The sequence below is a fragment of the Stegodyphus dumicola genome, chromosome 12, assembly GCF_044657685.1.
Source record: "Stegodyphus dumicola isolate Sdum_Otavi_A_Nest chromosome 12, ASM4465768v1".
NCBI lineage: Eukaryota > Metazoa > Arthropoda > Arachnida > Araneae > Eresidae > Stegodyphus > Stegodyphus dumicola.
This window is the reverse complement of record NC_140779.1, coordinates 1,257,184-1,329,272: the sequence shown is the minus strand read 5'-3', so window position 1 is coordinate 1,329,272 and position 72,089 is coordinate 1,257,184. Positions and strand designations below refer to the sequence as shown.

General features: G+C 33.2%; 1 protein-coding gene across 1 annotated transcript; it reads right to left on the bottom strand.

Annotated features, from left to right (window-relative positions):
- Positions 1–36,465: 36,465 nt before the first annotated feature.
- On the bottom strand, positions 36,466–68,551 carry LOC118183869 (C-type isolectin Sp-CL4-like). The gene is made up of 5 exons (XM_085827443.1): positions 68,078–68,551; positions 58,530–58,723; positions 41,347–41,404; positions 41,122–41,238; positions 36,466–38,106 (listed from the first exon to the last, which is right to left on the bottom strand). The coding sequence occupies exons 1-5, from the start codon at positions 68,256–68,258 to the stop codon at positions 37,871–37,873; spliced, it is 786 nt and encodes a 261-aa protein (XP_085683569.1). The 5' UTR covers positions 68,259–68,551; the 3' UTR covers positions 36,466–37,870.
- Positions 68,552–72,089: the final 3,538 nt, after the last annotated feature.

The following is a 72,089-nucleotide window of genomic DNA, read 5'->3' as shown; positions in this document are numbered from 1 at the left end:
CATTTCGTACTGTAATTAGTTACATATAATCCCAAATTTTGGCCAAAAAGTAAGGACAGCATTCCTTAGTATAACGGTTACCAAAATTTAATCGCTGATCAACCGAGATGTAACGTGTAGCGAGATATAAGAACACGAGGCGAGATATGTCGGTTGATTAGCGAATTCAGGCTTGAGAGTCGCTGTTATAAGGAAATACCCGAGTAAGCTACTATAATTTCAGATTAAATTAGTGAAACTTTGTAAAGATGGTTAAATCAGGAACAAATTGCACGAAGTTTCATTAAATCTATGCATGTCGAGCAAGAATGCGAGCGGATGGTTAAACTCCTGTGGGCATTTTAGACACGCTTCTATAAATGTATATCTGGTGTACGTATATGTATATATATATATATAGGTGAGAGCAGTCGCGGACGGCTTACATAGACTAATTGGGTATCGTCCGGATCCCGCAACTATCTGAAGCTACACTGCGAAAACAATACAAGGGCAAAGTACATGGCCATACAAGGGCAAAATATAGATTTTTCTGCATGCGAAATTAAACATTTTCCTGGCTACATCGCATGTTAACACATTGCTACATATACTCGCTACAATATACATTTCATAATATGCATTGCGTTGATCATTGCACTGTACTTAAGGCGCATTTACAACTCAATGCTACACTTAATACACTATATATTCTTTGCAACATATTACGTTAAACATTATTCTTGACAATTCAACATAGATTCTGAACAATGTAATTGTTTAAATAAGACATAACTGGCTTATATAGTACATAACTTCGTTATATAAGACAGACTTAAATAAATAACTTGGTACAACAGATAAATAAATTAAGAGCTCTTAAATAAAGAGCAAAATTACACATTACAAACAAATTACACATTTGCACACAGAAATACTCGTTGTTTACTTTGTGCTGTACTTATAATATACAAAATACAGATTTAAGGACACAGTACAGCCCATATTACTTTTGATTAAATAACATGTTAAAAGTTAACTGTGGCATAAATTTTATGTATATATACACAAGCACGTTATCTTTATTGATAACTTCTATTTTAATTTGAAAATGAAATTAAAAGCCTAATTCTGCTTTTAGAATGACAAAACAGCGTTTGGAAAAAAGAGTTCAGAAAAGAGTTTTATACTCAACTATTCAATTTGAATCAATCAAGATTCATTTCAAATAACCCAAGTTCTACAGCAATATCAATCTACATTCCGTTGAATGTAATCATTGCTTTCAGCGCTTATTATAATCAAACGGAATGCCTTCTTAAAAACTTAGGTTATTTTTAATTATGGAGAAAAGTATTAAATTTATGAGGGTATCAATACCTGTTACTAGCGTGATATTTCTATTGCACATTCTTCCGAACCATTTGGTCTTTTGCGATGTGATAATCGTAATACATGAGTTTTTGTATGGGCTTTGATCATTTATTATATTGTCTAGTAATCTTACACCAATTTCTTAGATCAATTTTACCCATTAAACAGTTTTTGTTTTATTCCGTGTTCTGCCTTTGTTACTTGTGTTTCTGAGAAGTGCATGTACCGTATTCTCTTGCGTATCAACCGCATTTTCTCTTAGAAAAGCTGTTGAAAATCAAGCCTGTGGGTTATGCATGTGAAATAGGCGCATACAAACATGTGCCTACACAGCAACTGGTTCCATTGTTGTTGGGTAGAAGTTACATCTTCCTGCCAAAATAGCGTTTCGAAACCATAAAATTCAATTTAACACCAGTATCACAAAATAACTTAAAAAAAGCATATCTTTATAATTTCCGATACACGATCTGGCGCGCTGGAGATAAAAATGTTTTGTCTTCCCATACAGTGTTGCCATTGCTCGCTTTGAAATCGTTGAGTTTCTTAATCAAAAACTAATAAATTTTTTACAAAATATGAAATGATAATAAAACAAAATCCAAATTCCAAATTTGGGGTTCCATATGCCCATAATCGGGTGGAGACATAAGTTGTTCAAAATTTGATGTCTCTAGTTACCGTTGCTTTATCACAATGCGAGAAACATACATACGTTTTTGCGTATTCTTTCTTATTTAATTTCTTTAAATATAATACAAGGCAATAATATTTGGTGGCAACAATTTGAAAAGTGAAACAGTCATAACTAGTGAACTAACGCAAAATGCCAAAACGAAATTAATAGCCTTTTGGGGTAACGCCCTTTAGGCTAATAAGCGTTTCGAGAGTTACAGATTAAGCTAATGGACATACGTTTCGTAAAATTCTAAATTTGCATAAACTTTTCTTTGTCTCTGTACACTCAACACTTTGTTTCACACCTAAAGCTAGAATCTGGCAGAGGTATTTAAATTTGCTTTAAATACATGAGAAACTTGAAAAGACATGCAGTTAAATGTCATAGAGTGTATTTTAGTTATGGACGTATTTGCAATCACACATTTGCATCATTTGAAATAAATATGTGCGTAAATGTTGTTCAAAATCAATGAATATAATTCACAAAGATGTTTTTAAAATTATGTTTAATATCCATTACACATGGCAGTACAGTTTAATCCGAGTGTTATATTTAAGAAAATAACTTTGGTCTCATTAAGTTCAGAAACTGTAATAATAGCATGATCCCTAAACCTAAGTTAAAAATTGTAAGTAATATGAAATTATCTTAGCCAATAATGGATATTTTTTTTAACCAATGGCGGGCACTTGCGTATGTCCGCAGCTGCTACTCCTAAGGCCCGATGTGGTGGTTCCTTTATTATGGAAGCACCTAATAGGTGGGAAACCTTTGCCTCCTATGAAGGGACAGCAATTACATCCATGCCTTCTCCGGAATTCGAACCCTGCCCTTCGGTATCGCAGTCAGGCTTCCCTAACCACTGTGCCGCCTGGGCGGCATAATGGGTATTAGTAATATCTTTACAATTTTTCTTTGATTTATCAATTAAGTTAATGTGAATCGGAAATGTTCCTAATTAACAAAGGTTAATAGAATTAAAAGTTTAGATTCTTATATTACCATTAATACCCGGGTGAATAGAAGTACTTGAATGATACCAAACAAATAAAGGAAATGATAAAACTACTTTTATTTCACGCAGCGTTTCTTATTCAATTTCTTCATTACTTTTGAAACGAATGATATGTTTTCAGTAATGTTAAATATCAATGAAGCAGGCGCTGAGCATGCGGAACAAAGGTAAAATTTTTGAAAATGTTGAAATTTATGCATTCAAAAACATGAAGACATACGAAACTGAGGTTTTTGTCTGTTTTACTTTCGTAAAAAGAGTTATCAGTTCCAGCAGCTCTTTGTTTCGGAGAATGATGATCTTCTGGGTCATCTTAGATGTCCCAACATTCTGCATGCGTGCAGTTTTCAGTAATTTGCAGCTGCTGAGTGACGTGAAATTGAGATCCGTTCCCTGCACAGTAGTTGCGATAGATCTTTAGAAAAGCGAAGAAGAAATCGCAGACGGCAGCGTCCCACATTTCTGAGAGGAAAAACAATAACAAAACTCCCGGTATGTGAAAGCACAATCTCGCCTTTCTTTCTCAAGCCAATTTCAGGGCATTTTGTTTTTGTTAACAAACTTTAAAAAACAAAAAATATTTAATAAAAATATGCGCATGTTTCTGAAATATTTCAATGTCTCAGACGGTTTGAGCCTTTTTTTTTTAAATGAATAACTATAATTAATTTTTAATTTGTTTCTTTCGCAGTAAAAAATATGTAGCAGATATTTGACAATTTGAACTTTATAACAGGGAAAACTCCGCTTTAATTTAGCATTCATTGCACTCCAGAGGAAAAAAATGCGACATCATAAAAGTTTTCGCATGCAAATTTGAGATATTGCTTTGACCGCAAACTGTGAAACTGATAAATTTTTTGCCGATCTTGTGATAAAAAGCGAAATCTCGTAAGTGCAAGCAGTAACTTATGTAAGTAGTAATTAATGTGTCATCAGCAGGCAGTAACTCATGTGTAAAGTAGCAATTATGTATAGTGCAACAGTATATGTAACTCAACGGTGTAGTGCAACTATGTAGTATATTCTTTAACTGAAACAGTGATCTGAGTGAACTGCGATCTGAATGTTGCCATATGTACAATGTATTATGCAATTGTGTATCATATTAATGTGTAAGCAGTAATTAAGACACAAGCAGTAATGTGTAAGCAGTATTTGTATCATAATAATGTGTAATTATGTATCAAATTAATGTGTAATGTAGCATGTATTGTAGAGTCATTAGGTTAATTGGAAGCAGAAAAGAAAGATGAAAAATATGTAACCGCCTTCGCCGGGAATCGAAGCACGGACCTCTGGAATACCGGCTCAACGTGCTATCGTTAAACCATGAAGGTACGTTAAGGAAGTGCGAAAATTACCTTATATACTTCCCTTTTTAAAGGGCGACTACGGTTTTAGAGGACCTAGTCACCAAATCCTGGGTGCGGAGAATCACCATCCACAACCCTTTTAGTTCGGGCGCCACTTGTAGAGTTATTAGGTTAATTGGAAGCAGAAAAGTTGAAAAATATGCAACAGCCTTCGCCGGGAATCGAACCACGGACCTCTGGAATACCGGCCCAGCGTGCTACCGTTACAATACGAAGGCACGCTAGGGAAGTGGGAGAAATACCTTATAGTATATGTAATTGAGCATCATATTAATGTGTAAGCAGTATTTCATGTGCAAGCAGTAATTTCTGTGTAAGCAGTAATTCAGGTGCAAGCAGTAACTTATGTGTATGCGACAATTTAAACGAATAAGCAGAATTTATATGCTATCAGTAGGCAGTAATTTATGAGTAAGTAGTAATTTATGTATTATGTAAAGTAGCAAGTCTTATGCTCAAGTTTAGGGTAATGTTATGTGTCAAATATCGTATATCATGTAAGTTTTATGTTTATGTTATATCAACAATATAATTAATGTAAACCAACCAACATGTAAACCAATGTCACTCTGAAAAGAAATAGACCCTGTACACCTTTTGTGAAGTATCAATAAACTTCCGATGCGCCCTTATGGGGCCCCAGGGAGTTGTTGCGTCTGGATAGGGGAGGGCGTGGGACATATACCTGTTTACCTCTGTCAGGCGTCCCCGTCCTCCGTCACCTGCCACCTGTACGGAACCTAATTATCTTAAATGTTAATTCCGGCTGCGTTAATTTCGGCTCCAGGAAGACAGGAGATTTATCGCTCGGTACTAATTTCTCAATAAAGTAACTTTAACTCAAAAGGTAACACCAACCTAACAATTTAAATAGCTCACGCGGTAACAGAAAAGCGTCTGTTTCTGGTGGGATTAACAAAATACGAACGTTAAGTGTACGTAAGTGAACGTAAGTGGGTGATCGGTTAACGAACATAATCCGTTCCAAGATTATGCTCGCTATCCGAATTGTTTGTTAACCGACCACCGATGCGTTAAAGAACATGTCGACTATTTTTCTCTCTCCTTCAGAACTTTCAGGAAATGATTGATAGCAATGTCGTTGTAGAGATCAGCAACTCTATTGACATCAGCTTGGTTTGAGTGCCATTTTAAGACCGTTGCTCTGACATCCTCCCACTTCTTCAAAAGATCTTTAATGGCAGATGTCGGCATTGCTCCCTCTTTAGTCTTCCTCTTTTTCAGAAGGAAACACATTTCGCTGAGTTTCTTGGTGTTTCGGATGACGAACCTGGAGTTTGTTCTTTCAATTTCTCAAAAATTTCTCTAGCCTTCTCTTGAATGATGACCATACTAGTTTCATCTCTTTTCATCTCCCGTTCATTTAACTCTCCATTTTTTCATGGATGGCACTTCTTTGCTTCTCAGATGTAATTTTCGTTACTCCTTTAGCGGCTTGAGTCTTCTTGATGATATCTTTCTTAGCTAGGATTGTACCTACTGTAGACTTGTTCAAGCCGTACTGAATTAATGCCATTTTTTATTCGATATAATAAGACAAAATTTTAATTGTTTTGAATATACATCTGTTTAAAATATTTTAAAAACTTTCTTGATGTCCTTCCCCACCCTCTAAGATACATTAATACATCTTTTTCGATAATTTAGTCTCAAAACGAAAGCAAAAACATTTTTAAAATGATTACGATAATGACGCTTCATTTATTTCTTTTCTGACGTCTCATATGAATATAATAAATTGCTTTTTAAACTGCAGCATGTTTGATGAATTCAAAATACGTGGTAGTGGTTCATTTGATATAATACATAAAATCTGATAATTTTCTGCCACATAAGTTCAACAAGAAAATTTTAGATTCCATAATAATATATTTTACAAAATGAATCAGAATTAAATAAACGTTTCTCAAAATGAAAAGTGGAAAGAAAGTTTAAACGAATACTTTTGAACAAAAGAAATTGTATATTTATTAGGCTTGTTCAGCATACCGGAACTTCTGAAGAACAGTATTCCACTATGTTTGTTATTTCTTCTTTTATGGTATCCCAAATGATTGGTTTGGTTACAAAGACTTTATTTCAATGATATTGATCTTTGTCTGATCGCTTCTCTTTTATGTACGGACGAGCAGTAAAGCAAAAACATTTTGAAGAAAGCCATGTAGCATAACTTCTTTTTAATGTACTGTTTATTTTCTGTGGATTGTATTATTTATCTTTAAATTGCACTCAGTTTATGCAATCAGGTATTGTTAATTTTTCACTTGAAGAAAGATTTCTCTTTGTTTTGTAAAACGATTCTGTATTCTGTTTACATTCTGTGCCTTTCTGTTACATTGTCAGTGCCAGAATATTGAAATTTGGTAGCGCGCGTCAAGGAATGCAAATTCTATTTTGAAGAAAGAGTTTAAAAGCCGAGGTTCAGTAAGAAAGAGAGAGCTACTGCCATCACTTCTGTTGTTTAACTCTTTGAAAACCGAAGTTTTCGCTAACCTGTACGCATAAAATACCGAACCGCCCGAAAAGGTTTTCGAGAGTAACAGTAATTTCCTCCCCTCCCCATTCATTAACGCACAAAGAAGAGTGAATATTTCAAATGTCATCCTGTCTATTTCCTAACAAATAAAGATGAGAAACCACAAATAAATCCTTTTAGGACAAGCTGTCTGCAATAAACTGTTACAGCAATGCATTTGGGGAAACTGCACACCTTAGGAGAGGGAGAAAACAACATCGGAATTTCGGCCGTTTTGGGCGGTTGTGATCGTTTGAATGAAAGGCCGTCTGGGGCGTTATGGTCTTCAAGAGTTAAGCATATGCTCCCAGAGTTATTGCTGGTTCGTTTGGCTTTATTGCATTTACTATAGTTTAATTCGACGACTCGTACATATCTTAAATCTTTAGTTAGTTTTTTTTTTTTTTTTTTTTAAATTTCAGTTACCGCCCAAGCGGAGCCGCAGTTTTTAGCATTGTAAATTTTAGAGTTAATAAAGGGTACTTTCAACCCGTTTTCTAAGCAGTTACTACCCTTACGGTTTTCACACAGGCGTTAATATAGAGGACTATATACGAATATAAACGAATAAGCTAATTGTATACGGATATAAACGAATAAGCTAATTGTAACTATTTAGCTAAAAATTTATAAAGCAAATTCTTAAGGTTTTTAAGCATTTTTAGGCATACAGTAGTTCATTCAAGATGTAAATATGTTCGTAAGTCCTGTAGGACTATTTCCAGAATTTCTGCGAGGAATGCGCCATTCAAATTACGAGAAAGGTTTACATTTCCATTATGAAAATTTTTGTATTCCAGTGTACGCTGTAAACGACAGGTCATATTTCATAGAAGATTCTACTGCTGAACATGATTGATTCTATGAGAGAACTCTCCAATGAAACGTCTTGCATAAAATAATTAGAATAATGAATTTTTTTTAAATTTCTCTAAAAATTTTTTTCATTGTATAAATTTTTTTAGAGAATAAGAGTTTACATGTTTAACTAGCCATAACATTAATTTTCAATATTTTTGACGTTCTCTTGATGTATTGCATAAGAGATTGTGAAGTATTAAAGATCTTTAATTTTCCTTTCTAACACAAAGTTTATGCCAACCTTAAATTTTCCAAGTTCATCATAACGTGTTTTTAACTGTAATATAACAAAATTTTATACTTAAATAAATAAGTAAATAATAAAAAAAAAATCTGAAAGCTTTCAGATTTTATAATTACGCCTAAAGGGACGTTTTTATAACGTTTTATTTGCTACCTTTATTTATTAAATATCACGTTCTTCACACAAAAAATTCAATTCAACAACAGTATCACAAAATATTTAAAAAACAGCCTATCTTTAGAATTTGCGATAGACAGTCTCGCGCTAGAGGGAAAAAAAAAAAAAAAACTATTTTTTTTTTCGTACAGTGTTGTCATTGCACGCTTTGGAATTTGTTAATCAAAATATTCGTTAAAGTTTTACATAATATGAAATAAATAATAAAACGAATTTGAAATTAAAAATTCGGACTTCCTGAAGCCCATGTTCGGATGGAGGATTACGTTGTACAAAACTTGATGGCTCTAGTTACCTCCGTTTTCTCACAATGCGGAAACTTACATACATTCATGCAGCTTCTTCATTATTTAATTTCTTTAAATATAATACAGGGCGATAATATTTGGTGACAACAATTTACTCTCGTTTGCCTCACATAAGAAGTCGTATGTAAATTTAACCAAAAGTGTATTTCCCGGTACTATTAGGATTAATCAGGAGGGTAAGTCACGGTGATTCAGGCAAATTAGCATTTTTTAAAATTCTCAATCTAATTCTGGGCTAGAGCATAGCGTTTTTCGTTTTCCCTTTTATATCCGATGAAAAGTAGGTCATCCTGCACTACCTGCTTAAAGGAATTCCTCTTGTGTGGTAGTTCTGAAACATATTAATTCCAGCACAATGGTTGAACGAATATATTACGTTTCGTTCGGCAGACACACCCTGAAGCTTTCCTCAAACCGTTTTCTCAAGAAACCACTCCCTAATTCCGTACTTAATCGACTACCTGGTAGCAGTTCTTTCCATTATTCAGAAAGAAAGCTGAAAAACAAATTTATGCGAAGCGAAATACTTTTGTCATGAGAACCGCAGCAACTTTCCCTCAATTTTAGCACTTGCACTATATTTTTGTATTATTTAAATTACTATTACGAATTTTTTTTTTTTTTTTTTTTTTTTTTTTTTTTTTTTTTTTTCTAATGTAGCTTTGTAGCTTAGTAAGAAAGCAAGTTTGTAAACGCTCATCTTGTAGAGACATTAGGTATTTTTTTGGCAGCAGAAGAAGTGAAAAATGAACAACGGGTTCGCCGGGAATTGAACCACTTCCTCTGGAATACGCGCCCAACGTGCTGATACTACGAAGGCGTGTAAGAAGGCGGGAGAAATACCTTACGTACCCCCCTCTTAAAGGGCGAGTAAGGTTTTAAATGACCCAACCGCCCAATCATGGTGGTGAAGAATCATCATTCACCACTTTTCAGTTCGGGCACCATTGTGGAGACATTAGGTATTTTTTTGGAAGCAGGCAGAATGAAAAATTAGCAACCGCCATCGCCGGGAATTGAACCACGGACCTCTGGAATACCGGCGCAGCGTGCAGAACCACTACACTACGAAGGCACGCCAAGAAGGTGGGAGAAATACCTTATAAGTTTATCTGGAAGCAGGAGAAGTGAAAAATGAGCAACGCCTTCGCCGGGAATCGAACCACGGACCTCTAGAAGACTCGCCCAGCGTGCTAACCACTACACTACGAAGGCGCACTAAGAAAGCGGGAGAAATATTTCATAATATAATCTTCAAATAGAGATTTTTTTTTAATTTTAAAGAACTTGTGTGTTCATTTAAAGTAAACTACCATAAACTAAATATTCTCAGTTTTTATAGTTTTCAACTAGTTTCGCAAATTTAAAACAAAATTTAGACAAAATTTCTAGTTATTTTCCCAAATTATTAGCAATTTAAACTCAAAAATTTTACCCAAAATTATTCTCGAAAATATAATTATTCTTTTATCGCGAATCTAAATTTCTAGTTTATTCCAGTCCAACACAAGAACTTCTACCTTAAAAAAAGGGACTTAAGTTGTAGAGACATTAGGCTATTTCGAAGCAGAAGAGATGAAAAATGAGCAATGCCCTCGCCGGGACACGAAATCTGGACCTCTCGAATACGCGTCAAGCGTGCTGACCACTACACTACGAAAGCATACTAAGAAGGCGAGAGAAATACCTTATATACTCCCCCCTTTTAAAGGGAGTCTGGGAATTAGGGGACCCAATCGCCAAATCCAGGGTGAGAAGATCCATCATCTACCACCCATTTAGTTCGGGCGCCACTGTAGAGACATTAGGTTATTTCAAAGCAGGAGATTTGTAAAAGGAGCAATGCCCTCGCCAAGACTCGAACCACGGACTTCTCGGATACGCGCCGAGCGTGTTGACCATTACACTACGAAGGCATGCTAAGAGGCAGGAGAAATATCTTATAAAGTTAGGCTCTTTTTATAACATTTGCACTCTCTCTTCTGGCCCAGTACTGATTATGCTCCATATTCTCTCTATTAATTGGAAACTACTTCTTTATAATAGTTAAGGGGAAAAGCCTTCAGTGAATGTGTGAAGGATCGTTATATTATTAGCAGCTGCCCATTAAATCAACTCCCATTGCGTGAAGGGTTCTTCAGATACTAATGAAGCAGAGATTGGTAATACAAATAAGAGTTTTCTTAGCGCATTAAGAGAGCATTCTTTTAACGTATTTGAATTCCAATAAAAGTCCAGCCCTAAAAGCGCTTCCTAAGTCTTAATCATTTTACTCACCCAATCATTTTTAATTTAGGTGATCTTTGAAGAAACTTTGAATTTAGAATTTAATTACAGTTTCCTTAAATGCAACTTGAGGGGGGGGGAAAAGCTAATTAAAAGTAAATTCTGAAATTTAAATTTGTAGGGTTTGTGCCTGCAACTAAGTGTAATTTGTGAGGAATTCTCGAACAGACCTGCAAGCGACTATCTCTAAGATAAAACTAAACTTCAAAACGCATAAAAAAAAAAAAAAAAAAAAAAAACTCGTAATAATTTCGCAGAAGGCACTTCTTGTGCTCACAAACTAGTCAGCATTTATGGCATAACTCAAAATGATAGGGGTTAGGTTAGACAAAAGTGAAGGAGCCACCTATTATTTACGCTTAGTAAATAAGTAAAGGCCGCTTGCACTATATATCCAGACTATGCACTGACATCGCCTTCTTGGGGCCCACGGTGCCGTGCTGTTGCCGACGTTCTCCTGTTGTTTGTTGTATAAGGTATTTGGCTCGACTTCTTCGCATGCCTTCGTGGTGTGTTGGTCTGCACGCTCAGCGCGTAATTGAAAATTCCGTAGTTCCATTCCCGGCGAAGGCGTTGCTGATTTTTCATTTCTCCTGCTTCCAAAGAAAGAAAGATGATGATTCTCCTCACCCAGGATTTGGCGATTGGGTCCCCTAAAATCCCCAGTCGCTCTTTAAAAGGGGGGAGTATATAAGGTATTTCTCCTGCCTTCTTAGCCAGCCTTCATGGTGTAGTGGTCTGCACGCTTAGCGCGTTTGAGAGGTCCGAGGTTCGATTCCCGGCGAAGGCGTTGCTCATTTTTCATCTTTCCTGCTTCCAAAATACCTAATGTCTGTACAGTTGCAAGCTCTACACCGCTGGCAGTGTCATCAGATGTCACGTTTAAGTTCGGACTTGAACAGATGGGCATTTACACCGTTGCCTAGGTTAACGTCAGCCACTGTATATACGCAGTAGTTATAATAGGAATGCTTTGTACTGTTGCTCACTTAGTCTGCTTGATTGGTGAAGCATGGTATTTAACTGCGTACGAAATTACTGCATTTTCATCACACCTGGCCATTCGTTGCTTAGAGATACATAAACTTTGCCCCTTGCTCTACTCGTGAGTGCTCAAAGTCCTGCTTCATGTTGCTTTCCTGAGGAGTTGCATGCGCAAATATTGCATCTGTGTTTAATTGCTCTGTTTCGTTGTTGCTAAAGCACTTTTTAAGGTTAATTTGAGCTCCATAGCACCCTAAGTTAGCCAAAGGCTACACAGAAACAAATAACGCGCAAATCAGCTCAAGCCTATACCGTCAGTAAGATTAAAGCAACACCAAAGGCAGACGGTCGTCGTAGAACTGCAACAACAGGGCTTCAGCAGGCAGAACACGCTCTGACTAAACAATCTCAACATTCTTTAAATACTATCTCTTTCTACCTGATCTGAATACGCCCCATCAAAAATCAGCTTTCTCACAGAAAAACGGAGTGCGAGAATGATATGTAAAGCTACCTAACATAAAGTAACTGGTTAGATGAAAACAAATAAATCCTTACAAATTATGTCACTTAATTTAAGTGAAAAATTTAAATCAATTCATTTAATAATAAAACTACTTAAATTATACAGCAATATCATTTCTATAATACAATATTATCATGATTATGGGAAATACCGTGATATCTCTTAACACTGTCCTGGTGCATCGTTCATTTAGATATTATATGTTCAATAATTGATTAGTTGATTAATTGTGTGAAATTATCAGTTACAGTGAGTTCATTCTAATATGTGTAGTTACTGGAAAAATAAAGAATTTGTAGTGCATTTCTCAGAATTGCCTGGTATTCCTTTTAATTAATTTTCTGTCAAATTTGAAACTTGAATTTAAAAAATACTAAACCAATTACAGATTGTTAGTCCAAAGGGGCTTTGTCCCTGAAGGACTATTGTTTTCGTTTTGCAATTTTGTGTTGGTTCACTATAAATGCCCATTTCACTTTTCAAACTGTTGCCACCCAATGTTACACTCCTACATTATATTTGAAGAAGAAATTAAATAATGAAGAATCTGCATCAATGTATGTATATTTCTCGCATTGTGATAAAACAACGGTACCCAGAGCCATCGAATTTTAAATGACGTAATCCTACTGCGAAAATGGGCATGTGGAAGCCCAAATTTGAAATTTGGAATTTGTTTTTATGATCGATTTCATATTTCGTAAATCTTTAACGAATTTATGATTAGTAAACTCGAGGATTTCAAAGCGAGCCATGGTAACGTGTACAGAAAAAAAAAAAAAAAAAAAAAAAAAAAAAAAAAAAACATTTCTATCTCCAACGCGCGAGACTCTGTATCGGAAATTCTAAAGATAGGCTCAATTTGAAACTATTTTGCGATATTGCTGTTGAACTGAATTTTATAGTTTAAGGGCTAAGAACGTGATATTTAACAAATAAAGGTAACAGACAAAATGTTAAAAAAAATGCCCCCTTTGGACGGAATTTAAAATCTGAAAACTTTCAGATTTAAATGAAATATATTTTATGTCTGGGTCAAGTTTTATCATTAATATTATCTCCTATATTTTGCAATGAAAGCTATATTTCATAGGAAAAAGGCGAAGCTAACACTTTCGCCAAAGCAAAATGGGAACTTGTCTCTATTCTTCCTTGTCACTTGTTGTAGTATCTTCACGCTTCAGAAAATAACTTTTCACCCTTCGTGTTTTGCGGTCGAGGGAAGACATAAAATGGTTTCGGTTGAGCTCCGTAGTTGAATATTTTAAGACCTCGCCACAGCGTGAACAGTAAATTTCCCGTTCATTCTTACGGGTGATTTTTTACTGTTTTTAAATTTTTGCCTTGACATAATTATGTTCACTTATATGAAAGTTCCGTGATCATTCCGCTTCATGAATTTTAAGCAGTTACCAGAAATACAATACATAAATTTTGACAGCCACTATAAAGAAGAATTCGTTAAATTCCTGTTAATATATCTGGTAGAGAAATATTATTCATCGCGATATTCAAGATACGACTTGATGAATTATGCTAAGCTATAATGGTTTTATTATATAAAACTAGTTAATTGTTTTATTATATTGTAAGATTTCCCTCCTATGAGTTACAGCTAAAAATGAGGAACCTTTAAGAACTGGTAAGCGAATAATCGCTTAGTTCAGTAGACAGAGAACAGAACTCAAGAAGGGTTAAATACCCTTAATCATTCAAAATAAATTTAACAGTCGATTCCGTTTTGGAGTTTACAACAAAGCCTCCACCCGCGTTTGAGCTCAGGAATACTACGAAATAAAACTTGACTAAAAAGATATAGCCGATGCTATCAAGATTCTAACAGAGTTGGCCCCTTAACGCTAACTAAATGGCGAAGCTATCAAGGGTCTAAAATACGGCCGAGCGTGGTAATAGCTTAAGAGAGAGCAGCCTAAAAGGCGAATGCGCGCTGCTGAGAATCTCTGGCTCTCTAACGAAGTCAGTAGAACTTCAACTTTAAATACTTGTTCTTCCTTCATTTGCATTTAACTGCGCTTTTAAGAACACTTTCTGGTAGGAAATTGTAATTTGAAATTAAGCAGTGACAGGAAAGTGGCTTAAACTAATCATTGTTATAAACTTAGGATAAACCTTTCAATATAAACGTTCATGTTATGTATTTTGTTGTGATGAAAACAGAAATTCTCCGCTAGCCTCTTTTTTTTTTTTTTTTTTTCTTCCAACAAAATACTTTACTGCTATTTCGCTTTGAATGCGATTCTGAAACTGCATAGGATTGCATATTTTTTAATCGAACATAGCAAAGATTAATTTTAAAATATTTATTTTCTAGAAAGTTTTTTTTTTTTTTTTTTTTTTTACATTATAATGATTTTTATTACACTAGATTTCGGGCATCAACAGGAACCTAAAGATTGCACTAAATTTATAGACCTCTTTCGGAATTCAAATAACTGTTCATCAGCTCTACCTGGTTAAGCGGTATGCACGAAAGAATCGTTCAAAATATCAAACTAAATAGTAAGTAATATAAATTAAAGGTATAGTAATGGCATATCTAAGGGTCCTGGAATACAACTTGGAATGTGTAAAATACTATTATTATTTAATCGATATCAAGGAAAAAGGAAACCATTTTATGAAAACGAATTCGGCCTAAAACAGAAATGTTAGCTCTGCGGATTCAAATGGTAATTTTCTACTGGTTTTTGCAAATTTTTTCCCTCAAACTTGGTTAAAAATATTTTGGTTTCAAATTATGGTATCAGTTAGTACCTGAATCCAAAGCTATATTGAATTAAAAAATAAATCTGATGGGTTCAGCTGGAAACTCTTTTAATGCAGGATAACTGATAAGGTTCTTGGTATCTAAAAAACTTCAGATTAGAGACATAATTAATGAACTGCTGAAACTAAGTGAAGCATTAGGATGTAACATGTTGAATAAGATTTATTTTCTAGACCATTTCTCAACCGGTGATACGCGTACCACCGAGAGAAAAATATGTGGTACACAAAGAAACAAAGTATTTTTAACTATTAAATTCAAAAATCTCGTGAAGAAAAAAAAAAAAAAAAAAAGTTGATAGAAATTTCCTATGATCGGACTCTGTGTGCGATTTCAAAAATAACACACTGTTTAACTTTTGACTGAACCGAATTAAAGGCGTCTCAAATAAAACTATTAAATTTTTATTGCCTTTTTGCACAACCCATTTGTATGAACAAGGATTTTTTTTCCATGTTATGTTTGAAAAATAAATACGAGCAAAATTAAAGTGGATCCTAATTTACGGTTAAAGCTACGTGAAATAAGGCCAAACATAAAGAAATTGATCTCTCTTACCAGACCTAAATGAGGCCCGGTGGCGCAGTGGCTAGCGCATCGCGCAGAAGCACCAGAGGTCCGGGGTTCGAAACCCGGGCTGGGCAAGGTCGATTCAGTCTTTCATTCCTTGATTTACGTCCCTTGGGTCGATAAAATGAGTACCAAGTTCACTTAGGGACTAAATATTGGGGGTCGTGCGACAAGCTGACCCCTTTTTCAGGGCATATGCTTACGCACCCCGGGGCCCACTGTTACGAAAGCAGATTTCGGGGCACTGCAGGCCTTGGCACATTAGGGCTGTTTGCGGCACTGAGTTTTAGTTTAGTTTTTTAACAGACCTAAATTTCACACTAAATTTTAGAATTTAAGTATTATAACTTTAATTTTGATAATTAAAACGGTATCCAATTTTAAATCTAACATATTTTATGTGTGCAAATTTAAGGGGGCTCATACATCTTAAATCCCTTATGATCTTCGAATATGTGACTGTTGCAAGAATTGGGATATTTTATTTATTTTAAAAGCAATTACTTCCAACTTTTTATAGCTGACTACATAAATACATCTGGAAACTAGTAACCAGAAAGTTTGTGTTGCCACAAATATTTTTGTAATTTAATCCGCTTTGTGAGAAAATTTTCATCATGTTTCCCTCTGCGCGCATGATATATTAAAAATGGCTAATTCTACATACTTGAAATTTAATGGAATTCTTTTTATGAGCACTATTTTCTAACTAAACAAAAAATCTGATGAATATTTAGTTATTAAAAAATTTTATGGACGAAAACATTAGAGATTTTTTTAATAAAATACATTTTATAAACTCAACTCCAATTAAGCAAAAATTTAACATGAAATTCTTAGAATTTTTGGTTCACAGTAGTTTTCAAATGTTATAAAAGCTATATATTAAATATGGGATTAAGTTATGCAACAGAATTTTTAAACTGTGCGCGCAAGGTGGAAACATGACGAAAACTTTTGTCACAAAATGGATTAAATTATAAAAATATTTGTGGCAACACAAACTTTCTGATGATTATTTCAGAAAGCAGCTTTATTATGTAGTCAGCTGTAAAAAGTTGTAAGTAATTGCTTTAAAAATAAATAAGTTATCTCAATTCTGCAACGGTCACATATTTGAATAACTTATGGGTTTTAAGGTGTATGAGTCCCCTTAATACCAATAGCCAATAAGTTGTGCAAATGGCAAAAAATATATATTTTAAAATATTTCTATTGAGAATTTGAAAAATAATCACTGTAAAATGTAATGGTGGTACTAATGTTTTTCAATTTTTGTTTAGATGGTACGCGTTAGTTAAAAGGTTGAGAACCGCTATTCTAGACTTCAAACCTGATATTGCCTGTTCCTCTAAAGCATCGGTTCTCAACGTTTTGACTTACGCTTACCATCTAAACAAAAATTGAAAACCTTTAGCACCACCACCACTATAAAGTACCATTACTACCACCATTCTTGAACGAAGCTAAGATTGCATAAATTTACGAGTGTTAGAGAAAAAACTCAGTCAGGATGTTGGGGTTTTAATTTTTGAATTAATAGTTAAAAATATCTTGCTTCTTTACGTACCACCTATTTTTCTTTTGCGTACCATCAGTGGTACGCGTACCACCGGTTGAGAACCCCTGCTGTAAAGAATTTAGAAGACACAAGCTTGAAGTATACAGAGGGTTTATATGCAATGAAAGTATGTTTTAAAGCAAAACAGAAACCCAATGTCCAAATCAAATACTCTGATAACGCAAAATATCACATAAAATCAGCTAGAATTTATTCTAAGTAAATCAATATAAATTGCTTTGCATTTAAGGCTTCTAAAGTAAAATAACTAGGCATTTTTCGCAAAATAAAGTAAAGGAAGCACGAGAAAAAGGCCTAGTATAAATACTTATTCGGATTTGAAAGCAGGGCAACAAGTACACTGCGGAAAAAAAGGGATAGTTCTAAATTTCCGGTTCTACTGGGCCGATTGACGAAATTCAACGTACAATTTTCATGTCTCGAAAGGATATGTATTAGATTTATATATAGCATCGTTTTAATATAGTTATTTTGACACAAAATCCGACTTTTTCTGAAATAACATGCCAATTAGTTTTCCATACTTCGATTCTACGACTCAAATTATGCCAAACTGTTTTGTAAAAATCGTACGAGTAGTTTTTAAAAAATTAGCTCTCAGAATTTTACCTCCTCGATGTTAATTGAATTTGATATATATTTATTAATATCACTTTTTTATTAAACTTCCTAGATTAAACTAGATTCCTTCTTCCAGAATTCAAAATCTAGGTTTATTCCAAATAAAATTCACCCATTTTATATACTTTATTTAATAGTATAGATTGTGAAATAATTAATATAAATTTTTCAAAAAAAATTAATTATAGCCTACAAAATGTTTACCATCCTCTTAAAGTAAGATGTATTTCTAAGTATACCTGCAAAAAATTAGAGAGTTTTTATTCAAAATTTCCTAGGATATACGTGAATTTACATATTGGCGCCTTTTGAAGTTTTCTTCACATCACCGTGAGCCACCGTTCTGTTCATAGTTAAAGAGAATGGCTTGGTCATTCCTTGGTGTGACTGCCCTCGTAGGGGGAGTGAACAGAAAGTAAGTAGACTGACGTCAACATGTTGCATCTGGTGTATTGTTTTTTAGTAAAGCAGTGTCAAACTGGTGACTCTCGAAGTAATTTTATGTCACACGTGTCCTGTAAATTAATTAGCGTTTTAATGACAAGAATTTGAAGAAAACGTTTAAGATTTTAATGGTTTGAAGTCCAGTTTTACGTTATTTTTATTACCAAAGTTATCTTAAGTTATGAATTTTTGCAATAAGTATAATCGCCTTGTTTTTGAGTATACTTGCATAAGAACAGAATATTTTTTTAATTGAAAATTAGTAAATGTACTAAAAGAACTTCAGACTGTTGATTGTGATGACACTTTAGTGAAGGTGTATTAAAAGCAAACATGTTTACCCTAATAATGAAGATGTAGTAAAAAACAAAGATGTTTACCCTAATATGAAGGTGTAGTAAAAAACAAACATGTTTACACTAATTTATATACAAATATTATTTTTTCTGTTTTGCGTCACAGAAAAATCTAATAAGTAAACGAGAGAGAATAGGTTGTCATTATTTATTCTCAAGTTTTGTCGTCTTGGGAAGCTTTAGTGTATTTCTTTTTAGTTTAAATTAAAAGTAAGTTACTTAATAGTTTAGTATATTACTATTAGTTGAATAAGTGCCAGTCTGAAAATTTTAATATTCAGCTGTCAAAAATTTTAATATGTTGCTGTCTGTTTGAATTCCAAATTGTGACCAACAGAAATTTCTTGCACATACCAACTTCTAGATTTCTGGCAAAATATAAATATAAAATCTGATATTTTTCTTTACGTTGTTTTTATTCATATGTTTTTAAAAATAAAGTAGCCCACCAGCGGCCGAGCGGTAAAGTCGCTGAACACTGGTAGTTCGGTCCGATGTTCGAATCCCGCGAACGGGTGCGCTGCATGGGCGTTTTCGTGGTTTTCCCCATGTGTAACGTGTATACGAGCCAGTTTCCCTTAGAAAGTCCTCCACGAAGGCATCCCTCCTCTTAGGCAGATAGCCCTCGAGGCTTTGCCATAATCACACACACAGACGCACACAAAAATAAAGTAAAAAGTTTTTAATTCAGTTAACAAGGTTTGTTTTGCTAAAAAATATCCAACTTTTTTTTTTTTTTTTTTTTTTTAACTGCTTGTCAGCTACTTTCAAATTGTGCATTGGCCCGTGTGCAATATAAGTTTGAGACCATTGTTGCAAAGATCGTCTATGTAATATGACTTCTTGCGTTGTAGTAAAGGGCCATACAGTTCATGGAAATGAGAAAGATGTGCTATGATATTTCATATTTTTAAGAAAGGCCAATTTTTTTTTGGCAAAAAAGATGAATACATGCGTCTTATAATATTCTATATGCTTTTCGCATTATTAATGCTATATGCGTTATTCGCATTATTAATAATTAGTTCGCATTATTAATAATATGAACTATTATTAATAAAGCTTTATATAAAACTTCACTAATAAATAACCTTATATAATTAAGCTTTATAAAATTTTAAGCATTAAGCTCTATATAATTTTAAGCATGATATTCCATATATGCTTTTCGCATTATTAATACTATTAATATTAACTATGATGAACTATTATAAATTATGGAGCATTATTAATACTATTATTATGAGCTATGAACATACTATTAATGTGAAGAACGCAAGAATTTGAAGCGAATATTTTTTTATGCAGTGATTGTGAAAATGACATGAAAATGGCTTGCTTGGATTGCCGCAAAAGAAACTGTTCAAATCCAATACTGTGCCAAGAAAAGAAAAATAATGCAAAGTACTTTTGAAAGGCAACAAGAATTAAGTTTGGAGCAAATTTCTTTTGAGGGCGATTACTAAAGTAATGATAGGATTAATAAATCAGATACGAGTGGTTTTTAAGATAGGACTCAGAAATTATGATGTAAGTATTGTAGAAGGCCCCAACTGCAAAAATAAATAAGATCCATTCATAACTTGTAAAAAACAAGATAATTTCAGGTAATTTATAACGTATTAAACGTCAAAATAATTTCGAATAAAAAAGATCTTCCTCCTTTGCCCCTCTTCTGAATGACTAAGTTATTCTGTTTAGATTACAGTGAAAAAAGTTGTTTTGTCAAGCTTAAGCCGACGATCTTATATTAATTTAAAAAAGTTAAATATATATTCAAAACTATGCCAAATTAAATTTTTTCCCGATTTTATTAGTATTTTTTGTAACTCACCACGGGTGGATATTATATTTATTACGCCTATAATTCGGATTTATTTTTGTGACCACTAAACATGTCGAATTTCGCGACAGTTGTAAACTAAAGTAAACCAAGGAGTCATAAATTAAAGAATCAAACCAAGAGCACACTGATATACTACGGAGTTCTCTATTTTTTGTTCATTCCGTAAAGCAGCTGGGTACATTAAATTTATAAAATAATGAATTTAAGCAAATGACCATAAAAAGCCGAAATCAGCTAAAGCCATACACAAAATTAGTCAAAATCACTCTTAAGTTGAATTTAATTTTATAGAAATCTTTCGATTTCAGTTAAGTCCAATAAAGCTTCATTGTTCTTGAAGAAGAAAATATATTCCGCCAAAAGCATTCTTTTTCTTCCACGGTTCTTTTGTATCGATGGAGTTTTCTATAACACCAGTATTAATTTAAATTTATTTTGTCCTGATTTTATGTTTGGCATTGGCGAGTTTCTCTTCTATGTATACCACTGAGATCATGATGATCAAGTGTATCAAATGAAGATTGATGCACCCGAATTGAAATCTTCTTCCAATTTAGAAGATTAAAACCTGAGAATAATAGATTTAATTTACTATAAAATATAGTTTGTATAATTTGTTCTATTGCATAAAGCTTTGTATAATTTTAAGGATGATATTCCATATGCTTTTCGCATTATTTCCAAAATGGTGGATTATCTACAACAGCATGTTTTGCAGTTGGACACCATGTGTTCATCATATAATATAATGTAATTTTATGTTTCTTTATTTTGAATTTTAATGTGGCAAATAATGCAATGTGTGTTTACAAAATAATGCAGACGCGATTTCCATTTCACTTACTTATTTCATCACTTTAATAATACATCCTTCGTTTCACCATTTTTTTCATTTTTCTTTTTCCCCAAGACATCGACCTGGTTTTTCAAATATTTAGTTTTGCGCGTTTTCTGTATTTACTTTCTCATCTTAACTAAAGCCTGTTCAGTCAAGCAAGGTCCCATAATTGAATCTTCAAACATCCCCATCGAAAAAACAAATCCGTTGCAGAATATGGAAACTAGTTTCGTAAATTCCATTCCAACAGAGTGGTTTTTTTTTTTTCTCCCGTATGTGTGTTTGTCTGGGGATTCCCCCCTCGCCCAAAATGTGTTTGTATTTTTCATTTGGTATGTCACTGTTTCACTGGGTTAGTTTTGTGATGTGCAAATAGTATGATTTTAAGGTATGTTGTTTCACTTGAGTAAATTCATTAAGGATAACATGAAGCGCTTAACAGCGTTGCAATAGCATCGTTTTCACTTACGTACATGACGATTAATCTTTATTCATTCCATGACTCACAAATTTAACAATTATTTAGTTATCAAATTAAAGCCAAGACTTGTTTACAGAAAGTGAAATCCAAAGCATCTTTAAAATAAATTTGTTAGAGAAAAAGGGCAACATGCTGCGCTTAGTTTTTGTTGAATTCGGTTTTTTGTTATGTCCAAGTACAAGGGCTGCCCTTTGTGGAGAATTTTCGAAGGCGAAATGGGTCGTATTCTCGTTACGTATGGGGAAAACCGGCTATGCAGCCAGCCCCGTTTGTCTGGATTCGAATCCAGCTCAAACTATCCGTACTACAGCATCAAACTCGAGAATGCATTCACATAATCTTTAACCACTCTGCCACTTTTGGCGAACACATCATTTGGAAATCTTCCTGGTACTAATTCCACTCATTTTAAATGAGCAGACTTAAACCTAGAAAGACGGAGATTATTAATATAACTATTTGAATTTTAAACTGCAACCGGATCAGTAGGGAAATAAATAATAAATGCCTAATAGAGGTAGGATGATTTCAAAATCCAGACCACAGTCAGTATTACATTTTTCCTAATCCAATTCTTTGTTAGAAAAAAACTCAATATTGCTTTCATGTATAAAACATCTGATCCTTAGTTTCTGTTAGTATCATCCTTCCTTCCTAACATTAATCAATGTTATTATTTCTATTAACAGGTACGTTAGAGCTCAATTTTGCAGTTGTTCATTACCTACTACTTGTAACCAAAGAGTAGTCCTTCCAAAAGTATGAAATCTTAAGGGGTGTTGGAACCCCAAAATCTTCAAAAAATTTTGATTTCGGACTTTTGCATTTTCAAATTCTCTACACTTTTATCTTTCTAAAAATACTATTCTTTAATTTCTATGAAAATTAGAACTGTAAAAAAATCCAGTTTTAATTTGTCATCTACTGCTTTGATCAATGAGGATTTTTACATAAAAACGCATTTTTCTCCAAACGTGATTTTTTTATACTCGATGTACCTTTTCTCAGGAACTACTGCTCACAGGTATCTAAACTTTTTATGGCTTATTTATTAGGCTCCCTAATATTTATTGAAATGAGCTTTCTATAATAAACTTAGAAAAAAAAATTTTTAATTTTTTTGTGTGAGAAAAGTGCTAAATTTTACTATGCCTAACAAAATATTCTGTAATTTACTCTAAAATTCAAAATGCTTCAAAAGCTCATTTCAGTATAATCAGATAGGTATATTTTAATTACAGAAAAAATTTCAAGCTTGTATCTACAGCAGAATTTTGAGAAAAGGTACATTGAAAATGGCCGATTTAACATTGTCGGTATAGGGGTTTGTGATACCCCAACCATAACAAAAAATGCCCGATTTTATATTCATGTAGTAATGCAAGAAAGGATTATTAATTGAATGAACAAATAACAATTTCTGATCATTTTCTTCATGAAGTTACCGAAAAATAATAGATGCATGTTGGAAGAATTGACTGATTGCTTGTGCGTCGGAAGAAATTAAGAACCAATATTTTGAAATGACGATAAACCTGATAAATGAATTGTAATGTTGATTAACAACAATGATGTTTGGTACAGAACGGTTTTCATCATCGCATGATTAAAATATAATGTTTCGTATAATTCCCTTTTCATATCTTTATTTTACTTTCCTTTAATGATATAACAGGTTTTATTAGTGAAGTCTTCAAACATTAATCACGTAAATGAAAAGAGAGTCTCTGAAACGGTATCCTATTTCATCGACCGGAATTCAGAAGATTCACCTGCAACCTTATAAGGTATTTCTCCCGCCTTCATAGCGTGCTTTCGTTGTGTAGTGGTCTGCATGTTGGGCGCGTATTCCAGAGGTCCGTTGTTCGATTCCCCGCGAAGGCGTTGCTCATTTTTCAAGTCTTCTGCTTCCAAGAGAATCCTAATGTCTCTGCAACCTTAGACTCCTTTTTGTAAAAGCATTTTACTTCATATAATGCGTTTGGAGATGGAACTTAATACCGGGCGAATAGGAAGTCTACATGAGCTTTAATTTCTAAAATTAGATCTGCTGAAATCTTAATAAAAGAATTGTTTTATAATCGATTACATATTTTGTAAAACTTGAATGAACTTTTCATTAACAAACTCAACGATTTAAAAGCGAGCAATGGCAACACTCTTCGGGGCAAAAACACATTTTTGTCTCCAGAGCGCGGTACTGTATATCGGAAATTCTAAAGATACGCTCATTTTAAAATTATATTGCGACATTGCTGTTGAACTGAATTTTATGTTTTAAATGCGAAGAACATGATATTTAATTGCTTTTCTTCCCCTTCTCTCTGATTTTTTTTTTTCGTAAAATCATAAACCATGCAATAAAAAGAAATAAACAAATAAAATAATTATAAATAAAAATTATTAAATATTGACTAATTAAAGTCAAATAAACTGTAAGGAGATCAATAAAAGCACCAATGAATTTAGTTAAATTAAAAATAGATAAATAATAAATTAAAATAGCATATAGCAATAACTTTATTATAATAATTTATTTATTAATAATATAATTCATTAAAAGTGTTTTGGACAGGATAAAAAGAGCCAACTTCTCTTGAATATTCGGGGAGGCTCAGTGAATGAATAAAATGGCTGAGGAAGTGCTAGTAAACATCATATATATTCTTTCTAAAGATATCGCATTTCGACTAGGAGATTTCTTAACCAGGTCTCGAATTTTCCGTGTATTTACTTTTTGGACTAAAACGCATTTAGTAGCGAGTACTAATGGCTGCTTTGTGTCTACTATACAAAATATTGCATTAATAGCATACTTTTTAATCCGCTGTACGAACATTCGAAAATGAAACGCCTAGTTTTCATTTACGGACGATTAACATGAGTATCTTTTTAGGCGAACGAAAGAAGTTCAAGCATGGTTTATGATTTTACGAAAAAAAAAATCAGAGAGAAGGGGAAGAAAAGCAATTAAATATCATCTTCTTCGCATTTAAACCATAAAATTCAGTTCAACAGCAATGTCGCAATATAATTTTAAAATGAGCGTATCTTTAGAATTTCCGATATACAGTTCCGCGCTCTGGAGATAAAAATGTGTTTTTGCCCCGTAGAGTGTTGCCATTGCTCGCTTTTAAATCGTTGAGTTTGTTAATCAAAAGTTCATTCAAGTTTTACAAAATATGTAATCGATTATAAAACAAATTCCAAATTTCAAATTTGGTCTTTCAGATCCCCATATTCGCAGTACGATTACGTAATTTAAAACTGGATGGCTCTAGGTACCGTTGTTTTATCACAATGCGAGAAATATACATACATTCATGCAGATTTTTCATTATTTAATTTCTTCAAATAGAATACAGGACTCTAACATTTGGTGGCAACAGTTTGAAAAGTAAAACGGACATTTATTGTGAACCAAAGCAAAATGGAATTTTGGGGAGAATAAGCCAATACTATCAGGTGTGATTAAAAGATTCGCGAACTATTTGAATATTAAAATATTGTTACGGATTTGGTATATAAATAGCTAATGTTAGTAGAATTATAAATTAAATTGTTTTATTCCCCGTGCAGTGCAGCGCGTGAGGAATATTAAAAGAAAGCTGAGACAGAAAATTAAAAATATAAGAGCACGTGCATTTAACATTTAATAAATATATATATCTTTTAATTTTTATTTAAATTCAATAAATGTAATTGAATAGTGTGTTTGACTGTAACCGTAATTCTAATTTTTTTGATTTCGAGAAATTGCTAGACCTATCGTATGCCGCCGAATTAAAAAGATATAAAAGCTAGAGAAAGAACACCTCAGCTGCAGTTTTGCTTAGAAAACTGCTGTTGTTTATTGTAGCGAATTCGCGGTAAAATCGAATTAGTTTTCTCTACGTTTCTCTGTTTTGAATTAGTTCCGTTGAACGTTTTTAGTGGTTTAAAAGATAACTACTGTGAGGTATTGGGATATTGTACGAATATCTGAGGAAATTTAAGCATTTTTGTTTTATTTGTCGTGATAACAATAAATTTTATTCATTTTTCATCGGACCTGTGCATTCAATTCATAACGCACTCAACACTATTTTCAATAATATAACCTTACAATCCGGGTATACTTTTTCGAAGAAGTTGCTCAAAAATAATTTTTGAATTAAAAAAAAAAAATGCGGTTTCATCCATATTACGTTCTATTTCCCAGCATCCAATTGACCAGTCATAATGCATTGTAGAGTAATTTAAACGATTACTTAGGTTTGATATACTCGTATTTTATTTGCTGGTGGTTCAGTAATCCACGTTATAAAGCGTTCCAAATCAGTTCGTCCAAATTCGTTTCGTACCTTTATCTAATCTCGAAAAGGTTTTATGTGCGTATGTCCAAAATTTATTTTCTTCAAACTTCTGACCTTTCTCATGTTTCTGATATGGGATTAAATCCGGCAGCCGCTATGCTGAGTGCCTTCAGCCGCCTACTACCTCATCTCGTCCTTCCGTAGTGCAGTGACGCATCCCACTTAATTCTAGCAGGCGACACTTTCCACACTCCTACGGATAATGTAGAAACGTGACACGGAACAATCTTTTGCTCTGTTGGATTCGAATTTTCGTCCGTCATGTTTCGCTGCAGTTTTGTAGTATATTTACAGCGCTAGCTACGCTTATCAAGCCTATTATGCTTCCACACACCGCAAATGCATTGTATGCTTAGTAGTACTGTGATTCATGCTTCTATTATTAGATAATATCTATATCTAGCAAAGTATATTTATATTAAACAGTGCAGCGTGATTCATACTTTTCAACTGGCATTAAATTCCTTTTTTTATATTTCTTATATTCAAAATTTTCTATATATGATAGACAAGAATTTTGTATGGGTCGTATATGAATGGGTTAATATAGAACTATACGGCAAAATAGATAAATTCTTTGGCTGTAAGGATTTTCGTCTTACCTTTTATCTCTAGCTGTGCAGTTCATCTGCATGCAATAAAAACCCCACTTGAGCAATTGGCATGATCTGCATATAAAATAAGTTTGCTTTGTATCTTCAGCGAAGTTTAGTCATTCTGTGAAGAAATGAATCTGTAAGCCAATCATTTATGTTAAAAACCTTACAATATTAAATTTCTAAAGCTAAAAATTTTATACTTGGTTAGTGTATAAGGTATTTCTCCCGCCTTCCTAGTATGCCTTCGTGGAATGGTGGTCTGCACGCTGGGCGCGTATTCCAGAGGTCCGGGGTTCGATTCCCGGCGAAGGCGATGCTCATTTTTCATCACACCTGCTTTCAAAAAATACCTAATGTCTCTACAGTAGCTCCCGAACTAAAAGGATGGTGGATGATGATTCTCCCCACCCAGGATTTGGCGAATGGATCCCCCAAAACCCCAGTCGCCCTTTACAAGGGGGTAGTATATAAGGTATTTCTCCCGCCTTCCTAGCATGTATTCGTGGTGTTGTGGTCTGCATTCTGGCCGCGTATTCCAGAGGTCCGTGGTTCGATTCCCAGCGAAGGTGTTGCTCATTTTTTATCACTCCTGCTTCCAAAAAATACCAAATGTCTCTACAACTGAACAATTTTAATTTCATATTTGCATTTTCTTCGTCTTATAAATAGACTACATTTAAACTATAAATGACGCATACTGCTTTACAATCTTCATCCATGAGATACTGCTTCAGAAATTTAGATGTGCTAATTATTATAAAAATAAAAACGTAGTATTTTTTCTAACTACCCACACGCCTTATAGAGCTAAAAGCAACCTAACATTTTGAATAAAATTAAAGTATGAACATATTATACTATATGTTAAGTGTGTGTATACATACTAGAATACATGGTACTTTAGCTAATGTTTAGCATTCTAGTTATAATGTTAAAGCATGTAATAAATTGGTTAAAATTTTAGCTGCAGAAAGTTTATATTATTCGAAATGCCTAGGTTTCTATTAGTTGGAATAATAATGTTCTACTTTAGTTCCCCCCCCCCACCGGCCCACATTTTTCTTTACGTATAAGTTTCTCTTAAAAAAGACCTTTCAAGCAGGTACTCATTAATAATTAGCCTTAAAACTAATATTAATTAATTTTCTATGTATCATTTTCGGAAAATATTGTACAATGAAAAAGAAATCTGAAAGGTTTCAGATTTTAAATTACGTTCAAAGGGGCGTTTTTTTAACATTTTCTGTGTTACCTTTATTTATTAAATACCATGTTCTTTGCACTTGAACCATAAAATTCAGTTCAACAGCAATGTCGCAAAATAATTTTAAAACAGCATATATTTAGAATTTCCGACACAGTTCTGCGCGCTGGAGATAAAAATGTTTTTTTTTTTTTTTTTTTTTTTTTTTTTTTTTTTTCAGTAAGTGTTGCCATTGCTCGTTTCTAAATCGTTGAAATTGTTAATCAGAAATTCGATAACAATTTACAAAATAGGAAATCGATAATAAAACAAATTCAAAATTTCGAATTTGGGCTTTCAGATGCCCATATTCGCAGTAGGATTACGTCATTCAAAATTGGATGGCTCTAGGTACCGTTGTTTTATCACAATTGGAGAAACATACATACAATTATGCAAATTCTTCATTATTTAATTTCTTCAAATATAATACAGGGCGATAGTATTTGGTGGCAAAAATTGAAAAATGATAAAGCATTTTAAAGTTAAAATCGCAAAACGAAAGCAATAATAGTCCTTCAGGGACACAAAAGCCCCTTTGGACTAAAAACTTTTGTAATGTTCAACTGCCAGTTTAAAGTACAAAAAATAAAAGTTCTAAATTTAGTTCTACGGTTCTAAAAAGTACAAAACTTAAAAAAGGTTTGTTTAGCTTTCACAGGAAAGCATTTTGAAAAAGAAAAGTTATAAGGTATTTCTCCCGCCTTTTTAGCGAGTCTTCGAGGTGTAGTGGTCTGTACGCTTGGCGCGTAATTGAGAGATCCGTGGTTCAATTCTTGGCGAAGGCGTTGCTAATTTTTCATCTTGCATGCTTCCAAAAAATTCTTAATGTCTCCACAAAGTTAGCTGATAATCGATCTGTAACAGTAAAATTAAACTGATGTTAAAAGTAACTAGTAAAATTAAATTTTTGTTACCGATCTGTAACAATAAAATTAATGTTACACATCTGTAGCAGTAAAATTAAAGTTTGTCTGAGAACATAACTGAAATTTAGCGAAATGGATCATTTTCAGACCAATGTTATTTTGATTCAAATGTGTTAATAATCTGTATTGTTAATTTAAATTAATGACTGAAACAAAAGTAATAACACATTGCGGCAGTAAATAAAAGTATAACTTCGATAGTAAATACATTGACACATTTCAAGTCACCTCTTTACTTCTAAAAGAAGTGAATAAACATAACAATAGTTATCCAAAGCGATCATCTCCGAAGAAAACTAACTCGTTTAAACTGGCTGTTGTTTCTTTCTAATAAATCCTAATTAACAAACAAAACGGCTTGAAAAATTAAATCTTCTTTGTCTTATCCGAGACCGGCTTCCGAAAAATCAATTAGTAATTACATTTTATTAAAAGTTCCACAAAAGTTAGCGAATTAAACATGTTGGAACTTCATTTGTTTAATTACATATATACTTAATTAGGAAGACTAAAAAAATGTCTGTTTACATTAACAAATGAATTTTTAATAAAACTAAAATAACACACCACAATTAAATAACGCTTTCAGTAGATGAGGTATACTTTAAACGTCAAATAATAAAAGATTTCCCCTATTAGAGTTAAAATATTTGGTATTATTCTGTTTTGAGGGCCGTAAAAAAAATTGCAGCGAAAATTATGCGCAAAACCGCCAAATCTAATAAACGCGCCCATTTAACAGCGCACGAAATCTAGCGTACGCGCTGATTTCAGATTGCGTAAGTTTATATTGTTCTATATTTCTTAGACGCCATTGAAATACTAGTTTAATTTTTAAATCCTTTTTTGAGTAACGAAGTTCGAAATGGAATTAAGCGATCACCGAGATTCGTGGATACGACATGTGCACAAGACAAATATATTCCGCCACCCATGAGAAAAGAATATCCAAAACATGAAAGATCTCACGCGAGAAGAAAATCTTGTTTGATATCCTATGGATTAAACAATTTGGGAATTGCCCATGTCGAAAAGTCGGCAATAGAATTTTGGGTAAAGTGCAGAATCATCCACTGCTTGACGCGTTTTTAAGAACTGCACATACTCGGTATCCATGTGCACATCGACCTATTTTCACTTGAAAAAAAAATATCAGAATTGCACAAAAATGGCACTGCGCACACCCTTGATTTTATCTATGTACACATCGAGCTATTTTCACTTAAAAAGTTAAAGGAAATTGACAAAAATCCAATTGTTTTTACCCTTGTAAAAGGCAGCGAACAAATAAGTGAGCGATTCTGCACTTTACACAGAATATTTTCAAAGAAAAGGCATCATTCATTATAGAAAATTACGTTTGAACAACCAACGAGATGAAATTATGCTTTAGCGATAAGTCGGTAGCGAAATAGCGATGCGGGCATCCATTCAGTTACGTTTAGCAATTTTTATATAGATTATAATACTGATCTGAAATAGCTATTTACTCTTTTGCTTCCATTCAGTCATGTTTAGCCTTTTTCATATAAATTATAATAATAAAAAAGTATTATATGAAATGAACCTTTCATCTAAATTAAAACATCAATCTTAGATAGTTATTTACTATTATACTTCCTTTCTTGCCGCAATTATTTTTGGCAGCATTGGCATCAACAATAGTTTGGCGGTTTTTTACGGCTCTCGAATTACTTCTAAATTCGAATACTCTTCTTAAATTTCCAAATATTTATAAATGCAATGATAAAATTTCCTTTTATTTCAACAATTCTCAGCGTCACAACCGACTGACGTATGCCGATGGATGGGATGTTAAGCACACTTAATAGGATCATGCTTGACTAAATTTGCAAGAAGTCCCTTTCTTTCTCGAGAAGAAAGGAGAAAGCGATAGCTCATTTTGTCATAAACTATTTTAGCATGACGAAACCGTTATCAAAAGATAATACGAAATCGAATGTGTTTCTGAAACGAACTCATTCTGCTTAAAAAAGGGGGGGGAGGAAGGGCTAAGCAACAAGCGAGACGTGTCTGCTTTGGAAAATCAGTTCCCAACCGAACTAGAAACATCTTCCGGGTGGTTCTAGGCCTTATTAAGTTGCAAGTGTCGCTGACCTTCAATTCCGGCTAGTCTGAAACTGCTAAGATAAGGCAGCGCCATCTCTTGACAAATTTCATAAATATAGCTCTTGTTGATGAATTTAGTTATTTAAATTCATAAGCAGTATACCGACGTGCCAGAAACGGGATGCCTTCTACTGTATAAAATTTTCGTCGAAATACTGCTTAACCCGTATTGAACCGCTGTCCTAAATATAGGACGGAAATTTCATTAAATGGAAAAGAACGGTAAACAAGCAGATAAACTTTGGCATAAGTCCTTTGAAACAAACATAGGTTTCATATTCAGGCTAAAAATATGGCCTTTCATAATTAATTTCAGTAAAAAAATTACTTTAAAATTAACCCTTTAAATGGTTTATTTTTTAGCCGTTATTTAGGATTAAAATCTATATTTTTTCTAGACAGATGTATACGTCTCTGTTAGTAGATTTATGGTACTATTTATAGAAATAAAAATATCCATGAAAAAAAAAAACTATATTTTTAAGGTATTTTGTTTGCATTTTATGTGTCCTGTAAACAGGACAACTGTCCAATCCCCAACTATTTTTCGGTCATCATTATCCCAATTTATTGATCACATTCCTTCAAACCAGTTTTGAAAAACAGCTGTTCATACAGTGACAGTAGGTTGATTAGGGAAGGATTCGGGAACAAATTATTTTGAACTTTTCTTTGGGTATCTTTTGTATTACATTACAAAAGTAACATGTGACACAACCTCCTAAATATGGTTTTGTAAGTAAAAGGAGGTTAATCCTATGTAATGTTTCATTGGCAATAGTACACTGTCTAGGCTTCCCAGAATACATCTCAAACATTACTAATTCCTACCTAACAGGTAGACACTTTGTTGTTCACCTTTCTGGCATAAATTCTGCAAGGCGAGCCATTAAGGCAGGTGTCCCAGAAGGGTCCTTACTTGGTCCCACTCTCTTTAATATTTACGTGAATACATTTCCTCCACACAGGACACAACACTTGCAATGTGATCCTTGTTCAAAGTGCATTCATCGGTCCAATCATCTAACGATTACAAAATTACACCTACGCACTAGAGACTTGGCTTGTAAAATCGAAGATTCAAGTAAATGTCAGCAAAACTCAGACCATACCCTTCCCCAGGAAAAAGAAAATCGAGAATAATCCAAACTTCTATAATAGAATAGAAGAGAAACACGCTAATGTGACAATCAAAATCGCGATAACAACCTTGTATTTAGAGTAAATATGTTAAAACAATCGATTTCGAGGGCAGCTAAAGGTCCCTCCTCATCAGGAGAACGAAATTCCTAGAAAGAGGGGAAAAAAAAAGAAAAATAAAGTATTGGCAAAGGAGTCTCAGAAGCAAGTGGATTTTTTTCAGCACTGCACGTGGTCATAACCGGATTTTGAATCAGAGTTACACTGGCCGCCTACTTTTACTGAGCCAGGATATCTGATTAAACATATAACACATAGACTAAAACACAAGAAAATCAGCGAAGTCAAAAAATAGCGAGCGAGGGGCAACTGCACCTTCACGCAGCAAGTCTGAACTTCTATGTCACCTCAATTCCTTGGACCAAGCAGGTCCTTTTTCTTGGGGTGATCCTCAACAATACTCTCACATGGTCCCCACACATCCCATCTATTATACAGAAGTTTCGAGCACGTAAAGCTAGACTCTTCCCCTTAATTGCTCGAAACAGTATTATCTATAGATGATAAGTTATTCATTTAAAAATCCATTCTACGTCCCATGTAAGTCCATTTGAGGCATATGCCTCTAAATGGAACCGAAAACGCCTGCAAACTGCTCAAAATTGTGTCCTGCACCATATTACTAATTCCGAATGGTATATTCGTAATAATAAAATACGTGAGGAAGTAAAGGTAGTTCGGTTAAAGAACACATGATTAATAATCTGGCTAGGAAATTTCACGAAAGACAAATTGACAATCCTGTTATAGAAATTGCAAATAATGATTTTAATGACCTAAACAATATAAATAGGCCATTGTTTATCTTAAATAGCTGGATCATGTATTTTGCATCTGCACGATTTAGTATCTGCATAATTTTGCCTCTCTAGTATAACATTATATTATATACCTATTGTACTGTATTTTGTTCTCTCTGCTGTAATTTGTGTGTTGCCTATACCATCACAGATTCGCAGCTTATAGCTTATACTTTTCATGAAAAATTATCAGTAAAAACTTTATAAAAATGATTTATTAATAGCCTTTTTTAATTAACTATGTCGGTTTAAAATTCTATTAATTGCTATATGTTGCATTAATTTGCTATGCTTAAGTTTCCTACTTACTTTTTCAGAAAAAATTTATTAGTTAATAAAAAAAAATGTGAAAGTAAAAATGATCCTTCTTTACATCTTGCGCTCACAAATCATTATGGGAATATCCAGTTACAGTTATTAAAGCATGTTTGCGAAAAGCATGTATGAAAAAAGCATGTCTGCGATGTTATCGTCATGCGATGATTTGTAGATACTTTATTTTTTACCACGATATTTTCGACGACGCTGATTTTAAATTGCGAAGTTTTTAACCGCTTTATTTTCGACGACGATGTTTTGTACCACGATGTTTTAGGACTGCGATGTTTTCTCCCACGTTGTTTGGTAGCACGACGTTTTCCCCTTGCGTTGTTTTCTCCGCGATGTTTTCGGCTGTAACCGGTTGTAAGACGTTCATGAAGAAGAAACCCCGTAAAATGCGGATACAAATTATGGATGCTGACATCTTACGATGGATACCTCTTCAGTATTATTCCTTATCAACGTACTGGACCCAAATTTCACAAGATATGCATGGACAATTTTTTCACATTTCATGGGCTACTTGTTCGTTTGAAAGAAAAATAATTTTGTGCAGCTGGAACTGTACGAGATAACCGAATGGCAAAATGCCCGCTTGTGCATTCGAAAAGAGTCAATAAAATGTGTAGAGACATTAGGTATTTTTGAAGCAGGAGAGATGAAAAATGAGCAACGCCTTTGCCGGGAATCGAACTACGGACCTTTGGAATACGCGCCCAGCATGCAGACCACTACACCACGAAGGTAAGCTAAGAAGGCGGGAGAAATTACCTATAACTGGAGAGAGGCTCATTTCATGCACTGTATGATGAAGCAAAAAAAAAAAAATAGCTGCAGTAAGCTGGAATGATAATCGTGTAGTGTCTTTGCCGACACATTTCGAAGAAACAAAAGTGAAGCGCTTGGTGAAAGGAAGAAGGAAGGAAACTGATGTTCCATTTTGTGTAACTTCATACAGCTAATACAAAAATGGGGTAGATTTAGACAGCCACATAGAAGTTTATTTTACTTCTATTCAAGGAAAAGGCTGCATTTCCTGAACTGCTTTGAAACAGCTTTCATCGCAGAGTCGTAAATTTCCAAACTGTTCCGTAGAGAAAGTCCACATTTTAAGATTCCGAAGATCTATTACCGTAAGTTATTTAGGTGAGGCAATACCTAGGAAAAACATCAGGGAACGCGGTTCGCTGCAAAATAATAGAGTTCCTTCGTCTCTACCGCGAACACGTATTGATAAAAAAAAACCCGATGGACACCAGATACGCCAGTTAAGACTTGCAAAACAAAACCTACATCTATTTTCAAGTTATGCAATATTGGACTTTGTATCGACTGTTTTCCCAAATTTCATTGCTAATTGCCTCTTGAGCAAGTAAGCACAAGTTTTGTAAAATTTACTAGTGTATTGAGCCGTTGTCCTATTAAAAGAAGAGCATATAACTTTGTAGAGACATTAGGTTAATAGGAAACAGGGAAGATGAAAAATAAGCAACGCCTTCGCCGGGAATTGAACCACGGACCTCTGAAATACACTCCCAGCGTGCAGGCCACTACACCACGAGGGCACGCTAAGAAGGCAGGAGAAATACCTTATATACTTCCCCTTTTAAAGGGTGACTGGGTTTTAGGCGACCCAGTCGCTAAATCCTGGGTGTGGAGAATCATCATCCACCACCCTTTTGGTTCGGGAGCCACTGTAGACCCATTAGGTTAATTGGAAGCAGAAAGGATGAAAAGTGAGCAACGCCCTCGCCGGGAATCGAACCACGGACTCCTGGAATACGCGCCCAGCGTGCAGACCACCATTCCACGAAGGCATACTAGGAAGGCGGGAGAAATACCTTATACACTAACCAAGTATGAAATTTTTAGCTTTAAAAATTTAATATTGTAAGGTTTTTAACATAAATGATTGGCTCACAGATTCATTTCTTCACAGAATGACTAAACTTCGCTGAAGATACAAAGCAAACTTATTTTATATGCAGATCATGCCAATTGCTCAAGTGGGGTTTTTATTGCATGCAGATGAACTGCACAGCTAGAGATAAAAGGTAAGACGAAAATCCTTACAGCCGAAGAATTTTTTTTTTTTTTCTTTAAAACAAAAAAGAAAAAATATGCTAACAAAAAATGTACGCTTGCTTTCAGAGAGCAAAGCAAGTATTTAACTGTGACCAATAACCCAGCAGTTATGAAATAATATTAAATCTGACGTTATTCGACAGAGTTGACGTGGATCTGTGATGACTGGCGTTAATGATGCACAAACCAATGACTTGTCCTATTTCTTTCTGCTTGAAATAAATCAGCCTAACTCTTTATCCGAATAGTATTCCTTTCAGTAATTCTTACCTTAAATTCTTAGAATCTTTAAAAGGCAGTTGAGAAGAGCTTGCTGCTGGTTTTGCTTCTTCAGACTTTAACACCTATTTAAATTCATGTAGGTATAAAATTTTATCTTCCATTCTTTTAATATTTTATATGATAGGAAACAGATGTCGTTGATCTGTAAATCTTTAATAATAATCAATCCGTCCTATCAATTCGTCTCCTAAAATCATTATACTGTGCTGATCAGTAGCCAACTCAGGTCATTGAATAAATGAAGAGTTAATTGTAAATCTCTTACTAATATAATTTTTTATTAAAAAAAGAATTTAATTAAAAGGCTAAAAAAATTTTAATAGTCGACAAAATCTGACTTTCAGGTTGTTTTAATTTCAAATAAACACAAACGAAAGTAGGTGCCTTCCTTGACAGTAACTTGTTTGTAACTTGCATGATTGTTTGTTGAATACTGAAGGAAGTATACTAATTTCTGGCAATTCGTAGAATCCATTAAAAATTGACAAGATTTTACACATATCGAAGACCTAGGAAAAATTGTTATCTAACTCATGGTGCCCATTTCTAATTCAAATCAATCTTTAAAAGTATAGAGTCTTTGCCTTCTTTTCCTCATAAACTAGAATAGGCCGACCTGCCGAATTCTCGCATAGGCGTGAATAAAACTACTGACTCAGACGAAGGGTAAAAATAACCTTTTATTAAAACAAAACAGTTAAACAGAAAGGCACGGTCTTCGTGTGTTACAAAAAGCACCGTGAACTTGCGGTGAAAACTAAAACGTAGAATATAGTTTATGTCAAACCTAAAATAAATAGTGCAAGATAGCAAGTTACGCCTATGAGGCCTCACCGCCTCACTCACAAGAACCTCACCGGCGTGATACTAAATCTGAAAAGGCCCAAAGGCTTACCAGCGTAACAGGCGAAATAGCAAGGAAACGTGCGCTTGGCTAGCGAAACACGCTCTGAATAAACTCAAGAGATTCACCCGTTTAAATAAGCTCTTCACTTTAATTTACATTCTGGCGAGAGAATGTGAGCGGAAGTTGAGAAGTCCAGTACAGGTATCGAACTTAAAATATTTTTTTTTTTAATGCAAAATAAGGAAAACCCTACAAAACTTTACATTCTGTGTTTGAGATATTATTCTTCCGAAACTATCTTTTTATTTAACATTCTTAGAGACATTCGGAATATTATTTTTCATTTTGCATATATTATTAAAGATGACAAAGTAAAACATTATGCACATTGCTTTCAATTACGCAACGAGGAAAAGGAGAGTGCATTCATTAAATTTCACTTCTCTTTAACAAAATGCTTTCTTGAAATTCAAATAAATATGTGAATTCGTGCGTGCATTTTGCACGATATTTCCAAAAATGTTCACAAAAATAGAATCCTATCTGTTCTCGTAACATATTAATGAATATTTATTAGTCTGCTATTTAATTTTAAATTTAAGTATTAAAGATTTTAATTGCTAATAAATAAAGAAATCTGTTGTGTTTTACTGGTAGCATCACAATGTGTTTATACGTGTACAAATATTTCGTGCGCCTCTAGCTAAATTGCGGTTACTATCTTAATATATCAAAATCATATTATGTGAAAGTCTGAATTTAGTTTAACACTTTTGGTAACATTCGAAAATAAATAAACTTGAACGAATTGAAATCATAAATTTTAAAACCCCATCTTCTTTTGCAATAAAAATTAAGCTTATTATGAATAATCGCTATTGGTAAATAAGTTTATTGCAACAAAAAAATAAAGACATGAACAAAAGAAATGATCATAAAAATAGGACAATCTACAACAGCAAAAATGCTGAACAAATAAAAAAATGAAAAATGGAGTATTTTTAAAATTTTAATTAAACTTAACTCTAGAAAGAAAAATCAAGAGTTCACATGTTAAAATAATTCTTCTGCTTCTTTCAATTTTAAAAAAAATATGTGACGTCTTTCATGCTTTTAATTCTTCACTAAAATTCTACATTCGTGATCTAACTATCAAGTACTGATTTAAAGGATGTCGGAAGAAACAGAACTGTTTCTTCTTTGTTCTACCACACGTATTGGCAGATGTAGCCGACAGGCCTGGCGCAGTCGAAATCGTTCCACATATATTCCATCTCAGACATCATTTGAACACACTGCTGTGTGCCACCGCTGTCATTGGGTTGATCGGGACCCCACATTGTGAAGTTCCCAAGAAGCGAACCATTGTCGTAGTAGAAGATACCTTCTCTCTTTCGAACTCCAATCCAAGTTTGTAGAATGTTCCCTTTCCTCATCATGGCTAAAAAGAAAAAAAAAAAAAGTCTGTAAGCTTATACTGTAATCCACTCACGTTTAAATATTTGATCCTCTTTTAAGTAATTAGCATTTACTATAAACCTTCATGATTTCAACATAAACGCACAATCAAAAACTTACTATGTAAACCAATACTGAAGCCCATCCGTTTGGAGAACGCTGCTGTTAGGAAAATTGTTGTTGCAAATGGAATGTATGTCGTACAGGAAATAAATGGTCGCCAATAAAAAATTTTAATTAAATATAGATTAAATAAAAATACAATCAAATTCATTTTTTTGCGGTTAATAATTTGCCATATGTTAGGATTATGTTAATTTTATTAACAGATTTTAAGTTAAATTTCCTTTCCTGTCAAATTCTTAACTTCAACTTACTACTTCCGGCCAGAACGTAGTTTTAGAATCACTCTGAATACATAAAAAGGAAGAGTGGTATTTAACCGCAAAGTTCTACTTGCTGAATTAGAGAGAATCAGTTTCTGATTTGCGCGCGTCTGCCTTTTCGGCTACTCTGTCGCAGAGCTGTCATTACGCTCGGCTGTACTCAGGCCCTTGATAGCTTCGCAGTCATTTAGCATTAAGGGGCCAACTCCGTTAGAATCGTGATAGCTTCGGCTATATCTTTTTTTAGTTTAGATTAGTTTTAGTTTATTTCTTAGCCTCTTCAGTTGAAGCCCAAGTGTCGGCTTTTATTGTATACTCCAAGACGGAGTTCTGTCAGATCTTATTTTGAATAAAACTCAAAAATTCTATATTAAAAATTACGAAGTAAATCTTAATCACTCATTTCCTCGAAAAAATTCCAGAAAGGATTTAAGCATGATTTAATTCGCAATAATAAATGAAGGCGTTATCTTTGTTGTTGCGAAACTTAGTCTCTCTAGATTGGCAACAAATCTACTATTCTGCTGTCTCAAATGTAAACAAATATGTCAGCCATGTTATTTAAAGATTAGGCTTAACCGCACTTAAACAGCTTTTAAATTGCTGATTTAATTGTACAAATGTTGCTTCCAGATTTACTGAAGGCATAAAAATCTTAACCGGGAGCTAAGAACAACGTAATTTAATCATTTTTAAAGCAAAAAATGTACAGTTTACAAACATGTAAGAGTAAAGAACCTGAGATCACTGAGCCGGATAACAGAGTGGATATATATATAAATATATTTATATACGTTTGATGCGGCCGATTGCAACCAAAATACGAAGGTGCACATCTACATACTACACTGACTACCAATAAGTATTTGGACACCTATGCAAATGACGATATCTGCGGTCCTAAGGTACGTGACGGACTCCGTCGGTATATATCGTGTAGGAAACAGCATCGGCTTTAGTTGCATGCAAGATGCCTTGCAGTTGGGAGCTCTCTGATTTCGAGAAAGGTATAATTATCGGGTATCACAAATGCGGCCGATCCTTAAGGGACATATCTAGCGATCTGAAGTACCCAAAATCGACAGTGGCCTATGTGATTAAGAAGTGGAAGGTGAGCGGTGATTGTCGAAATATGCCCCGATTCGGAAGACCAACGAAACTGGGAGATAGAGACCGACGAGTGCTGTCCAGAGAAATTCGGAAGAACCGCACCCAACTGACGGCCCTCATCCGCAAGGAGTTTCAACAGGCATCCGGGAGTATTGGTTCAATGAATACCATCCGTAAGGAAGCACATCTGCTTGGTTTTCATGGTCGTGCTGCTGCCCATAAGCCTTTGATCACAAAGTCCAACCGCGCTACTCGGTTAATGTGGTGCAAAGCACATCGAAATTGGACCGTAGAGATCAGTAGAAACGGGTTCTTTGGAGTGACGAATCAAGGTTCACCCTTTACCGTTCGGATGGCAGGATCTGGGTCTGGCGTCTACCTGGAGAACGTCTCTTGCCAGAATGAATTGTGCCAACAGTCAAGTTCGGCGGAGGTGGAATTATGGTCTGGGGTGTTTCTCCTGTTATGGACTGGGACCCTTGCTCCCTATTCATGGTAAGCTCAACTCCGATGCCTACTGTACTATTTTGGATGACAGTGTGTTTCCTACGTTGTGGAAGTTTTACGGGTTGGACCCCTGTTACTTTCAGGACGATAATGCCAGTTGTCATATTTCGACGTTAACCAAGATTTGGTATGGTGCCAATGGAATTCATCGAATGGACTGGTCTGACAAGAGTCCAGACCTGAACCCTATCGAGAACCTCTGGGACGAGTTGCATCCCCGAATTCAGGGGTGCACTACCAGCGCAAAATTGGTGAAGGAAATTCTATGTCTTCTCCAAGCCGAGTGGAAGAAAATACCACTACCTGTCATACAAAGACTTGTGGAAAGTATGCCCCGGAAGGTCCACGCTGTAACTACCTCTCGTGGAGGCTCTACCAACTATTAATTTTGAATAAAGTTAGTTTTTCTTTTCTATCACCAGGTGTCCAAATACTTATTGGCAGTCAGTGTATAACGTTCTGAGGCTACTCGTTTTTGAGTTATGCGAGATACGCATATACGTACGTATGCATAGACGTAACGAAAATTTCTCTTCAGAATTCATTTTAAACCAGTTTTATAATTTTTTTGGGAGGGAAAGAGTCCTTTATTCTGTCCTTACGTACGGATGTCACGCAAAAATATTCTGTTGCATTCAATAGCTGCCAATATGGATATTTTCGTTGAAATAGGATGCCTGAAGTTTTTTGCGATTGCAATACTTCCATTTTACTTCGTACAAGGAAGTAAAACAGGAGTTTTTGGACCAAAGTCTCGGTTTCTATGGTATAAAAATTGAAGTTTCATGCTATTTTAGTTAATATGTATTAATATTTCTTTTAGATTTTCGGTGTCTTCTTCATGCGCATCGTCTGATGCGCTGGAAAAGTGTAATTAGTTAGTAGAGAATTCTACAGTTTACCGTTTTCAAATTTAAATTACAGGTATAGTCAATATATCAAATAATTTAAAATAAAATATAGTCATTTTGAAACAAGAAAGACAAGTTTCTTACTTATTAGCGTTTCGTGATCGTTCAAATTTAAAGGCATGGCTAAAAACGCTTGCTCAGCACGACAAGCCGCATGTGCCTCTTGCCACGATAAAGGAGTTTTGTACAACTTGAATTTTCCTAGAAGGCAGAAAGTATAAAATAAATAATCGGAACACCTTCAGAACACTACTTAATAGCAACATAAGCTGACTAATAACGGAATAACTTAAAATCAATAAGACTTACTGCATTTGTTTGAACATTTTCCTTTTAAAGCACATTGCTTCGATTTCATAAATTCTGTCTGAAAATAATAAAAAATGTTTTATTTCAGACTGTAGTTATTTATTTTAACCTGCATTATTACAAAATTGAAAATTGTAGTTCACATTAAATACTTACGTTCGTAGAATATCATTCGCCGTATTAATATCTTTAGGTATCTGTAAGCTACTATAGTTAAACATTTAATTATTTTTGAAAACTTTTGCTAACTGTCGCTTCATACCATTTTGAATTCAACGATTATCGGTATTACTATTGTTTATTTTTAGAATATCTTTAAAATTAATATTATTAAATCTTTTAATAATATTAATTTTGTAATAAGCTGAAGTATTTAGAGAGAATCGGAGCTTAAATTGCTCTGGAGCCCTGCTTCTTAGTTTTTGGGATAAATCATAATTCTAGTCGGGGCGCACCTCAGAAGAAATAATCTCTACATATAATAAAAGAAAGAGTGTGTGTCTTTCGTTCGTGCTTTGCGCGTAAGCTAGTATATAGGTACATCTAGACAAGAGCCAGTGCACCTCGAAACGATTTTTTCAAAATTCGAATCAGATCTTTTTTTATTTTATTTTTTCGGTTTTATCGCATTATTTTGAATAGTTTAATTCTTTTAGAAATGTGGTTTTTGGCAACAGTTTTTCATTCAATTGTATACTGGACTGCTGACTGTTTAAAATCAACATCGGTGCCACTTGGAAAAATGAGGGCGATAAATATGTGCAGTTTTTAAATTTAATGTTTATCTTGGATACTGGACTTTTTTGAGACAAGGCAACGGGAAATTGGTTAAATTATTTATTAGGGAAATTAATATTTGTATTAAAGGATATTGCGTATTTCATTGCAATTTTGTTATATGTAATACATTATTAGCCCAAAGGCGCTTTGTCCCTGAAGGTCTATTGTTTTCATTTTGCGTTGAATCACTATAAATGTCCGTTTCACTTTTCAAACTGTTGCCCCCAAATGTTAGAGTCTTGCATTATGTTTGAAGAATTTAAACAATGAAGAATCTGCATAAATGTAAGTCTATTTCTCGCATTGTGATAAAACAACGGTACATAGAGCCATCGAGTTTTGAATGACGTCATCCTCCTACGAATATGGATATGTGGAAGACCAAATTTGAAATTTGGAATTTGTTTTATTATCGATTTCATATTTTGTAAAACTTTAACGAATTTTTGAGTAAAAACTCAACGATTTAAAAGCGAGCAATGGCAACACTCTAGAGCAAGGGGGGGGACCTTTTTATCTTCAGCGGTGCGCGGAACTGTGTATCGGGAATTCTAAAGATAGGCTCACTTTAAAATTATTTTGCGACATTGCTACTGAACTGAATTTTATGGTTTAAGTGCGAAGAACGTGATATTTAATAAATAAAGTTAACACACAAAACGCTAAAAAAACGCCCCTTTGGACGTAATTTAAAATCTGAAACCTTTCAGATTTTTTCTCTTTAAAAAAAATTATTTTTTTTTAATGAATTTGTTCCGCAGAGTAAACTTCTGCGCAGTTTTTAAATTTAATGTTCGGTGTTCCCTTCAGGCATTTTTCCGGTACATTTAAAAGCTAGACGAAGGCTGGTCGCGTAGCTGCTAGCAAATAATAAGTAAGAAAGGGAAAGCTAAATAATAAGAAATAAGAAAGCTCCTGAGCTTCTTTAATGCAACTGAAAAGCAATTTCAGTAGAAATCTGATCTCGAAAATTTTATTTTTGATAATAAAATTAAATTAAAAATTGATTCTAACTTCTGAATGCATACTTCTCTTTCCTTGGGAAACAAACCCTTTGATAGAGGTCGAGACTTTTAAGGAAAGAAAAGCTCCCTCCAACATATCAAAGTCTTATTCTTTAGAAAATACAATGAAATTATGTCATGGGGTAAATTTTTCGTCCGACTCTAGTGTCTTAAACGGTACATCTAGACGTGAAAAAGAGTACCCGCAGACCTTTTTAGAACGATGTAACTAAAGAGGAGGAATAAAAATTGTCACTTGTTACTCTTTGTTCAGCTTCGGTGAAAATTTGCTTCCCTGTCATAATCTGCTTGACAACTAGAATTATACGGAGAGGGTCAGAAAATGTAGGACTCTTCTCTTTTTGTTTTCATACCTGCAGCTAGAGACATTAAATGATTTTCGGAAGCAGGCAAGATGAAAAATATGCAACACTTTCGCCGGGAATCGAACCACGAACCTCTCGAATACCGCCCCAGCGTGCAGAACCACTACACCACGAAGGCATGCTAGAAAGGCGGGAGAAATACCTTATATTTTCATTTGTTAAAATTTTCTCTATATTCTCTTGCTGTTTATAGCATTCTCTAGATTTTCATCCATTTTGCATTGGTGTGCTAGAAAAAGAATGATTTTTACATCTATTATCCCTTGAAGTAGTACGTCATATTCAGAGGTTCAATTAAACCACAGACCTGTTGAGATATTTCTTATTTTTTTTGGGTGAAATTGGAATTCCAGTCGAAACACCAAAAAAAAAGATTCTGTACTTTATTTTATCATTTAATTATTTACCACTTATTTAATAACATATTATATTTTTATTTATCTCTTTACATTTTATTAAATCTTAATATTAATTATTTAATTATTATGATCATTAATTATTTAAGTTTCCTAATGAATTATTTAAATGTTTAATTGATAATTATTTTACTAGTCATATTATTTATTTATTTAATTCTGTTCTTCTTTCTTGAGAGTTTTTCACAGGCACCTGTAATTTTAGAAATTAATCTCTGGAGATAATACTCGCAGTGTGTGCAGTTTAAATCAGAGTGAGATAATTAACTGTGTATTTCCTTTTGCTTTGCATTTCTTCTTTAACTTCTGAAACCGGCTTTCAGAAGCAAAGCATTCTTTCAGAAGAATGTACTCGTATTTGTGCAAAGATTTTTAAGGTGCTAGCGAATTTTTAATTCATCTTCGGCTGCCGAAGAAAATGCAATTAGAGAGGAATTTAAATATCAACTCTTTTAGATAGTATCGATAGACAAAGGCAGATTGTGACGTTAATTTTTCTTTGGCGACAAATCCTTATTTACGTCAGTTTTTACTTCCTTGTACGAAGTAAAAAGGAAGCATTGTAATCACGAAAATTTTCGGGTATCATATTTCAACGAAAATATCGATTTTTGACTGCTATCCAATGCAATTTAATAATGTTTTTGTGTGACATCCGCAAGTAAGGACAATATAAAGGACTCTTTTCCCTCCAAAAAATATATAATTGATTTAAAATGAATTCTGAAGAGAATTTTTCGTGGCGTCAGTGCGTACATACGTATGTACGTATCTCGCATAACTCAAAGCGAGTAGCCTCAGAACGTTGAAATTTTGTATGTAGGACTGCTATAACATATAGATGTGCACTTCGTATTTTGGTCGCAATCGGCCTCACCAAAAGTATATAAATATATGTATATATATCTCCACTCTGTTACTCGGCTCAGTGAGCTCAGTTTCTTCATTCTTATATATTTGTAAATTGTGAATTTTTTGCTTTAAAAATTATTGAATTATGTTGTTCTTATAAACCGGTTAAGCATTTTATGCCTTTAGTAAATCTGCATGCAATATTTGTGGAGTTATCAACAATTTAAAAGTTGTTTAAGTGCAGCTAAGTCTAATGAATTTAGCGATGGCGGACATGTTTGTTTACATTTCAAATTTGGCAAAATAGCGGATTTGTTGCCAATCTAGATAAACTAAGCTTCGCAACAACAAAGATAACGCCTTCTTTAATTATTGCGAATTAAATCCTGCTTAATCAATTCTGGAATTTATTCGAGGAAGTAAGTGTTTCAGATTTACTTCATAATTTTTAATAAAGCTATTTTGAGTTTTTGTGTATTTTTGCCTTGTCGCGAAGTAAGAACTAAATTAATTGAATGAGAAATACTGAATCGTCGGTGAAAAACTCTTTCTTTTTTGTTTTGTTTCCTTAATTTCTTTTATACATCGTTTTAGATTTATTATAGTATTTGAATAGAACATGTGGCAACGATTCTTCAAATGATATAAATTTATATGCACTCTGAGTTATAATATGAACGAAATTTAAGGCTGTTAAGTGAAGCTAGCGCCATGTTGTGTCGCTATAGTAAACAAATAGAGTGAATTTTAGAGTGAAATAGAGCGGGACTCGAACCACTGACTTCTCGATTACGTGGCAAGTGTTCTGTCATTACACCACGAAGGCATGATAAGAAAGCTGAAGAAATATCTTATATAGCTATCAGATAATCCAATCGTAAATATGATTTAAAATTTACATATCGATCAAGTGACTCATAGGATTATGCTTAATAGGATCAAGTAAGTCATAGATTTTCCAAAGTGATTTGCCGAATATAAATTGTATAAAAACTGAAGAGGGCATCAGAACTCATCAAACTTAAAAGTTGTTAACAATGCAACTATGCATTACCAGTAGTGAAGGTATGTATATATCTGACAGACGGTTTGAATGTTGTTCTGTTACGCTGGTCTTTAAAAAATGTTTTTCTTTCCTTTAATATCTTTGACAGAATAGAGTACGCGGATTCATCAGTTGTTAAACACGTTATTTTGTATAGTTAATTTTTTCAAAATATTACGATAATCAATATTTCGTATTTCTGAAATCGTTCAACAATTTCAGAAATACGATCAGAATACATATTACGATTTCTGAATTTATTTTTAATGTGCTTATAGTAATAAAAATATGTATCAAGTAACTTTTCATCACCGTTAGTAGTATAAAAATGACAGTTCTGCGGCAGGAGGGTCAGAGGGTCAGGGGGCGTCGTCAATGACGTCACACAGAGGGCGGGGCCAAAGGCAACGCCTTCACACTAGGAGGCGTGGTTTCGAGTGGAGTTGAGTTGTTTTCAGATGGCTGGTTGAGTTGTAGACCTCCTGCTTTTCATTTAAAGTTAGTTTTTTTATATTGGCAACGGGAAATATTTTCTGCATCTTAATTTTGATGATATAGCGATGCTGCCCTCTCTTGACGAAAAAGTGAATTATATGTTTTAGAAATATATTTTTTAAGTCTGGTGTTAAAATTATTCAAAGCGCGACTCTGAAAACAATGTAAAAGAAACAAATATAAAAAAGACTTTCCTTTGATGATAGTTCATCATGTCATGAAAATGAAATTACAAGATAATTTGTTTTTATTACTCAATTTTATTCTGATACTTTTATCCTTTCTAGTTTTAAATGAAACTTTAACTTATTTCTTAGGTTTTCTGTTCATAATAACATATTCATTTACTGTCATATTTTTTTAATACTTAACACGTTTCTAATTTGTAATATTTATTTAATTTCCACATACTATTTTTTTTTTCATACCTTTCATAAATTTCAGCATATCCTGATTTTTAACTTATATGTTATATTTCACAAACGTTCCCGCACATGCTGTTTATTTGTTACATTACTTAATTTTAGATGCAATTTAACACTTTTTTTAACGTTATAATGTTCAATATATTCTGAATTTTAACTTCATTTACTTTTTTTAAACCACTCTAGTATTCTATACACACTTTAACTTAGTGGTATGAAATTGTATTTAAAAAGAAACGTTTAATTTTCGTGATCTTAGTTCTTTTACTAAATTTTCTACAGAATTTCTAATTTCTTTCACGTGTTTAACAATATCTTCCTTACATTACCGAATATTTTTTAAAAAACTTAAGTCTATAACTGTTAATTGCTTTTCTTACGTTCATGATTTCCCTTCTGTGTTTATATTTCTTAATTCTAGCTTAACTTATTTATTATAATGTTTTTATTTCTGTCTCATCACTCGTAATTCCAACATTTTATCCCTTTTTATTCATTTTAACGATATGGATTGTTTTCATTTACTCCATATTCAAATATTTCCTTACAATTTTTATAATACTTGTTTTATTCCTCGATCATAATAGATCATCTACAGGTTTTACTCAGAAATTTCCATTCACAACTTTACAGTTTAATACCATTTATATCTAAATGTATTTCTTTCTCATATAGTTTTATGGTCTTCGAAGTTTCTAACATCATATTTAGTTTTAAATCCCGATTACCTTTAAGTGTGTTGATAATTTTCATTTCTAATTTTACAACCACGTTCAGTGTTTCATCCACACATACCAAAATATTTCTTACATTTTCTGATATTTAGTCTATGTCATATTTCAGTACTTCAAATGAATTTACACTGCTCACACTATTATTTTTTCATGTTTTAGAGACACTAACTATACTAATTTTACTATTTTTCCTGCACTAATTGCATCTATGTCAGCACTCATGCTAAACTAGCAATTGTTTTGCATCACATGCATAAAGAAATTCTTAAAACCAACTTTTTCAATATCGTACTCAAATTACTGTTTTCCAGATGGGAATTACCAGTATTCTTTGGTTTTACTCTGTTACATCTTTTTAAATTTTAACATCTTACTTTTAATTCTAACATGCATCTTTTAAACAGTTTTTTCTTTTAATGATAGCCTTACCTTATTTGTTCAAATTAATTCTTTCATTCACCTTCTTTACTACCTTTCAGTACCTTCATAATTCACTATGCAAACGCAATGTCTTTCACTGACATTCTGTTTAATAATGCCACAAGTTTCCTTAATTGACAAAAAAGCGAATTATTTCTCATTTCAAAATAGAACTACTATATTTTTGCGCAAACATTACCTTTATCCATTCAAGCCACCCCTTAACCTGTAACTGACGTAGCGATAGGAAAGGAGATTCTTATCATATGCTCTTTCGACATTTGAGGTTTCTAGAACTTCTTTGACAAGTATATCAATACCATCAGAAAATATACTTAACACTTTTACCCAGTTTAAAGGCAACATACTGTTATAAGAATGGTTTTAGTTAAATTTATAACACAAATAAACGCATTTTGTGCTAAATAGGCATAAACATTTAGATTCAGAATATTTCTTTTTAATCCGATGTAAGACTTGAATTTCATTCATGATACGGATTGTCTCTTGATTTTCTTTTTGTTTACCTTACACTAATAGAAAATTTTTATTTTACAAGTTCAGCTTTTAATGAAATAGAAATAAAAACTACGATACACCTGCTGTTTTTAAGAAAAGGAACTTTGATATATTTCTGGAAATGTAAATGCTTTTAGAGTTTTCTTTCAATAACGTTGATTTTCATTACTTTACTAACTTCAATAATTCTCTTATTAGCTAATATGAATGAAAGAAGATTGTCAAAAATGTGACACAGTATAATTCTTACGAACATATGTACCTTTACCAGCATACAGATATTACCGATTGAAATGAAGAAAGATACAGATATTTTACTCCAATCTACATTAAATTAAAAAAAATATTTAAACTTTCATACATTCCAAAGAATAAACGAAAACTCAATAGATATTGTCATGTTTGTATATATGAGATAAAAGTTTTATGAATGGTATCTAAAGTAATGCTTAGAACTTCATAAAAGCGAACATTCACTATGTTAATACACATATCATCAGTTATTTACATTAATCAATGTAATATTAATCATTACATGTACTATATGCATATATATTTAAAGTTTAATTGTCTTACAATTGAATAATTAACTATTGAGAGAAAGAGGTTCATATCTTACACTATTTAATTCACATGGAACAAATTTTTCCATCAACCACATTGAACCACGTTTATTAAATTCGCCAAAGCTCTTTTATTTCTGCATTTTCACACTCACGACACATTTTAAATGTAACTATTGATTACCATTTCAAACACCGATATCATAACTCAGTGTAAAACTACATCATAACTCATTTTTTCCCTACTAACTACAATTTTATATATTCAAGAAGTACATCTAAGACATGATCATTTTCTATGTTCTAGCAAATCGATTCAATCGCGAACATATTATTAAGACTTGCGATTTTAGAAGACTTGCATGTATTAACGATGTCAACGTTTCTTCGTTTTTGTAAGATTAGTATCAAACCATGTCGCATTCGAATATGGTGTAAGAGATCACTTTTTCTTTTAAACACTTGTAAACAATGGGTGCAATTTATAAGAAGAGAAGTATCATGCTGTTTCAAAACATCGTAATCAGCATATTTCTGTTTCTTTTGACACCAGCAAAATTAAAAAAAAAAAAAAAAAAAAAAGGTTCGTGAGATTTTCTTCAAATACATACAGAAGTGAAGGAAGATCCTTGATAAGCGCTGTAGACTTCACGTTATCATGATAACGTGCAGCACTCATCAAGGGTCTTCCTTCACTTCTGTATGTATTGTCAAATTTGGAATAGCAACAACAACCTTAAGATAATACATTCTTTCGCGTATGATTATCAGAGTTTTAGAAATTTTCCATTACTCTATCATGATAAGTGGATGATGCTTTTAAGATTCTCCTTATGCATATATGTAATATCGAGGTTCAGAATAACAACATTAGGACACTATAACTCTTTCCCACTATCCTATCATGATTATTTTTACACATATGACGCCGGAAAGACTGGCTTCACAAACAAGACATGACAAGAATGTATTACGATAAGTGTTGATGAAATCATTTCGTTAATGTATGTTTTAGATAATTTTTGCTATTTAGATAATTGTAGTTTGAAAAGTCGCGAAGCTTCTCGTCTTAGAATTTTGTAGTGAATAATCACAAGTTCTTTTCATGTAAAAAGGATATGAAAACTTATAAAGTTACTTTTAAGAGTAAATCGTGATAAAAAATATTTAGTGAGCATAAGAATTTAAAACAATATGAATCTTTACATCGTATTGAATTTTTTTCAAGTACATTTTTTTCAAGTAAAACAGAATTTGAAGAAAATCTCACGAACCTTTTTTTTTTTTTTTTTTTTTTTAATTTTGCTGGTGTCAAAAGAAACAGAAATATGCTGATTACGATGTTTTGAAACAGCATGATACTTCTCTTCTTATAAATTGCACCCATTGTTTACAAGTGTTTAAAAGAAAAAGTGATCTCTTACACCATATTCGAATGCGACATGGTTTGATACTAATCTTACAAAAACGAAGAAACGTTGACATCGTTAATACATGCAAGTCTTCTAAAATCGCAAGTCTTAATAATATGTTCGCGATTGAATCGATTTGCTAGAACATAGAAAATGATCATGTCTTAGATGTACTTCTTGAATATATAAAATTGTAGTTAGTAGGGAAAAAATGAGTTATGATGTAGTTTTACACTGAGTTATGATATCGGTGTTTGAAATGGTAATCAATAGTTACATTTAAAATGTGTCGTGAGTGTGAAAATGCAGAAATAAAAGAGCTTTGGCGAATTTAATAAACGTGGTTCAATGTGGTTGATGGAAAAATTTGTTCCATGTGAATTAAATAGTGTAAGATATGAACCTCTTTCTCTCAATAGTTAATTATTCAATTGTAAGACAATTAAACTTTAAATATATATGCATATAGTACATGTAATGATTAATATTACATTGATTAATGTAAATAACTGATGATATGTGTATTAACATAGTGAATGTTCGCTTTTATGAAGTTCTAAGCATTACTTTAGATACCATTCATAAAACTTTTATCTCATATATACAAACATGACAATATCTATTGAGTTTTCGTTTATTCTTTGGAATGTATGAAAGTTTAAATATTTTTTTTAATTTAATGTAGATTGGAGTAAAATATCTGTATCTTTCTTCATTTCAATCGGTAATATCTGTATGCTGGTAAAGGTACATATGTTCGTAAGAATTATACTGTGTCACATTTTTGACAATCTTCTTTCATTCATATTAGCTAATAAGAGAATTATTGAAGTTAGTAAAGTAATGAAAATCAACGTTATTGAAAGAAAACTCTAAAAGCATTTACATTTCCAGAAATATATCAAAGTTCCTTTTCTTAAAAACAGCAGGTGTATCGTAGTTTTTATTTCTATTTCATTAAAAGCTGAACTTGTAAAATAAAAATTTTCTATTAGTGTAAGGTAAACAAAAAGAAAATCAAGAGACAATCCGTATCATGAATGAAATTCAAGTCTTACATCGGATTAAAAAGAAATATTCTGAATCTAAATGTTTATGCCTATTTAGCACAAAATGCGTTTATTTGTGTTATAAATTTAACTAAAACCATTCTTATAACAGTATGTTGCCTTTAAACTGGGTAAAAGTGTTAAGTATATTTTCTGATGGTATTGATATACTTGTCAAAGAAGTTCTAGAAACCTCAAATGTCGAAAGAGCATATGATAAGAATCTCCTTTCCTATCGCTACGTCAGTTACAGGTTAAGGGGTGGCTTGAATGGATAAAGGTAATGTTTGCGCAAAAATATAGTAGTTCTATTTTGAAATGAGAAATAATTCGCTTTTTTGTCAATTAAGGAAACTTGTGGCATTATTAAACAGAATGTCAGTGAAAGACATTGCGTTTGCATAGTGAATTATGAAGGTACTGAAAGGTAGTAAAGAAGGTGAATGAAAGAATTAATTTGAACAAATAAGGTAAGGCTATCATTAAAAGAAAAAACTGTTTAAAAGATGCATGTTAGAATTAAAAGTAAGATGTTAAAATTTAAAAAGATGTAACAGAGTAAAACCAAAGAATACTGGTAATTCCCATCTGGAAAACAGTAATTTGAGTACGATATTGAAAAAGTTGGTTTTAAGAATTTCTTTATGCATGTGATGCAAAACAATTGCTAGTTTAGCATGAGTGCTGACATAGATGCAATTAGTGCAGGAAAAATAGTAAAATTAGTATAGTTAGTGTCTCTAAAACATGAAAAAATAATAGTGTGAGCAGTGTAAATTCATTTGAAGTACTGAAATATGACATAGACTAAATATCAGAAAATGTAAGAAATATTTTGGTATGTGTGGATGAAACACTGAACGTGGTTGTAAAATTAGAAATGAAAATTATCAACACACTTAAAGGTAATCGGGATTTAAAACTAAATATGATGTTAGAAACTTCGAAGACCATAAAACTATATGAGAAAGAAATACATTTAGATATAAATGGTATTAAACTGTAAAGTTGTGAATGGAAATTTCTGAGTAAAACCTGTAGATGATCTATTATGATCGAGGAATAAAACAAGTATTATAAAAATTGTAAGGAAATATTTGAATATGGAGTAAATGAAAACAATCCATATCGTTAAAATGAATAAAAAGGGATAAAATGTTGGAATTACGAGTGATGAGACAGAAATAAAAACATTATAATAAATAAGTTAAGCTAGAATTAAGAAATATAAACACAGAAGGGAAATCATGAACGTAAGAAAAGCAATTAACAGTTATAGACTTAAGTTTTTTAAAAAATATTCGGTAATGTAAGGAAGATATTGTTAAACACGTGAAAGAAATTAGAAATTCTGTAGAAAATTTAGTAAAAGAACTAAGATCACGAAAATTAAACGTTTCTTTTTAAATACAATTTCATACCACTAAGTTAAAGTGTGTATAGAATACTAGAGTGGTTTAAAAAAAGTATATGAAGTTAAAATTCAGAATATATTGAACATTATAACGTTAAAAAAAGTGTTAAATTGCATCTAAAATTAAGTAATGTAACAAATAAACAGCATGTGCGGGAACGTTTGTGAAATATAACATATAAGTTAAAAATCAGGATATGCTGAAATTTATGAAAGGTATGAAAAAAAAAATAGTATGTGGAAATTAAATAAATATTACAAATTAGAAACGTGTTAAGTATTAAAAAAATATGACAGTAAATGAATATGTTATTATGAACAGAAAACCTAAGAAATAAGTTAAAGTTTCATTTAAAACTAGAAAGGATAAAAGTATCAGAATAAAATTGAGTAATAAAAACAAATTATCTTGTAATTTCATTTTCATGACATGATGAACTATCATCAAAGGAAAGTCTTTTTTATATTTGTTTCTTTTACATTGTTTTCAGAGTCGCGCTTTGAATAATTTTAACACCAGACTTAAAAAATATATTTCTAAAACATATAATTCACTTTTTCGTCAAGAGAGGGCAGCATCGCTATATCATCAAAATTAAGATGCAGAAAATATTTCCCGTTGCCAATATAAAAAAACTAACTTTAAATGAAAAGCAGGAGGTCTACAACTCAACCAGCCATCTGAAAACAACTCAACTCCACTCGAAACCACGCCTCCTAGTGTGAAGGCGTTGCCTTTGGCCCCGCCCTCTGTGTGACGTCATTGACGACGCCCCCTGACCCTCTGACCCTCCTGCCGCAGAACTGTCATTTTTGTACTACTACCGTTAAGAAAGCATCAACATGTAATTTATTGAAAAACTCTTCATTTTTATGACATAAAAAACTAAAGGCGACACGAAAAGTATGATGACTATCTAGAACAGTTATTTTTATGTAAGTGCACATTAAAAACAAAAAAAAAAAAAAAAAAAAAAGGACTAAATGAGTCTCCAAGAATTGTGAATCAGATTTTGCCCATAGAAGTGTGCTAGGATGTTTCAAAATGGCCACAGTTTGAATCTTAAACTAAGAAAGTTGATTTCCTTATAGGGCACGCTATTTACTGCATTGTTACGAATTTCATATTTAAAAAGCTAATGTTAGTTCAGTTATAAATTAAATGGTTTTATTTCCCGCGCAGTGCAGCGCGTCACGAATATTAAAAGAAGAAAGCTAAGCCGGAAAATTAAAAATACAAGAGCACGTGCATTTAACATTAAATATATAAATATGTCTTTTTGATTTCGACAAAGTACCAGAAAATTCTCGCACGCGATTTAAAAATCTTATAAAAGGAGGAAAACCTCTGAGTTTGTAGCACAGTATGAGTTCATTCTAAGTTATTTTTTCGTCAAAAATTTTTGTGTCTATAAATAAGTCATTGATTTGCGAAACCGAAAAACAAAAATGTCCTTTTATAGGACAACACTTGATAGTTCTGATGAAGAGCACTACCCAAGCGAGCGTTCGTCCAAAACCAACAAGACCTATCCATTGAAGAAAAAGGATTTCATCCCTTATGGCCAAAGAAAAGAAAAGTAAAGCGAAAAAGGCGAAAACTATGTCAGATACGGAAAGCGAACAACCAAGTAAGAAGAAAGATGTTAAGCATGGTAAGGAAAAATGAGACATTCAAACACCGAATGGAGAAGCTACTGATGAACAGACACCAGAAGATTTATCAATGGGAAATGATGAGGACATCCCAAAATTCAAGTCACTTTCTGAAGAAGAAATCTGGGACCAGATTGCGAAATTTGGATTTGACGTAATTTGCAATTACTTTCATAAAAGAACTAAGGGTGAGATGGATGTAGAGACATTCACGAAAAAATTTTATCCAGGGCAGATAACTGAAAGAGGAACAGACAGCAAGGAACAAGAATGGATTTCTCCTAAGAAAACCGCGAAAATATCAGAAAACGAAGCTCCAATGGAAGTTACGACGGAAAATCGATTTGAGCAGCTAAGCGAAGTAGAAGGTATGGAAGAAGAAGAAGGAGCCGAAAAAGAGGAAACTCCATCCCCAATAGTTTTCCAGCAAAGCGAAGTGGATTGGCCTAAAATTCATGAAATCCTTATCAATACCTGCAGTAAAGAATTCGAAGCCGATATGAAAATGAAACTATTATATGTTAATTTAAAGTCAGTAGACGATTACAGAAAAGCAACTCTGGTTTTGCAGAAAAGAAATATACCATTTCATACTTTCCAGTTACTCAGCGAAAAAGCTATTAAGGTTGTTCTTAAGGGCCTCCCATCGACAATGAAGGAAGAAATAATCCAGGCAGATCTGGAGAGAAGGAAATTCCCGATAAGTAAAGTCAAGCAGTTTTCCAGACGAAGAGGAGACGCTATCGAGAAACTTCCGATTTTCCTGTTGGAGCTGAAGAAAACGAAGGAAGGACGTGCAATTCATGGACTCAACAATATGTTAAGTGTTAATGTCAAGATCGAGAAGTTTGCCCCGAAAAAACGCGTAATTCAATGCTATAGATGTCAAGAATATGGACATTCTCAACATCTTTGCTCAAATCTTGAGCGATGCTGCAAGTGTGGGCAGCATCATAGAAGTAAAGAATGCCCTCTAAAGCCAGAAGAAAAACCTAAGTGCATCTTCTGCTCACTACCGCATGTAAGTTCATACAGGGGTTTCCCCATGTACAAGAAGCGATATGAAGCAAAGAAGCAGCAGGCGAAGCCAGCAGCTAAGATCCCTACGCCGGCAGATTTTCGAAATTCATCGAAACAGAGGAAGACAGCAGTAAAATCCAGATGAAACCTCTCTACAGTGATAGAGTAAAGAAAAAATTGGAAAATCCACCCACAGAGTACAAGGATATCATAAACTGGATCCAAGATCCTAAAATCAAAAAATTTCTGAACAGTATGGTTGAGCACGTTGAGAAGATCCGCGCTGCAAAAACCACGGCTGAGAAGTTTACTGCCGGGCTCAAAGCAGCCATGACACTGATGAGATTTGCTGAAAGTGAAGAGTAATCACCAGCTTAGAAGCATTTGAAGGAATTTCACTATGTTTACGATTTCTTTTCACTTTTTCAAAACACAGGTTCCCCTGTTTACAGCAGCAGAGCTCGGGATCAGTACTTGGGTGGGTGACCACCCACGTGACTGGCCTCGACGTATCATATTTTTTCAACTAGTGAAGATACATCACAGCTTGTACGGCAGACAGATACTTGAACCCTCCTTCTCCAAAGTCTACTTGACCAACTCACGTGCATTAGCACATGTTCCCGCTTCACCTTTGTCGGTGCGGTGTAAATCACCTTAATTCTTCCCAACGCCTTAGGGCATATCTCCAACAGAGACGGTTAAAGTAGCAGAGGCTACTAAATGCCGCCTAACCATTCACTCGATTTCGATTTCAGTTTGTAGCAGTTGCTTAGTTTGTTGTTTTTTAGAAAACTGCTCTTGTTGATTGTAGCGAATTCGAGGATTAGCTTTCGTTAACTGTTTTGAATTACGTTCTGTTGAACATTTGAGTAGTTAAAAGATAACTACTGTGAGATATTGTAATACTGCACGATAATTTGAGAAAATTTAAGCATTTTTTTTGTGATAATAATAAATTTTTGTTCATTTTTCACCGGACTTGTGCATTCATTTTATAACGAACCCGTACGCACGCAACAATACAGTTGTCAAAAAACTGAGGCATACGAATCGATATTAAGGTTGTTGAAGACAGTAGAATAAAGAGAAAGAATTTTTTTAATATTACTTTTTTCATTATTTTCAAAGAAGTATATCTTGGGAATCAAGATACCTTGGGATCTTTCTTCCCAAGGTATACTTGGATCTTGGGATCTATCTTGGGAATTTATCTATCCAATATCTTGAGATCATCTATCTTGGGAATATTCTTTTTTGTTAAATATTCCTCACCGATTATATCAAATTGCTGCTATAGTTATTGCTATCAATTACAAATGTTTATTTGTGTTCTTTATTAGTTCTCATGGTACTTACGTATTAGAGTAACCACACTGACACAATTTAGTGATGATTTTCGACAGGAAAAATAAATAAATAAATAAAATAAAATAATCTGAAAGATTTTAGATTACTTCAAACGGAATTTTTTTCATTTACACACATATAAGGTTCGAGAACATTTGGGCTAAAAATATTTAAAAACAGCATATCTTTAGAATTCCCGACAGACGGTCTCGTGCGAGATGAAGATGTTAGTGTTGCCACTGCTTGCTTTGAGTAACTGAATTTTTTAATCAAAATTTGTTAAAATTTTACAAAATATGAAATAGATAATAAAACAAATTCGGGTTTCTAAGTGCCCATATTCGGTTGAAGGACTGCGTTATTCAAAACTGGAGGCTTCTAGATAGTATTGTTCTTTCACAATGCGAGAAACATGCATACATTCATGAAAATTCTTCATTATTTAATTTAAGTATAACACAGGGCGATAATATTTGGTGCCAATAATCGGAAAAGTGGTTCAACGCGTTGAGTGATTCGAGGGAAAATGTCGTTTCGAGACTAATTACCTTTCTGGGTTAACGTGCCTTTGGGCTAAGAGGATGACTTACAATACAAAAAAAAATTATAACATACATGTTTTACGTTTTCATTAAATCTTTATCCGAAAATTGAATCAATGAACCTATCTATGAACATCTTCTTTCCTTTTTTTACGTTAGAAATTTATAATGATTGTTTGATTTGTATTTTGAAATTAGATTGAAAACAGTTGTTCACTTTAGTGAATTTGCTCCAAAATTCTGCCAAAATTTACTTGGTATTGCCAATCGCAAGCAAATTCTACAAGCACATATAACAAAACTGAGTTTAAAATAAGAATGCCATGCATTGTCTACAAAAATCATAAAATCATGGCAACTAGGAATACGAGGAAAAGGAACACATACAGGTATGTCCATGTTGGTAAAACTGAAATACTCAGAACTGTTATGCGTATAGTTGCCTGAATTTGGGGCATTTTGGAAGCTTGGCACCTTCTGTTTGGTGGTTGCTTTAATGCATAGGTACTGTTGTCATATCAAAATTGCAAAACTACTTCTATAATTCTAAGAAACTATTTTTAGTATGTTGGTGATATTTTGTTTATATTATCGCTCCATTGCATATCAAGGTAAATACAGCATATAAAAATTATTATTGTTTATCCTTTAAAAATGAATTACAATTACATTCAGATATTTTTATATGAATTGCATTCAAATTGAATGTTTTTATTTGAGCATTTAGAATTTTATAAAATTATTTTCGAATTTAGTGCAAATTTTTGCTAAATAATAAAGTTATAAAACAGATACCTTAGGAAAACATCTATGTAATTAACCAGTTAAAAAAAACCCTGAAACTTAATGGGTATCTATCAGAGAAGATTTACTGTTTGATAAATTTAAAATATGTGCATGTTCTCTAAAGGTTACTGATGGTAATGGCTTTAAAATTAGTTTTTAGTTAATGATTATAAATTTAACCCGAAACAATTATAAAATGCTAAATGATGAAATTATGATTATGAATTAAAACTCATATTGAAATACGTGAAATTAAGCATAAGTAAATTTACTGAAAGTTAAACGTAACTGAATATTGAAGAAGTCTCCTTTTACCTCCTTTGCAAAGTCATCAACCAGGTCAAAGTAACTGAAACCGGGTGCATCCTTGAGTTCTCTCTCCCCATCACAGACAAAGGTATTCAGCATGTAACAAGTTCTATTCGCAAAATTGAAAGATCGGCATATCTTGGACTTGCTAGCCGTTTGTCGCTGTAAACACAGACCCAAACACTGCACTCTCGATACATCTGAAAAGAGTGAAGTCAAAATTATTCATCTTTGCCTTTTCGAAATAATACTTTTGCGAATTCAATAAATAAGCTGCAAGTTTAATAGAGATTATCAATTAAAAATGCGTACTTCAGGTATTATTCAGGTACATTGTATTATTAGTCCAAAGGGACTCTGTCCCTGAAGGACTGTTTTTTCCGTTTTGCGATTTTGCGTCGATTCACTACAAACGGCGAATCAATTTTCAAACTGTTGCCACAAAGTATTATCGCTCTGTGTTATATTTAAAGAATTTAAAAAATGAAAAATCTGCATAAATGTAAGTATGTTTCTCGCACTGTGATAAAAAAAATGGTACCTAGAGCCATCGAATTTTGAATGACGTAATATTACTGCGAATATGCGCATCTGAAAGCCCAAATTTGAAATTTGGAATTTGTTTTATTATCGATTTCATATTTTGTAAAACATTTTAACGAATTTCTGATTAACAAACTCAAGGATTTCAAAGCGAGCCATGGCAACGTTGTACAGAAAAAACATTTTTATCTCCAGCGCATCAATCCAAACAATATCACTTTCTTCGCGCTTAAACGATAAAATCCAGTTCAACAGCAATATCGCAAAATAGTTTTAAAATGAGCATATCTTTAGAATTTCCGATACAGAGACTCACGCTCTGGAGATAAAAATGTTTTTTCTGTACAACGTTGTCATTGCTGGCTTTGAAATCCTTCAGTTTGTTAATCACAAATTCATTAAAGTTTTACAAAATAGGAAATCGATAATAAAAGAAATTCCAAATTTCTAATTTGGTCTTCCACATGCCCATATTCGGAGGAGGATTACGTCATTCAAAATTCGATGGCTCTATGTACCGTTGTTTTATTACAATGCGAGAAATAGACATACATCAATGCAGATTTTTCCTTATTTATTTTTTTTTAAATATAATAAAGGGCGATAATACTTTGTGGCAACAGTTTGAGAAGTGATTCGCCGTTTGTAGTGAATCGACGCAAAATCGCAAAACGAAAACAGTAGTCATTCAGGAACAAAGCCCCTTTGGACTAATAAAAAAGGGATCGCGACTGAAAAAAGTTTAAGAAGCTCTACCTTAAAGAATCCAGAAAGTTTTTTTTTTGGTATGGGACATGTTGAGATCCCATGTAACAGATAATACGATGAATGATAAAGATGAAAGACTGTATGTAACACATACATGGCAGTTATTGCAGGCGTATTAACACAATTAGTTCAGCATTTAGATAGCTGCAGAAATCTAATTTGTATACCTTATTTTTAAACAATTTTTATATCCGATGCATAACGCGCACCTGTAAATTTCGATCTTATTTTTTTATATTAAAAAGGGCTTTCTACGGCAGACTACAAAGTGTGACACACACACAAAAAAAGAGACTGGTCCAATAAATCATTGTACTTACAGAAACAATTCTCCGTGACAGCATTCCCACACTTCTGCATTCGGTGCTACCATTGCTGGTAACAGTTCTGGAACGAGGGTTTTGGAAGGCCTTTCAGCAGATTCTCCGTTTTTGCCTGAACTTCTTCAGCTGAAGTAAAATGGGTTCCCTTTAAGTAAGATGTAACTTTTTTTTTCCAATGGCAGATTGTGAACAATTACAACACTGACCTACTGAGCAACTTCCGACCTAAGTTAGCCTAAAGGCAACAAACGGAATATGTTACTCAGAGGTAAAACCATCTACTATCTACGGGCCAAAACAGATCAGTCGGGCACTAAAATGTCAAAGTCAAATTTCAAAGTTTACATTTGTACAATATACAAAGTTATTTGTATATATTGCTTGCGTTGAAGAAATACATCTGAAGTTACTATATTAAGATTTTCTAGAATAGTTAAGACAGGAATTGACAGCCGCCTACAGTAACAAACATGGTAACAATAAATGCAAAACGTTTAAAGTAGAAGATCACAGATAAATGTCAGTCATATGTAATAGAAAAACACAAGTAAATGAACAGTAAGGATCAACACCCCGTTCAGAATCTGCACGCTATTGAAATGAAGTATATAGTCAAGAAAGAATCAAGTATGATCTCTAGAGTCCAAATTTAAGTGTAAATGAACATATTTTATGTTTCATAATCCAGTACTAAATGTTTTGTCCAAAGCAAAGTATTGTGCAGTTCATGCAACATTCAAGTCATATAACTCAGATGCACTGGAATTTGTACTAAATCATAGTAATAAAATCCAAAAGTTCAATCAAGATGTTTGTTGATTCCAGTACAATTAACAGTTGTCATATAATTGTAACAATGAGTTAAAGAAGATCATACCAGATATACACAATATAGAACAAACATTATGTTTCCATACTTGGCCATAAATGTGCCAGGAGAAAAACTATGAGTACAATTATATGTTAATCTACACAAGAACAGATAATGTAACCCAGTCCATTATTCTATACAAGGCCGGATGTGGTGGTCTCTTTATTATGGAGGTACCTAATAGGTGGAGCACCTTCGCCTTTCCTATGAAGGGACGGACAGTTACAACCATGCTTTCTCCGGGATTCAAACCCAGGCCCTTCGGCACCGCAGTCACTATACCGACTGGGTGGCGTAAGACGTAACTTTAGGAAATAAAAAAAAAAAGTCGGAGCCAAATCAGGTGAATAAGGAGGATGCTCATCCCAGTAATGTTTTTACTGGTCAGAAACTGCTTGGCAAATAAAGCCGTGTGAGCGGGTGCATTATTCTGGTGCAAACGCCGTCCGTTGCTCCACTGTGGCCTTGTTTTGCCTAATTTTTCACGAAGTCTTTTTAGTACTTCAATGTAGTGGTATTGATTAACAGTCTGACCCTTGGGAACCCATTCAGGCATGAAGAACGTGCTGGGTGTGCCCTTGGGAACCCAGCATGTTCATCATCTTCCACACTGTCCCTTTCCCCTGAAAACCGCTTATACCATTCAAATACACGTGCATGATTCAAAATTTCATCTCCATATGCCTCGATTAACATTTGAAATGTTTCCTCCGTGGCTGATTTTTTTAAAGTTTTGCAAGAAACTTGATGTTGATTCGCTGCTCGGTTTTTTAAATTAGACATTTTTCCGGCAGAATGCACCTTCACGTGCTCACTCAATGACGCAGTACTCGAAACTAGCCGTATTTATAGAGGAGGTGTGTGGCATGACGTCACAAAACCAGTTGTTGCCAACTCCGCTCTTTTTTCAAACTACTCGTATATACTTAGTCTCTCTTCTTTTGTGTCACACCTCGTATACTGTAAGTGTTTTCGCGGACTGCCAGTTTGAGACCACAGATTCACAATAAACTATATGATTTTCTCTTTTAATAACCATATGTACTCTTGCTATCTCCAACTGCTAATTCTTAAAGGAATTTCGTCAACTTTCAGAAAATTGAGTTAAGTTCGTTAAAGATCAACGATCCTGTTCTTTCACATAATAATCATCAAGAACTTAGCTATGGGAAAAGTGAAGCATTTTTCAGCTGCGTACCGAATTTACTTGAATTTCCTTAATGAAAGTTAGTAAGAAGATTCGAATCCAAGATCTCATTTTCTTTCGGTTTACTTAATTAACTATGGGAATTCGAGTTAAATTGGGATATGTTAATTATGTCTATGGATTTTGAGAAGAAAGAAAATTAATAAATCATTGCAATATTCTGTTTCAGTATAAGTTGTTTAAAATTTTTGTATTTGTTCTGCGACGCTAGCACATCATCTGTGAGAATCGTCTGCGAGACTGCGTGGTTACCAGTTTTTTCTTTACCGTTGTTATTGTTAAAATAAAAATTATTGTTCTGAAAGATTGAAGTTGTATTTAATTGCTTATTCGAACTATATTTTTATATATAAGTAATGTTAAGCAACATTTTTATATATAAGCAATATTTATTATATACAAGCAATATTTTTATATATAAGGATTAGCAAAAAAATAACTGTTTCAAATAATTAAATTATTGAATAATTGTGACAATAGCAATAAGAAAAATGTCTATAGTTTGATAGACCACAATTTAAGAAGGTTTAAAATATCACCCTACGACATTTATAAATAGTGTTAAAAGGAACATTTGATTAATAAGAATAGATTTTGACTTTAAAAAACATTCAAAATCTAGACTTTCTGTTTTTCTGCATCACGTGATATTATTAAGCTACTACGGAATTAATCAAACATGTGGACTGTCAATTTGCTATGCTTATTTGGCAAACAAATTTTGTCTCTCAGATTATGACAGTAACAGAGCAACAAACTGACAGGGTTTTAGAACAATATTTGTATTCTTCAATTGTTGTTTTTATTTTGTTGTAAATAACGTGTCCATTTCATCCTTTCTAACAAACTGGATTTTAATTACCCGGATTCTGATTTCGCCGGGCTCAAGTTATATTTGAAATTTTTTGAACAATTACAGTAAGTTACCATGCTATTTATCATCCACGCGACCTGACACGCGTCCTGGGAAACATAATCTCTCTATATATGTAAAAAGAAGAAAGTATGTTTTTTGTCCTATAATAACTCAGTTACTACTACAGCTATCATCACCAAACTTTCTACGATTCTTTAAAAAGTCGGAAAAACGATAATTTTCACCCTCATTTTTCCGAGTGGCAACAGTCTCGAAAGCTGGAGATGAAAATCTGCTTTATTTCGAAAGTTGTTGCCACTGCTCGCTTTCTAATCGTTTTATTAATAAAAAATTCTAATTTATTAATTTCTAGTTTATTAATAAAAAATCTCTAAGTTTTACGATGAAATTAAAATAGTATTGACAAACATTAAACACATTATTCCTGATTCCAAAAATTCGTGGGAAGCCATTTCGACTGCCTACGACTTTAATTAGCCGAGATATTAATTTAAAACTCCGAAAATTTAATTGATTTTCGCACTCATTTTTCCGAGTTGCAACAGACTCGCGCGTTGGAGATCAAAATACTTTATTTCGAAACGTGTTGCTACTGCTCGTTTTCAAATCTTAGAGTTTTTTAATCAAAAATTTGTAAGTTTTACAATATATATACGTATATATATATATATATATATATATATATATATATGTATGTATACATATATATCGAATTAAAACTATATGCACAGATACAATAGATTTACAACGCGAAATTTTGATCCTTATCAAAATTCTCAAAAATAATCTAATTCCCTTTCAATTTATCAACCATTGCCTTAAAAGAGCAGGCGTTAAATACTCACTCTAAATCATTTAACTGATAGGGATATGATAATTTATTCCTAAACCTGAGAAGGCGGTATAAGTTGGATGACTGTCAGTTGAAAGATTTGTACATAGTGTATTACTCAATTGTATATATTGTAAAAAGCTAATTGTCTTCAGACATATACTGTTACTATACTGTTATAAAAAAATGGGCCTATTTCCTGCCTTTAGACTGTCTACTAGCTCTTGGACAGCGAAAATGCCTTTTTCCTTTCTTAAATTCTTAATCATTGCGACACGACAATTAGCCAGAAATTAATTAATTTCCATTCACTAGTATTTTCGAAAAAATCTTAACAGACGGTCTCTCTCAGATAAGAACTCCACAAAATACATCCCTCAAGAATTCCAAGTCCCACCCACTACCATAAATTACTTCACCCAAGTCTTACCGACTGATATTATTCAAAGCCCCTACTGCCGCTAAGAATTTTCGGACACCCTACACTTCTGAGTCAGACACGAAGAGAACACATTGCCAACTCCCCCACTAGAAAGAATGTAAGTTACTTAATACCTTTCTGGCCTTTATATCTTCATGTACATTCACTGATCTTATTTATATTATTTTCTATATTATTTTTATATTATTTTTATGTTTTCTTTGATTTGTTTTTACAAAGTTTGCATTATTTATCTTTTTTATAATCTTCTATGTTTATTTCAACTTTACTTTTATTTCGATTTCATAATGACAATTTCCAATGTTTAATTTCTACAAATAATATAGTACTCAAATACATAAAGATGATAGTGTCGGGGACGGTTACTCGAGTTTTACAGGATTTCTCTACAGTAATTGATTTTTACTCCAAATTGAATTGACTAAAATGCTTCATGAGAATAAGTTCTTTGAGTAGCAACTATTCGCGGAAATATTTGGCCTGACTAGAATTGCCGGTTTGGCTTTAACTTATAACTCGAGTAAAGACGAAACACTTTCATATTTACGTATTTTTATCAATTATTGTTCATTGAACGGGAGTTGGTTTGTTCCCCTTGAAAAGTCAACTAATTTCCGATCAATGACAATAATTACATGTTTTAATTTTTCCTTTTACAATTGTAATATTATTCTTCTTGATGATTTAACTCCAGTCCCCGTTAAAACATTATTAACATTTTGCTTTCAAATTACTTCAAAACATCTTTCAAAATATAACTTACCAGTATGGATGCACACTTTTAAAATAATTCTATTTTAATTAAACTTAGGAGATAATATAATCAATTAATCAATACTGTTTAGGAAATAAATTATATATATATATATGTATACATATATATATATATATATATATATATATATATATATATATATATATATATATATATATATATATATATATATATATATATATAAGGGAGACTATCTGTTTGTGTGTTTGTTTATTTGTTCGCGTTATTGCTTTCTGATGAATTATGATAAACTTTTTGCCACATTTAATCCACTAAAATTGAATATAGGTGAAATATTGGATGGAACTTGAGTTTTTACGACCTTTGATTAGAAAGACGAAAACCATTAAAAACTTCATGCCATTGTTGCTGATATAATGAGAAAGAATTAGTTTATTTTTATATCGAAATATTTTATGTGGGTTTCACATCGCGACAGACTGAAAAATTTGACTAATGAATCGTATTTTTTGCATCGTTATTGCAGAAGGATTGCAGCGTTATTGTTCTCTGTTGTTAGATACATTACTCTCAATCTAACGTATTTGGCATGGGGTACTTCCGCTAGTTTTTAGTAAAATAATAATAATAACATAAATTTTCTCAAATGGATTTCAGCAGGTACTCCATTGCCAACAAAACTAAACAAACCATTTATCAGGGCATTTCGAATGTCCAGATCGTTATAATTGCTCTTAATTTCGATTATGAAGTCTACTGTAGATCTAATTGATAATTTTTATAAGCCTCTTCCTTAGCTTTATTTAAAAAGTTAGATGTTTCTGCTACCAGATTATTTCCTCACAGCACATAAGGGAATATTCACATTCCTTTCGTTTAAACAACATGAAAACTTATTCTTTTGAATTTAGCTTTAAAAAATAATGTAAGATTTTTGACTGAAATTAAATATAATTTACGCACAAATAAATTTAAATAGATATTATAAAAAGCATTTTTTCCGCCTTGTTAGTAAGTGTCATTATGTTTATGTCTAGAAAATATTAATGATAGTAAATCTAACACTTTAGGTAAATTTCGAAAGCTAGAAATTTAGATGATTAGCTTGGCGCATCTAATAGAATGTTCAAGCTTGTTGGTGCGAACAGTTTATTAAATTATATTTGCTAATCAAGGATGTGCACCAATTAAAAAAAACGAATTCGGAGCCATTAGCAGTTTCGCATTCCACATATTTACGATATTGGGGCACAATGTTCTAATCATTGAATCGCACTTAATTTTCTAATATGAACGCATTGTAGATAAAATAATTGCAGAAAAACTTACATGATTCAGTTTCATGGAAGTTCTTCTTCTAATAAAATAATTTAGAGAATATAGCAGAATTTTTTAATTGTTTACGTTATTAATTAAAATAATTTAATTAACAAAAAAATGCTGAAAAATTTTCAAAATAATTTAATTAACAAAAAATGCTGAAAATTTTTCAAAGAGGAAAGAATTCACGGGGAAAAAAGTAAAAATTATTATATGATTTTTAAGTTTTGTGAAACAACTGAGAAGACATAGGACAGATTTTGCATAAAATTATCAAAGAACTGTAAAAAAAATCAGATTATATACTTTTAATATAATATTTAATCAATATACTTTTAACGTAACGATAATTTAATTAATATAGTTTTAAATAAAAATTAACTATATAATATTATAGTATGAAAAAACAAGAACAAACTTAAACCACGCTACAAAATATAAATTAAGAATTTTTTTAGTGTCTATTCCCCGTGTATACAAAAGTTAATGAGCATGTTATAATTTTGAATTGAATGTAAAACTGCTAAAAAATTATTATTTTTTTATTGAAATTAGCATGCGCTTTAATTGATATGTATTTCATTACAATTTTACTCAGTTTACTGTTTCTTAAACTGTGGATCGCGGGAAAAAAAAAAAAAAAAAAAAAAAAAAAGAAAACGTTTTGATGCATTTTTTTTTTTTTAATAATATAAACGCTCATTCTCCTTGCTTTGCACATGACGCTGTCATTTCGTCTGTTACTTATTTTAAATTTCCCCATTTTCCATGCACTGGTAGTTCGGTCCGAGGTTCGAATCCCGCGAACGGGCTGGCTGCATGGGCGTTTTCGTGGTTTTCCCCATGTGTAACGTGTATACGAGCCAGTTTCCCTTAGAAAGTCCTCCACGAAAGGCATCCCTCCCCTTAGGCAGATAGCCCTAGTGTGCTTTGCCATAATTTAATACACCACACCATACACCACCATTTTCCATGACTTAAAATTAGAAATTAAAGTTAATGACCTAAAACTGCAATAGTATATTACAGTACAAGTGAAAACATTGACAGTTTCACTCACGCGTATGTCGGATTTGCGCAGTACTTACGGGGTCCCACAAATTTTTTTGAAATATTATGGGGTCCTGGGGGTCGCGAAAAAATCTCAGTGATAAAAAGGGGTCGCGACTGAAAATGTTTAAGAAACCCTACTTTAACTGGTGAAAGAAAATTAAATCCTTTTAAAATTCGAAACTTACAGGAAACGAATTACATAAATAATTATACGTTCTGTTTTCGAAATGAAATGGTAATAAATACCAATAATAATAACAACGTTTTGGAATAGGAGGTAGAAAACATAATTTCGGCCTAGTTGCGACTCTGAAATCCAGGAAACTACGTCTTTTTTTTTTTTATAAATTATGTTCTCATGTCGATTCGCAGTAAGCATATCTCGAATTTTAACGTCACGATAATTTATGTTTAAAAGCTCCATCTCTTGGCTGATGTGTGCATGGTTGAAAGCGGTTGCCAAATTTTACTCATGATTAATAATCTAAATACAAAATTTTCGTTTCAAAAGCACAAGTTAAATAGCTACATAATAGAATTAGAATACAGAGAAGTAAAATTTTAACTTCTTTTAAAGTTTACCTTGAATTACAGCTAAAGGCTTTACATCCAGTTTCTTATCTTGTCGATGTTGTGAAGCTCCGTATTTCACGAATAAGGAATTCAAGGGAGGAGGCGTTGTTGGTGGAAGCGTTGTCATGGGCGTCGTCGCTTTCAAAAAGCGAACGATTAATATGTAATACACAAACAAGACAGGAAACATTTTGGGAAGTAGAAACGAATCGAATTCTAAAAAATTAAATATAAATTCATAATTTCTATTTTTTACGGAGAATGCGTTGTTTATGGAGAATATTACCTTTTCTAGAATTTTGTCGTCTCTGAGTAGATAATAATTAAGATTTATATTTTGATATTATAGTTTGTATTGCAATATTTACATTATCGTAATTCAAAAAAAATCTATGCGCACTTATGAAGAATAGTAATGTTATCATAAAACGAAACTGCCAAGCGCACGGAGTGTACTTTTCGCGAATTGCCTTCCAAGCTTCTGAAATCTCGAGAGTTTTCAGAAGTCCCTCTTTTTAAAGAGCTATTAAATTCGTTCTGCATTCGTAACACGAAACTGGAAGCACTTAGTCTCGGCTTAACGATTTGCAAATGGCGTTTTGTTGCTATTTCACTAATTTCCAAAAATTATGCCTGTAGAAGGCGGATACCATGATTTCTAGACCATTTGACTCTCAGCTTTGATTTAATGGAATGCTCCGTACTCACGTCTGACGCAATTTTCCGCTCCATAGTCTAGAATTAAGTCATCAAATATACATATGCGTAATTATGTACCACTTTGCGTTGAGCAGAACTTATCCATGCGTCAAACACCGTAACAGAAATTTCGAAAGATGATATTAATTTATTATTAAATGCATAATATTAAATAAGAGGTTTCTCCGGCTTATTTTTATATCTCTAACACATCGATTAACGACTGCTAGTACTTGATAAATAACGGCTGTAGTTCTTACATTTCACATAAATATGAAACCAGTTGAATTGTAAAATATACAAAAGGAGTTATTTCAATTAGATTACGACAAAGCATGAGACTAAATTCTTTCTTTAGGCTATCTGCCTAAAAGGGTACAATATTTCAAGAAAAAGCATGTTACATAAATGCGTAAAACTTAATAAAACAAAAATCGGATGCAGCCAGCCTGTTCAATGTCGAATTTCCTGTGCCCAGCGGTGTAACCGCTTGGCCACTAGAATACTTGAATCTACTTGATTTGCATGCCAGTAAAACGCAAAATACATAATTAAACTCATTTTGGAACTGTTACGGTGAAACACCGAAATCTGGAGAATGTAGACATTCACCTAGTCGCTTGGTATATGTCCGAAATATTTTCCAAATACTCTTTTTTCTGACTTACACCGGTCATTGTCGACATTCACCATGTATTAATGGTGAATGTTGAACATATAAGAATATTATATTTTCGTCTCCGTAATTCAGTCGCGAGAAAACGCACTTCAGACTTAAAATAAGAACATAGGAACTTAAAAGACACAGTACATTCAAAATGAAAGGGATATAATAAAAGTTAAAAACTTACTTAATTATACAGTACGTTCTAAATGAGAAAATAAAATAATAGTATTAAAAAAGTCACTGATTCAAATCTTATTTATTGCAACAACTTAAACTATTATGACACTTTGAATCGTCGATTCCTCTCTTTTCGACCTACACCAGAGCATAACTGTGATTGTCGACATACACCGGTGAGAGTCCGAATGTACAAGAATGTAATGCAATATTCGATCTTTCACCGACGTACTTGGTGAATGTTGACATTCTCCGCTGAAAGTCGACATTCTCCAATTTCGATCTTTCACGGTAAGAGAACTATTTTACCTAACAAATACCTGAATTTATTTAAATATCTCCTTATTAACACATATATATATTTCAAACAAGTTTTTTGAGGGCCTGCCAAACATATTTTGCTCAACATTTTTTTTTTTTTTTTTTTAAACAAATGGCCTATAACCTATAACGGCATTAGCCACTACTAAGGCCAGAAGTGGTGACCGTTTTATTCTGGAGGCACCTAATAGGCGGCCACCGTTACCTCCCATGAAGGGACGGACAATTTTACATCCATGCCTTCTTCGGCCGAACCCGGGCCCTTCGGTATTGCAGTCAGGCTCCCCTAACCACTTAAGTGTGTTCAATATGAGTGAGAGTATGTATACTTTTATTTGTTTCGGAATATCTATGTACGTAAGTGTGTACTATATATCCGTATATGAGTTTGTATTTATATGTATATACATATATTTTGATTGTACTCTTCTTCAAGTGCCTTGTATGCACATGTATATATTTCTTTGTACATTGTTGTACTCATCTTCAAGTGCCTTGTATGCACATGTATATCTTTCTTTGTACATTGTTGTACTCTTCTTCAAGTGCCTTGTATGCACATGTATATCTTTCTTTGTACATTGTTGTACTCTTCTTCAAGTGCCTTGTATGCACATGTATATATTTCTTTGTACATTGTCGTACTCTTCTTCAAGTGCCTTGTATGCATATGTATCTCTTTTTTGCCTTTTATAAATGTCGTCTGCTCAGCCGGGCCTGCCCAGGGCTGCGGCCTGGTAGCTAGTGGTTGAGTCCTGCCGAGTTGGTAACCAATTCTGCATGGATATATCTATACCTGGGTCGGAAGCCAACTCAGCGGTTTACCTCCCCTAACCACTTAAGTGTGTATATATCTGTATCTGAGTTGGTATCTATATGTGTATACATATATTTTCATTGTACTCTTCTTCAAGTGCCTTGTATGCACATGTATATTTCTTTGTACATTGTTGTATTCTTCTTCAAGTGCCTTGTATGCACATGTATATTTCTTTGTACATTGCTGTATTCTTCTTCTAATTCCTTGTATGCGCATGCATATTTCTTTTTTGTATTTTATAAATGTCGTCTGCCGTGGATGCCCAGGGCTGCTGCCTGGCTACTAGTAGTTGACTCCCGCCGAGTTGGTAACCAATTCTGCATGGATATATCTATACCTGGGTCGGAAGCCAACTCAGCGGTTTACTTCCCTAACCACTATACCGTCTGGGTGGCTCATTAAAATTTTATGTGTATTATGTTTTTATAAGCTTATGGTGTGTTTTCTGCATTTATGTTTATTTTAGATAACTTTTTTTAATACCTCAACTAGTGGAAGTACCCTATGTTGCCCAGGCTTTGAAGAAGCTTTGTTTACTGGGATGGGGATAGTTTTTTCAAATCTGAGATACGCAGTGACTTTTCTTTCTGTTTTGCTTAAAAATTTTATTAACTGAAGAGTTTATTTTCATAAAAAAGAAACATCTTAAACATTTATTTATTATCTTAAACTTTTATTCCTAAAGCTTGAGGACTCACACTGTTTTTCGTTTGTCCGTCCGGAGCGTAAACAAACTATTCGGTGTGCTGACTCTTGATCGAGCTACGTATGTTAAGAGCAAACCATGTGAAAAATAGTGTGTTTCCAAGTTACATACGATTCCAAATTAATACCTGCTATACGACAGTATTCCTGCTATGCCCTGTTGACAAACATAGCATCATAGGGTATGCCGCCATATGCGGCATACCTCATGATGATGTCGGCGTCTATTACATTCGCCGATAGATTAGGTCGGTAAGCCTTGCACAGTTTTGACGGGTCGATGGGACGTAATTATATGATATGGCACCATTTACTTAAAGTGAACTTGAACGTTGGTATTCCTAGGGGGCGAAAGAGCATTGAAAAATCCTGCCGAGCAGGGCGTAGCTTGCTCTGCATTCATTTCTGAATCAGTGGATGGAAAGCATTTCATTGATAAGCTTGTTATGTAATTATGAATTGGTATAAATCCGTAGATCGATTTCTTGTAGAATTAAGCATCCACGCTGGCCAGTTTCTTTATGGTTTTCGAATGGCACAGTGGCGGCCGGCACTTCTGTATGCTGAAGTGCGTCGCCAATTTTTTTTAATTATTAATTATACTCTGAGAAAAAGAAATAAAATCCAGAACC

Excerpts from the sequence above, each read along its gene's own strand:
- LOC118183869 (XM_085827443.1), bottom strand. The coding sequence starts at position 68,258 with ATGTTTCCTGTCTTGTTTGTGTATTACATATTAATCGTTCGCTTTTTG. Across the intron at positions 58,724-68,077 it reads GCCTTTAGCTGTAATTCAAG|ATGTATCGAGAGTGCAGTGT; the intron begins GTAAACTTTAAA and ends CACTCTTTTCAG. Across the intron at positions 38,107-41,121 it reads CGATCACGAAACGCTAATAA|CCATGATGAGGAAAGGGAAC; the intron begins GTAAGAAACTTG and ends TTTTCTTTTTAG.